Source organism: Balaenoptera ricei, chromosome 1 (assembly GCF_028023285.1).
Source record: "Balaenoptera ricei isolate mBalRic1 chromosome 1, mBalRic1.hap2, whole genome shotgun sequence".
Taxonomy (NCBI): Eukaryota; Metazoa; Chordata; class Mammalia; order Artiodactyla; family Balaenopteridae; genus Balaenoptera; species Balaenoptera ricei.
In genome coordinates, this window is record NC_082639.1 from 133,296,597 (window position 1) to 133,357,664 (window position 61,068).

Sequence of the window (61,068 nt, forward strand, 5' to 3'; positions counted from 1 at the left end):
GTCTTAAAGGTATGAAACTTATGGATAAGGAATCTTAGCTGGTCTGCTTCCTTTGAAGCCACATCTAAGGCTTCCAGTCCTACCTGACTTGCTGGGGTTTAAATGTTCTTTTATACTGGTGGTTGGAACCTACAACTACATAGCCTGCATCATCGCCCACCACCAGGCTACTATCCACACCATTACAGTCCTTCATATCAGTGATCTCTCTGAATCTCCTTCACTCTCCGGTCCCCAAGCAGAGATGTGTTGCAGGATGATGTTACTACAGTAAGGCAGCAGCCAGGAAGGTGAGGGCATGAAATTCTACTTAGAAAGAGCTAAGCTCAGGGTTCAGGTTCAAAGAGACTGGCAATAAAATGTGGGACACTTACTCTCTGTGTGGACAAGAGTTGTAACCTGGGCTCTGAAGAAAGGAGACAAGGCAGATACCCAATCAACAGAGAACTGATGCACAAAGCAAAGACTCAGTCTTAGGGGAAATGGAAGATAAGGCAAACAATCCAATTTGGGGGAACCAGGGTACCAGGATAGAGGGGTCAGCTACAAGCAGCCCAATGGCAATAGCTGGTGGGCTATAGAATACAGCCTCTTCTCCATCTCTCCTCCTGCCCAAGAACAGAATGAGTTCCAAGGTTTGAAACAAGGCCATGTCTACAGACTGTTCATGTGATCCTGCCTATAAGGATTTCAGGAATAGGGAGTTAGGCAAGTCATTGCAGGTCTTGAGCAATCAGAGCTAGGCTGGGAGTTCTAGTCTTGCTCCAGGTGATCCCAGAATTGCCAAAGAAACCACACTAATTTGAAGCATCTCTGGGTACAAAAGTTTGGGTCTAGATTTCAGAGAATTCTGTAAATTGGTGCCAGAAAGAGCCTGAAATCTTGGGGCAGCCCCAACTCAGATTTAGTCTCCTGGGACTTCCCTATATCCTTGGTGACTTGTGGACAGTACATATCCTCAGTCTCATTCAGGAGCTATTGGCTTTTCAGAGAGAACCTTGCGGCTTCACTAAATTCTCTATCTTATCTGCTGTAAATTCCCTTTCCTGGCAAAGCAAGATAACTTCCTATGAAGATTTTTTTTCTTAAATCTTAAAAAAGAGATGCCTATTTACCTTTGGCTATAATTTATTAGATAACATACTTAGAAATAAAGCTGAGAGATTAGAATATATAATCTAATATTTTGAAACTGATTTTTTAAATCCGATAACTGGTTTAAGTGCAAAGATACAAAGATAAAAGACTATTTGGGTAATGGCTTTTAATTATTGTGACAAGTATCATCACTGAGAAGATTGGGAATGACCTGTATGTTTGTCTCAAAATTTTATTTTGCTAGACAGTGACAAAAATTTGGAAATACTAATGTGATTCATAACTATTAAAAAGGAAACATTGCAGGCTGGTCCTGTGACAGACTTATTTAACTACTATCATGTCTTTCCCTTTTTATAGGAACTTGCACTTTGCCTTCTGTCAAGGACATGATGAATGATATTGATGAAAAAATGGGGAAAAAGCTCAAATGGTAAGAGCAGCTATTGTAAAGGGGATCTATAATTTTCATAGAAAAAGCAGAATTTGTGAATACTTGGAACTATTTTAGTTTTAAATGGCCCTGAGTGAGGTCATTACGGTGACAGCTATGAGCTAAATTCAGCCATTCAACAAATATTTATATCCAGGATCTATTTTGCACCTGATACCTCACTAAATCCTGTTTTAACCCTCCATAGCTCCTGCAATATGTCATAGAAAGGAAACCCAGAAAGATTAGAAGTCAGAGGAGTTTGGGAACATGTGGATGTGGACTTCAATTTTCTAGCCCATAAATCCTCTAAGATGTAAAGGATGCTTTCCAACAGATGGCTCTAATAAAATGAGAACTTGTCAGAAGAACTGGGTTCCAGCCCTACCTCTGTCACTAATTAGCTCAGTGGCCATGAAGTAGTAACCTCACTTGAGCAAGAGACAATTTACCTACTTGTAAATGTGAATAAAATTGCCTTTCTCAGCTGCCTTGCAGTGTTGTGGAATGTCCAAATGAGATCAGTATGAAAGTCCTTTAGTAACAACTACAAAGTACAGGATAATGGGCAATAGTCCCCTTACCAACACAAAGGATAGATGTTGATTCCCATGGATAAAAAGGTGTGAGGCATTTTCCCTGTTCTTTTTCCTGCACAAAGCGTGGATGACCACAGTCTTGTTTCCTCTCCCGCCCCTAGGTTTGGCAAAAGCGATACCATACAGACGGATTATATCGTTTATATGGATGAACTTGCCTCCTTCATTGGGGCAAAGCCCAACATCCCATGGCTGTTTCTCACAGATCCAAAGTTGGCCTTGGAGGTTTACTTTGGCCCTTGCAGCTCATATCAGTTTAGGCTGGTGGGGCCGGGGAAGTGGCCAGGAGCCAGAAATGCCATCCTGACCCAGTGGGACCGGATATTGAAACCCACGACGACAAGAATTGTTGGGAGTCCTCTGAAGCCTTGCTTATTTTGCAGTTGGTTCAGGCCCGTTCTTATTTCTGTTCTGTCAATTGCTGCTTTCCTTGTGTTGTTCTAATCATCATTCCATCTAGGGTTCTGAAAGTAACTAGCACTACCTGGGAAGAAACTTTGCTATTTAAAAATTAGGAATTTCACACCTCCTACTTTCCTATTTAGCAGGCATTAGTCAGTAAGACAGTACTATTTCTAGGCTTTTAAATAAGCTCCTGTAAGAATCATGTCATGATCTGAAGAGCATTAATCAATTCTCTTCAGGTTCCACTAACATTTCATAATTCCATAACATTTCCATAACATTTCATAATTAGATATATGCTCTTTATCTCTAACCTAAATCATCTCCTGAAACATTTGACATGATTCCTTTTCTCCTTAAACAATGTTTGAAATATGTATTTCAAATCTAAACAAAGAGCAGATTAAGCAGAGTAGTTGCAATATGATAGTCCCAGCCTACTTCTACAAACTATTTGCAGGATCAAGGGGAGAATTTGGCTATTATATTCTATTTCTGTCCTCCAGGCGATTCCTCCTCTCCCCTGGCCAAGAAACATAGCATGGAGACCCCATTTATAATGAAAGTTAGCAAGAAGTAACTCATTTTATTTAGATTCTCAATAAGGAACCAACTTTCCAACATGTAGCAGCAAAATAATGACAACAATAACAATAATAATGAGTAGAGCACCAAATATACCTTTTAACTGAATGGACAGTCTTTTAAAAAATTAAATATTTAGCCAAAGCTATGACCCAAGCCTAATAAAACCTGATATAAATCATATAGAATTATATACCCTTATAGAATGGGGTGCCAGAATAAATCTTAAATTTTATTTTTTAAAGTATTATTACATGTTACAATTAAATTTTGATAGTTACAGATTTTCATGTTTGACATTATGGAGCAGATAAAATAATCTGTCAGCATCACCAGCCACCAGAGGGCTCTGCATGTTGTGAAACTCCATATTTCTCACTACACCTTCATTTCTTTTTTTTTTTTCCAAACAAACTTTATTAAAATAAAAATCTTGTGTTATACTTGGTTATAAAAGGACAGTCACAAATTTGGGGGGAAATACCACTTTATCTTTCTTATTCATTATTCCTTTCTCTATTATGCTTCTTTAGATGAAATACTCCTTACAAAATCCTGGAATCCATACTCCTTATGAAATACTCCTTACAAAATTTCTAACTGAAGCCATTAGAGCAAGAAGAGGAGGAGGAGATCACATTTTTCTCTAACACTTTCTTCTTTTCTTTTTTTTTTTTTTAATTCTCTTGATATTTTAATCTTTGGAGCTAAGATTTATTATGGATGTTGTACACAACTTTAAATCGTTCCCTTTTCCTAATTGTTTAAGGTAGCAAAATAATATTCTGCTTTTAAGGTCTTCTCACAAGGTGTGAAGTATTCCCAAATATTCCCAAGTGAAACAGCACTTTTCTTGAAACCCTGTGGCCTAAATGGAATCAAGTAAACAAATTAAATACAGCACATACACTTTATTTTGTTTCATGTTATAAATGCTAGTATGCAAAATAAATTGAAGATTAAAATTGATATGATACAGTTTCTTTTATTCTTCCTCATATGATTCTTTAAGTTTTTGTAAACATTAATTGGCTCATGAAGGATATAATATTCTTCCTAAACTATTGTAGCCAACATACTCTCTTAATAGTCCTATTAACATCTATCTATTCCCATACTAAACTGAACTATTATCAATGTCTTAATTACTTTGGTACATAACAGTAATTCTCAATCATTCAATTCCACATATGTTACTCTAAGACTAAATATATGTGTGTGTGTGTGTATTTCAACTGACACACAATTTGAACATATGAAGCACAAAAGATTTTTTTCACTCCCAGTTTCATCTAGAAATTCTTACCAGTTCTTAAAAGTGCATAGTCAGATATTAAAAATAAAAGCAAATAAAATTTTTTCTGTACAGCTGTCATAGCTATGCTGATTAGATATGAAGCTGACCTGCAGGATCACGGGATTAATGGCCACACCCACTTTCCACAATGGGAGGAAGGACCTTGAAATGAATTTCGGCAATTCAGCCATTCAGAGGTTTCCAGCTTCTGAAGCCAAGTAGCAGTTTTTAGCCAAATACGGAGACCAAAGTCAATCTTCAGTGTATTTACCTACCAATCTTCTTCACTTCCTCTTTTCCTTCCTGTCTTCTTCCTCTTTATTTTCCTCTTCTTTCTTCTCTGTTACTATTCTTACTTCTTTTTTTCTTTCTCTAACTTCTTCATCTTCCCTCTTCCCCTTCCTTCTTCCTTTGTCCTTTTCCTTCAGCAGAAATGATTGGAGGCAAGAGTATTCACTTTGAAGGACTCTTGGATCTTCTGGGATGGTGTCCTACATGCTAACCTCAAACTGTCTTCCAAGAAGTGAGCATGCTCCCCTAGACACAACCATGCTACACGCTGTGATGAAGATGCTGAGTTAGATATGGTCCCTGTCTTCAGTCAGGTACAGTCTGGTATGTAACAGAGAACTGAAAAAAAAAAAAATCTAACTTTGCCTTGAGCAAGCAAAAACTTCTAATTTTTTGTAGAAATCCAGCCTCTGTGTTCTCAGTTGCCCAAGATTTTCAGAAATTGCTAGCATCTGCTATAATGTTAGAGTTTAATTAAAGTATTGAAGCTTAATTAATATTCAGAATAACCCTTTAACACAGGTCTTATCACCAGGGCTTCTCAGAAGTCAAGAGAAGCCTGAGACTTTTTTCTATCAGAACAATTTTTTAAATGAAGAAATGTCAAAAATATTATAAAAACTGTAATTTATTTTAAAAGTTTATATAGGACAAACTAAAACTTTAAAGCAAAAGATATGATGCAATATTACATATATATTCACAAGATAATTACAGGTTTTATTACAAAAATAGGAATTCATAATACCCTAGCTGTACCCTAAGACACAGCTGCAAATTCAATGTTTTAAGATAGAAAACGTCTTTCAGTTCTATCATTGTGAATCTCATTTGGAGACAACATCAAAAGAATAAATGTGAGGTCCTTTATGAATATGAGTCTTGGGCCAAGTGGTCTGTCTGATGGCCCTTCTGATCAAGATCTTAGAAGTCAATAGTCCTCAACACAATCCAATGCAATGTCCCCCTTTTAATAATAAGTATTTTGCAATGCTCTATTTACAGTCCTGAAGTGAAATTTATAGACAATATAACCTACATACACATATAAAAAATATATCTTAACCACTGTAGCCCCATTGTAATGTTTAGGACTTCTTTGGGTTTTTTTTTTTTTTTTTTTTTTTTAATTTATTTATTTATTTATTTATGGCTGTGTTGGGTCTCTGTTTCTGTGCGAGGGCTTTCTCTAGTTGTGGCAAGCGGGGGCCACTCCTCATCGCGGTGCGCAGGCGTCTGTCGTGGCCTCTCCTGTTGCGGAGCACAGGCTCCAGACGTGCAGGCTCAGTAATTGTGGCTCACGGGCCCAGCTGCTCTGCAGCATGTGGGATCCTCCCAGACCAGGGCTCGAACCCGCGTCCCCTGCATTGGCAGGCAGATTCTCAACCACTGCGCCACCAGGGAAGCCCCATTCTTTGGGTTTTTTACCTACAAATACACATCCATTGGGTTTCAAAAGTTGCATGAAATATTGGACAAATCATTGTATAGGACTTTACAGGGTATCTAATATCTAGTACTCCCCAATCATGCAACAACAAAAACTGCCCCTGCAAATTTAAAAAATGTCCTAAATGGAGTGAAATCGCCCCTAATAAGAATCATTATAAAATGGTTGAAAAATCTGAGTCTTAGAGATTAAAATCCAGGATTACACACTCATCCAGAAAGGGCACAGTTCAAATCCAAAGACACAGCTCATGACATCTAATCCAATACATTTTTTTCAGAATGTCACAACTGCTCCTAATTTGGAATGGATTTCAAGGTGACATCTGACCTTATTGTGTCTGTCCAAGATCTGTTGATCTTTGAGACCCAGAAATCATGCAGCACATAGTTCCCTTCAGTACAAATAATATACAAATCATAGTCCAACTTACCAACATTGTTAAATGATATTAGTTCTGTATAACCAGCTCTTTGTGTTGACATCCAGAAGTGATGAGGAATGGTTCTAAATTCCTTTATTTGAATCATTTGTATAACCACTTCTAAATTTTCTAGGTTTATATATACCACTGCCTACTTGATATATTTTCTTGCATGTGGATAGGCATCTCAAACATGTAGTTTTAACTACTAAATTTCACTCTTCATTTTCCCCACCACCAACACACACATGTATACCCCAAATTGTTTCTTCCTCAGCCTTACTCATCCTGGTAATAAGATGTCTAAATATTCAGTTTTCAAGCCAAAAACCCAGGCATGATCCTTGATTCCTTTCTTTGTCTCAGGTATTAGTTTGCTAGGGCTGCCTAACATTTCAATTTCTATGCAGCAGCAAAGGTGATCTTTCTCAAACACAAATAGAATCTTGTCACCCCCAAGATTAAATCCCTACAATGGTGAGCCATTACAATTAGAATAAAATTAAAGTCCCATCATGACCTACAAGATCCTGCTCTACCTTCAACCCCATTTGATACATTTCTCCGCCCTTCTGTATTCCCACCAGACTGGCTTTCTTTCAGACTAAATTCATTTCCAACTGAGAACAGTTACATTTGCTGTTGCTCTGCTTGAAATGCTTTATCTCAAGATCTCTGCATACTGGCATTTTCTTATAGTATTCAGATCTCAATTGACATAGGACAATCTCAGGAAAAAAAAAAAAAAAGCCTTTCCTGGCCACCCAATTTACATCAGCATAACCCTCTTTCAAACCATCCTGTTTTATTTCCTTCTGGGCACTTCTTTTTTCTGAAATCATCTTATTCATTTTTTTAACTTGTTTCTTATCTATCCTCCTCTTTCTCACTCCCAGCTACAATATGAACATAAATCCCTCCTGTTTTATTCTCCACTGTATCCTCAGTGCCTTCAATGTGTCTGGTACTAGTGGATACTCAATAAATATTTATTAAATTAGTAAATAAATTTGCATGTGTATTCACTATACTTCATAAAAACATGCATTTTAATACATTCTTAATATATATTTATTCAGTAAAATTCTTTAACATGTTCCTTTTAAAGTCATTTTTATTCTGTAAAATAAATAGCATTGTTCATTACTCTCAAATTGTGATATATTCATTATATAAAATGATACATCCATTGGCATTTGGGTAGTGCAGTAAAAATTTACTTTTATAGGTCCTAAATAAGTATTATAGTTACCTTTTATCAAGATGACTAGTATCAAAGTTAACCTATCATAACAAATCATATCAATATTAAATGTTAAACCAATTAATATTAAATCAATAAATATTATATTTTTTAAGGAAAATGATATATCCAATCTATTGTTCTTGAAAAGAGGTTTAAAATAGACCAGGTGATAGATCAGGTTAAGTCAAATTTGTACTCTGTATTTGACACATTCACATTTATAGAAGCAAATGGGAATACCTGAAGGACAAAGGAATGGGATTCTTAAAAACAAACCAGGATATTATTTATTTTGAAGCTGACTATTTGGGGGTTAATAGTCAACTAATGGAAAGAAACCCATGTTACTAATTCATGAGGCTAATCAACTTGCTGCATAAACTCCAGAGGTACATGGTTGCCCTTGTTCATTATTATTACCATTCCTATCCAGATAGCATTATCTTGTATTTTTAGGACATCACACTGTTCTCCAAGTGCATTCAGATTTACTTTTATCATCCTCTTTTCATGAACAGCATGTAAGCTTACCAGGACATTCTCCATGCCTATATTGCAGATGGGGAAATAAACATGCAAAGAGGTGGTGGTAGAGCCAGGGGTCTTCCAATCTCCTGGCAAGTGCAGGTTAATTCTGTGACAAAGCACAAGAGGAAAGCAACTATAATCTAGAAACCCAGTTCTCAGTTGACCATTTTCTTGGGTTAAGAGAACACCATTTAACAAAGGAAATTCTGAGTACCCTTTCTAACCTTGAGATGGTACCTACATTGCTCAAACCTTTTCTTATAGACTTTTGTACCTACTGTATTCACAACTGCTTTTCACAAGACTCAGTTACCAGGCTTAGCTATGGAGGAAGCCCTGAAAATAAACAGCTTACAAACTTAGAAACACAAGTTGGTCAGAATAATTGTCCATTTCTTCTTGCCAAAAGGATTAGTTGTAATACTATACCCCACATGGAAATGTATAGCCTCCTGCTTGTGGTGTAACCGTGTGGATATCTGGCAAATAGAGATTTCAACTCAAGAGAGAAAGTCCAAGGCACTCCCTGACATTGGGGAAAACTATGGAGGCAATGAGGTTTGCTTTGAAGTACCAGGTTTTCCTTTCTGCTTTTGTGCTCCTTGGAATATTTGCCATGTTATTCAAATACCCACTGCTTTCATATTTCTCCTGCTTTCACAGTAATCTCAATAAAGAATCTGTAATTCACTCTCATTATGGATTACTGGAAACAGCTGAAAATATCACCTCTACTGGGGTGTATATATTTCAACGTCTCATTTAGATGATTGGTACTTTAATTCTTGATGTATGGGATGCTAGGACCTCAACTGCAGGCTGGTGTGGAAGGGAACAAAGCCCAAAATCATGTAGGCTACAGGCTTGTGCAATTTACCTGCTCATCCTAGGGCTAGCACAACAGATATGTGGCCAGAGGTCAAAATTCCAGAGTCCAACTTGCCTTAACTAGCTGTTGATATCCAAGAGGAGGACAAGTTGGTGATTTCTTGGTCATAGCAATAATGAAGACAAGGCAGTGAATTTCTAGTTGGTAGCAATAGTCAAAGTCTTACAGATGGTTCCAAAGGACACTGTGATTCTATAGTGTCCACCTATTCAAGTAAGACTCCAGCCAGAAGCAGATGACATGAAAAGATCCGGCTCCTAAATGGAAAGGAGGGGATATTGCTAAGAACCAGACAGGCTATCAGAGTCCCAATAAAGTGGCCTGGAGATCAGAATAGGGTTTCACTTCTGATTTTAAAAACAAACAGAAAAAGTCCAGTCATAGAGAAATGGTATGTTATTCCAGGGTTCTCAAGAAGCATATGCCAAGACAGGACTAAATGAACAAGGATTTTATCAAGAGAAAACTGTGAAAGATAACAGGGAAGAAACTGGAAGACAGGGAGAGCTGTCACACAGGGAAGCAAGTCTGGGCCAAGCAAAGGAAAGAGGGGAAGAAGGTTGGGTGAAGCATCCTAGGACGTAGATTAGCCTAAGAAAAGTTTGGCAAGGCCAGGCCATAGGAGAATTACAGATTCAAAGTTGGGTATCAGAGGAGCCCTGTGTCAACAAGGAATAGACTTGCTGAGTATCCCTGCCACACTCAGTCATTGGCTGGGAGCAGCCCAATAAATATGGCCTCAGTTCCAAGGCAGCGAGCAGTGATCAGCTTGAGTCCTTGATCAGTTATGCTTCCTATAGTTGGAGATCTGTTCATTCTTGTGTCTGCCAGAAGGTGCCAGCCCTGTAGGATTTACAGAAGGTCTTGGCGAGGGACCAGGTAAAGACTTTATCAATATTAGTAAACCAAGACTCATTCTAGACCCTGCAGGTGGCCACTGTGCACCTTCCACCTTGGTGTGAGTTGGCCCAGGGATTGGAGGCAGCAAAACCAACAGATTGAAAATTCTCTGAGTGTAGGTAAACAGGTGCCTCTGTGTAAAGGTGCAACTGGAAATTATTAATCCTCCTTTCCCAAGCTTATGTAAATTGAGGAAAGGCTGACCCAGACCCAGGGACTTCAAATAAGAAAATTATAACTTGAAATTTTTCCAGCAAGATAATGGTAAACTCTTATCTAAATTTCACTGTGTCACTTACATCCTTCCAACACTAATCCTGTCCAGTGTTTTATGTGGTTCCCCCAACCTCTCCTTTTTTTTAAAATTTGTTTGTTTTATTTATTTATTTTTGGCTGCATTGGGTCTTCGTTGCTGCGTGTGGGCTTTGTCTTGTTGTGGCGAGTGGGGTCTACTCTTCGTTGCGGTGCGCGGGCTTCTCATTGTGGTGGCTTCTCTTGTTGCGGAATACAAGCTCTAGGCGCACGGGCTTCAGTGCTTGTGGCTTGCGGGCTTTAGAGCACAGGCTCAGTAGTTGTGGCACATGGGCTTAGTTGCTCCGCGGCACATGGGATCTTCCCGGACCAGGGCTCGAATCCGTGTCCACTGCAATGGCAGGCAGATTCTTAACCACTGCACCACCAGGGAAGCCCATCCCCAACCTCTTCTTAATCAGTAGTCTTCTGGCAGAACACTAAATACTATTAGTTGCAACACTATTAGTTGCCCCAGCTAATAGTGGAAGCAACATAATCTGCTTATTTCTCATACTGTTACTCTACTGTAAATAGTATTGCAATGCCAGTGTTTTCAACTCCAAAATAATTATCATATTTTCTAGTCCAAAGGTTTTAATAAAAATTATAATAGTAAGGAACAAATAGAATTTATGCTTTCCACCAATAATTATTGAGTACTTATAATGTGCAAGGGCTATTCTATGCCCTGGGGACTCAACAGTAAATTAGATAGAAATTATCTCTACTCTTAAGAAGATTACATTCTATTGGAGGAAAACAGTCAATAAACAAATATGCAAATTAATAAAAATAAAATATCTTGTATCTATATGAGATGATGGATGTTAACTAAACTTATTGTGATAATCATTTCACAATATTTGTAAGTCAAATCATTATGCTGTACATCTTGAACTTATATAGTACTGTATGTCAATTATATCCCAATAAGACTAGGAAGAAATCCAAAAAATAAATTCACGTCATAGAATAATAGAAAATAGAGAATAAAGCCCTAAAAAGTCATCTAGTCCAGTCCTCTAGCTTCAGACCAAAGTGACCCCCAAATTATGGAAGGTTGGTGGTTACCAACCCCAACCCCATTTGAATCCCAGGTGTGTCTTTTTTTAAGCTACTGCAACTATATTCTTAAAGCATATCCACCCAAGACCTGATGGATTTCTAGTCAATTTTTTGGTACTCTGAAGTCCCAGTTTCCCCAGTAATATCTCTGTAGAGATTCATTCCAGTGTGGAAACTCAGCTGCAAATACATCTATTTTCTCCCAGTAGAATCACAGCCTGACTCAACAGAATGCACCTTTTTGGGCATCTTCATTGCTTATTCCCACCCCACGTTTGTCTTTACCTACTCATTTTCTCATTTACTCCCTCTCTTATATTCGCCCCTCCCCCCCACCTTGCGCGCAGACTCACACTCACGCCACCAGTTACATAGACTCAAAATTTCACCTCATTTTCCTCTTCTTCTTAGAATCCCCATCTGCAGTGTAAGAATAGATCTTATAAAGTCCACCTTCTATGTGTCTTTTACCTGTCCCCACCTTTTCAATTGTATTTTTATTGTGGAGCACTTGTAGGCTCACAGCAAAATGGAGAAAAATGCACAGAAATTTCCGATATATTCCCTATCCCCACACATGCATAACCTTCCCATTATCAACGTCCCTGACCAGAGTGGTACATTTATTACAATCGATGGACCTACACTGACATATCATCACCCAAGATCCATAATTTACATTATGGTTAATTCTTGGTATTGTACATTCTGTGGGTTTGGGCAAATGTATAATGACATGTATCCACCATTATAGTATCATACAGAATAGTTTCACTGCCCTAAAATTCCTCTGTGCTCTGCCTATTCCTCCCACTCTCCCTATAACCCTTAGCAACCACTGATCTTTTTACTGTCTACATAGTTTTGCCTTTTCCAGAGTGTCATATAGTTGGAATCTTATAGTATGTAACCTTTTCAGACTGGCTTCTTTCATTTAAGATTCCTCCATGTCTTTTCATAGCTTGACAGCTCATTTCTTTTTAGCACTGAATAATATTCCATTATCTGGATGTACCATTGTTTATTTATATATTCACCTACTGAAGAACATCTTGGTTGCCTCCAAATATGGGCAATTATGAATAAAGCTGCTATAAACATCCATTTGCATGTTTATGTGTGGACATAAGTTTTCAATTCCTTTGGGTAAATACCAAGAAGCACGATTGCTGGATCGTATGATGAGTATGTTTAGCTTTGGAAGAAACTGCCAAATTGTCTTCCAAAGTAGGTGCATCATTTTGCATTCCTCTCCTCACCTTTTAACTCCTACTGCCAACAAGCTAGATCCAACTACTGTTATTTCCTAAACTATTGAAATGGACCTCTAACTGGCCAGCTAGACTAGTTTCCCTGTCACAGTATATACCCTGTACACCACTGCCAGGTTACCTTCCTGGGATGAGCCCATAAACACATTACTCCTACTCAAAATCCTTCACCACTTCTTCCTTCCTCTATTTTAATCACATGCAGGGTGCCTCCCAATATAGCTCAACCTGCTTTTCTAGTCTTACTTGCAACCATGTTCCAAATTAACTAAATTTTTTACAGTTTGATCTCTGAATAGACCCATCTTCATGCCTATAGCTATAGTTATTTTCCTGCTTGGAGTCTAAGCATCTTTCAAACCCGTCTTAAATCTAAACTCTTTCCTCCTGGGTCAGACTTTGTACCTGCTGAGGTTAACTCTGATTATGAGTCTAATGACAACAAAGAAAGGGTAGATTGGGGTAGATCTTGAAGAGAATAGTCATCCTGTTGCAAAGTTATTACAACATCTTTAAGCATCCTCAGATATGGAAGGTAGGCTGCTTCCACCATAAGAGAGGCTTAGAGTGACTCAAAAGTTCAAGATTCTCAGGTTTATTGAAAGACTTGATGAGGCTGGGGATTCCAATTATGTTATAATTCTGAAAGCTGCAAAAGTTAAATTTGTTCTGAGTTTCAACAAGGTTAGCCCCGAAGAATAAGAGATTCTTTTAGGGTCACCACAGAAGCTCTGCCTCTCTGACCATGCATTGAGCTGAGAGTCTAAAGACCAGAGCCTGTCATTTTCTTTCTTAAGTACTTCAGTTTGCTCAGAATAGCCATCCCTCCCCCTGACCTTTTGGTCATCTTTGTTACCACACAGGTAAGTGCAACAGCCACTTGTTCCTCCAAGGCACTTGCTTTAGTACGTACTTCCCCACAATCAAACATAGATGATAATACAGTTAGTTGTGATACCACCATTTTCCATGGATCACTGCATCCCAATTCACAATTGTCAAGGGGTTCAGCACTGCATTCAAGTTCAGGGACATGACCAAACCAACTCCCAAATCTCATTTTTGAGTGTGCATTTCCTTGGACCATTCCTGGCACCAACTTTTGTATCAGTCAGTATCCAGTCAGGAGATAGAAACCTCACCACTTATTTTAACATAAAGAATATAATATTAAAAATTGTTGGTGAGATATCAGAAACCCTAAAGGACAAAAAGAGAACACAGAATATCATAGAAGTAGCAATTGCTGAAGGAGCTACCACCTCCAGGCCTGAAGAGACAAAGGGGAGAGACTGGGATTATTGGAATTGAGAAGCTTAGAGGGAACTTGCAGAGCTGAGATGGTACCTCTGAGGAGGCTGCCAGCTGGCTGCTGTTGGTCTCTTTGAAGCAGCATAAATAAATTTGTTCTAGGAGTGTTGGAACAACTGTAACCCGGAACTAGCTATGGCACCAGCATTGCTGCCAGGGGGAAGACATAATGCTGCAGCAGTGCTGACAGGAACAGGAAGCAAACAGAAAGGAGCAAGTCCCTTCTTTTCCAGGTTCTAGACCCCCACCCCAAACAAGGAGCCAGCTGGCAAAGAAGAATGATGTTTGCAGAGTCCCAGGCCCAGCTTCATAAAGCAGAGCACGAAAGAACAGGTTTGATGAAAAGACAACCTACTGAATGGGAAAAAATGTTTGCAAATGATATGACTAGTAAGGGATTAATATCCAATATATATAAACAGTTCATACAACTCAACATCAAAAAAACAAACAACCTGATTAAAAAATGGGCAGAAGAACTGAATAGACATTTTTCCAAAGGGGAAATGCAGATGGCCAACAGACACATGAAAAGATTCTCAACATTGCTAATCATCAGGGAAATGCAAATCAAAACTACAATGAGATATCACCTCACATCTGTCAGAATGGCTATCATCAAAAAGAACACAAATAGCAAATGTTGACGGGGATACAGAGAAAAGGGAACCCTCATACACTGTTGGTGGGAATGTACATTGTTGCAACCACTGTGAAAAACAGTATGGAGGCTTCTCAAAAAACTAAAAATAGAACTACCATATGACCAAGCAATTCCACTCCTGGATATATACCCCCAAAAAACAAAAACACTAATTCAAAAAGATACATGCACCCCAATATTCATAGCCAAATTATTTAAAATTGCCAAGACATGGAAGCAACCTAAATGTCCATCAACAGATGAATGGATAAAGAAGCTGTGATAAATATATAATGGAATACTACTCAGTCATAAAAAGGACAAAATTTTACCATTTGCAACAACATGGATAGAGGACATTATGCTAAGTGAAACAAGTCATACAGAGAAAGATAAGTACTGTATGATATCGCTTATATGTGGAATCTAAAAAATACAACTACTAGTGAATATAACATAAAAGAAGCAGACTCACAGATATAGGGAACAAACTAGTGGTTACCAGTGGGGGGGAGGGGCAATATAGTGGTGGGGGAGTGAGAGGTACAAACTATTGCGTGTAAGATAGGCTCAAGGATGTACTGTACAACATGGAGAATATAGCCAATATTTTTTAATAACTGTAAATGGAAAGTAACATTTAAAAATTGTACAAAAATTTAAAATAATAAAATTTTTTTAAAAGAACCTGTTTGAGGTCAAGAGAAAGTAATAGTCAATCAGCCGGCATTCTTTAAACACATCTCAAATACCACTTCCTCCATAAAGGCTCTCTTAATTTACCCCTATATAAATGTGTGTTCTCTCTCATTTGAATCCATATAGTAACTTGGTTTCCTTTTGGTGTCACTTATATTTTTCCCTGCACTAGAGTTATGCCTGCACTTGTCTTCATCTCTCCCCTCTCCACCGTCCTTCTCCTCCATACACAAACACACACATGTTAGAAGATCAGTGAATGCTGGAACAGTAACCATTTCTCTCCACATCCCCTGTGACTTCTCAATAACTAGTTGTGTTTATTCACTGCTGAATCCCCAGTGCCTACAACTGGACCTGGCACGTAGTAGGTATACATATTTTAATGAAAGACTAAGTAAGTTAGTAAATGAATTTAACTGAATTGAATATCAGTCTAGGGAAATCAGGCTTGGATAACACTAGGGGGTTTTGAATATAGGAACGCCCTGGTTAAACAGTATGTCACTTGAGGAAATAAAAGAAAATGTCTTCTTTGTGGAGTGATTGGCCTAACTTCAAACTTAGGAAACTTCTCAGCATCTAATTCATTGCATTCCCCCACTTCTCCCCCTGACCATGTCAGAAGGGAGATGTACGCCAAAATCTCATGGACTTAAGTGGATCCAAATCCTGAAGCCAATTTCATATAACAAAATAAATAGAGAGAATGTATTTTGCAACCAGTACAAAAAACAAACAAACAAATGCATCTGGCATAGACTTGTCTGAAAAGTTAAGCATAGAATATTACATTCAAAACCAAAGAAGAATGGCTCCAAGCATTCCTGTGGAAAGAGATGAAGTCTGTTCCAAATCCCATGATACCAAAGAGTACTTCTGGCAGATGAATTTAATCACTGTTCTGTGTTACTAATAAGAAAACGCTTAGAAAGGGGTCATCGAGTTAAATCAACATTTACTTATAGATCTCCTACTGAATACCCAACCCTCTACTGGGTGTTGAGGAAGATAAAATTTTAAGTACATGTGATGGTCCATGATAGGAAATATGAAATCTGTCTAACAGAGATAAGAATTAACACTCATGAGACAATGAGCACACCACCCCAGAAGTCTACAACGTTACATAGTGTGGGACGTCGTATTTGATTTATGGGAACTCAGCAGCAAAGTGTTCAGGTGCTAGGAAGCCTTCTTGAGGAGAGTAAAGTTTGTTCAGGGTTTCGAGATGCATAGGACTTGTACAGACCAAAAGGAAGTGGAAGAGTTCCCCCACTCCTGATTTCAGAAGCCTGTGCCAGGAAGGAGCATGATCACAGACAAAGAGATGAGAAGGAGTGGGGTGTACGTGATGGACATTAAGGGTGCCAGACATCCTAGCAGACAGGGTATGTGCAGGGAAATGGTGGGATGAGTAAAGCAAGGCAGAGCATGCGTGACAGCAGGAAGTAACCGTCAACTCCTAAGGAGGAACACGACATAATGGGTGGTTTAGGAAGATTAATTTCCTGAAGTCATTTGAGGTCCCAACTTCAGAAGAATGGCCTCTGAGAAAGAGCAAAAGAAATCACTTTGCTGTAAAGACTGGCACAACATTGTAAATCAACTATACTTCAATTAAAAAAAAATTTTTTTTTAAAAGAAAGAAAGGAAGGAAGGAAGAAAGAAAAAGAAAGAAAGAAAGAAAGAAAGAAAGAAAAGAAAGAAAGAAAGAAAGAAAGAAAGAAAGAAAGAAAAAGAAAGAAAGAAAAAAGAAAGAAAGAAGGAAAGAAAGAAAGAAAGAAGAGAGAGGGAGGGAGGGAGGAAGGAAGGGAGGAAAGAAAGACTGCTAACAGCAGAAGAACTCCACAAAAAGAATGGAGTTGAGCCTAAGTTCATTCAACAGGGCAGGGTGGTGCCAAGATGAGGTCGTCACTGAAGAAAGGAACGGGAATCCTGCCATTCTGGCCCTTCAGCCTTCCTGACTGAACACTTTTCCTCCAAGTGACCCAGGGCCTCCTCTTGGCTAACCTGAGGGTTCAACTTCAAGGTGATGCACCATAATATCTTGTTATTGAAGAAAACTTCCAGGAAAGAGAAGCTTAAACTTTTTCCCTGTCTTCCTCTTCTATCCCTGGGGTAAGCCAAGCAGAGCTAGGCATCGGCCCAGGCAAGGGAGTAAGGGAATATCTCTGTGATCAGAGCGGACCCGGAGATGCGATGGAATGAATCCCAGGGGTCTAGAATCAGAGTAAAGCAAGGCCTCTGGCTACAGTTATGGGTCCCTCAAGACTCCCTTAGGTTCAGCAAAATACAATAATGAGAATTACAAGATATAAAGTAAGCTGGACAATCTCCCCAAACCCTCACATGTTCTGCAATAATCGGCTTGTCTGTCAAGCATCAGCACTTCTCACATCTTATACAAGATTGACAGTAAATTTTCTCATTCCCCCCACCCTCCAAAAATTCTAGTCTCCTGCCCAGAGAAGCCAGACAACAGGCAGCCTGTTCAAAACACTTCTGCTCTGTTTGGTATTCAAACTGTGAACCACGTATGGAATTTGAAAAGTGGAGTACTGAAGTCTATAAAGGTTTAAGACTAATTCTTACTTATACAGATGTTTCAGCTTATGCTTCAGAGGCTCCAAAACAATAGAGGTCTCTCCCCAATAGTTCCCTTGACCCAGAAGAGTGGATCCTATTCTGGAAGACACTTCCTCAGCAGCCACTCCTCACACTGGGGTCCCATCGTGCCTCTAGGCAGCCCTATTGGACAGGATCTAATATGACCCCATGTTAGCTCACCTTGGGTGGCTCACATCTGGCCCTCAGGAAACCCTTACACGTGCTTTGTCTCAACAGCTCTGGGAGTGCAGGCCAAACCCAGCACAGCAGCAACTGTCCTTCATAGCTAGCCAGTCAGAATCTCATCCTCTAGATTTCCCAGGTAGGAAAAAGGTAGACAAAGTCCCCTCAAGCCTCCAATGTCTCTCCAAGTGGTCGGATGGAGCCCCTACTATGCTTGTGGCAAGAAGCAAGTCTTCTGATCCAGTCTCTTCATGGGATGGGAAAGGAACACGCAGCACGCCAACAGCTCTTTACAAAGAGATTCATTTCAAGATTCTATCTCAAGCTTCACTTTCTTTGTTTATTTTGTTATTATTTTTATTAAAATGTACTTAATTTACAATGCTGTGTCAGTTGCAAGTGTACAGCAAAGTGACCCAGCCATGTACACACATACGTATATTCCCTTTCAGGTTCCCCCTTGCTGCATAGGAGGTCCCTGCTTTCTGCCTATTTTGTATATAGCAGTGTATATATGTTAACCCCAAACTCCTAATTTATCTCTCCCCCCACCCCGTTATCCCCTTTGGTAACTATAAGTTTGTTTTGTATGTCTGTAAGTCTATTTCTGTTTTGTAAATAAGTTCATTCGTATCATTTTTTTAGATTCCACATATAAGCGATACCATATGATATTTGTCTTTTTCTGTTTGACTTCCTTCATTTAGTATGATAATCTCTAGGCCCATCCATGTGACTGCAAGTGGCATTATTTCATTCTTATTTAAGGCTCAGTAGTATCCCATTGTATATATATATACCACATCTTCTTTATCCATTCATGTGTTGATGGACATTTAGGCTGCTTCCATGTCCCAGTTATTGTAAATAGTGCTGCAATGAACATTGGGTTCCATGTATCTTTTCAAATTAGAGTTTTTCTCCAGATATATGCCCAGGAGTGGGACTGCAGGATCATATATTAACTCTATTTTTACTTTTTTAAAGAAACCTCCATACTGTTCTCCATAGAGCCTGCACCAATTTACATCCCCACCAACAGTGGAGGAGGGTTCCCTTTTCTCCACACCCTCTCCATCAAGCTCTGCTTTCTTGATGCTCTTATACTTTCAGTTGCATCAGCTGAAACTTCCAATTTAACTTGGCTCTCAGCAGCCAAATTAAATCAACTTTTGGACATCAGGGTCACATAGGTTAAGGAAGATCCTCTTAAGCAGTTTAAATATATTTGTGTTGTCTTTAGCTTATATTTTCTATCTTTGAAAAGGTTTAGTAGGATTTATTCACAGATAAATTAAGAGATTCACAGAATGTCAGAAGGACTTTAGTAATAGTTCAATTTGCTATATTACAGAGGGGAGATCTGAAGTCTTGCAAGAATTATCACAAAATATACAACCAAAGGGGTTAATCACTATTTACTATATTGATATTAGAGAAGAATATGAATATGTTTAGGTGTTCTAGGAACGCAGGACTGGCTTCCATTTCATACCACATAACCCACTGTGCTAGACACTGCTTAGTGATGGTTGGCATATTGACCCTCCCCCAGTGGGCTCCCTCCTGCATCCCAAGGACCGGAAGGCTCAAAACTACATTTCTAAGACTTCCCTGCAGTTAGAGCTTGGATACAACTTAGGTTTTTCCATCAAGATAGACATCTGTGCTTGGAAGGCGAAGGGAAGCAGAGGCTAAATTTATGTGATGTGTTTATGGGCAAACATGTTCCAGCAGATGTGTTTATATCAGCCAAACTCCATACCTCACCCTGTGGAGGCATCTGTGGTGGCAGCAGGAGTTTCCTGCCCTTTGGGTGGATGCTCTAGTGGTCTGACCTTATAAGGCTCATGGCAGCCTCCTGGTTTCTGTTCCTCCGGCCCTTCCATCTATTGCAAGCACCTAATTTCCTGTGCTATATCCCTTTCATTGTGAAATAGAATGTTTTCTGCTTCCTGTACTAAATCATGAGTGATATGCATATAAGCCATAAACATAAAATCTTAAAGACAGAAGGACCTTCTTTGAGGCATCAACTCTATAATCAGTCAGCAAATCCCCAAATATCTACTTCCTAAATATCTCTTATGTCCAGTCTCTATGCTCCTTTCCCCTGACATTGCTCTAATTTAGGTCCTCCACAGCTCTGCCTAGACTATTGAAATAACCTCCTGACTACTTGATTGTAGTCACTGCCCATTCTAGTTTCCATGTGAATCGGATCTTTTCTGATCTTATCACTTCCTTGTTCAAAATTCTTGAATGGATCACCATAACCTAGAGGATGGTATCCAAACGCTTGAGTGTGGCACTTCAATACCCTTCATAATCTGGGCCCTGCCTGTTTAATTCATCTGCTATTCCCGACACCTTATGGTTCAGCAACACTGAGCTAATTGCAGCTCGCTCTATCATGTTCTCTTACTTTTTTGTGTATTTGCACATATTTTTCTCTGTGGCTGTTGTATGTTCCTTGCCCATCGTCTACCCAGCAAGCATCTATTCTTCCTTCAAGACTCAGCTCTCTTCTTACTTCCTCTTGAAGTCTCTCTCATTCTTCTCCCAGGTGGACCTAGATGTTCTGGCCTGAGTGCCAGCACTCCAGTGAATTACACTTCCATTGTGATTTTGATCATCTCTCTCCATTAGACTGCATGTTTCTAGATGGAAATACTGTGTCTTTGCATCTTTGAACCCCCAACAGACTGCTATAAGGTATGACATATGGTAGGTACTCAGAGAAGTGGAAGGAAGGGAGGGAGGGAAGAACAGGAAGAAGAAGGTATACGGAAGCAGGAAAGGTGGGTACAGAAATGAGACAGAACCAGAGACAAAATTAAGTGACTTTGCAATTCTGTCCTTTGAGTTCACTACTTTTACAAACGTATCATCTCCAAGAGTTAGCTCACCTCCTCAAATCAGGCCCTCCTAAATTTCCAGAAAATTAAGCTGTTTTTTTTCACTGTTGGCACAACAAAACCTTTCATTATAGTCCAGGTGCATAGCCTTTGTTTATATAGTCTATACTTCCAAAGCAAAAAGAAATAGAAGAACCATTGTTCCTCTGATCTCCCAGGGGTTTCACTTTATAGCTTTACTGACCATATCAGTTATTGTTTTAATTTTTGGAACCAGGACCAGTGATCTCATTGTTTCCCTTACCCCGTTCCTTTCTTCCTCTGTTCCCCGCTCCCCCTCCCCATTCTCCTATCCCTACCACACTTAGCCCTTCTCTTCCAGGTTGTACCAGGGCTCTACATCATGAAAAATACAAGGAAAAAGGACTTTTTACTTTAAGAAAAATAACTTCTCCCCCTTTCCCAATTTTTACATCAAAAGACGTTATTAAAAGCCATCTCTTCTACGTTTTGAGAACTGCAAGTTCTCTGGGGAAAGAAGGTGGTTGTTTAAGAGTAAGTCCCCTTAAAGTCAAACATTCAAGATAAGTAGGGGTGATTTGGTACAGTGGATTTTATGTAGAAGGCTTGAGTTCTTGTTCCAACTCTTTTACTTGTTAGCTCTGAGACCCTGAAGAACTAATTTCTAAACTTCTTGGAGTGACAATTGTTTCATTTGCAATTGAGAGGATTAGATTGATGATTTCCAAGGTCCTTCCTGCTCTGGGGTTCACTGGCTCTGCTATTTTTGGCATCTTGAATAATCAGAAGAAACCAGATTTAGTGTCTTACTAGAGCAAAAGTGGTAAACATAATGAGCATAAACTCTTAACATGCATCTATGTCTTCTTGTGTTAAGGTGAGGATCCTGACATATACGCCTCACCTGGTTATTTCTACTCAAAAATTTTAAGCATTCAAGGAAACTCTTCTGAAAAAGCTCCTCTAGATCCTCCTGCAGATGACCATGGTGAAGGGATTGGCCATCGTCGGTGCTGGTGTCAGTGGCTTGGCCTCCATATGGTGTTGTCTGGAAGAGGAGCTGGAGCCCACCTGCTTTGAAAGGAGCAATGATGTTGGAGGCCTGTGGCAATTCTCGGTGAGTAGGACAATAGAAGGTAGATGGGACCTACTGTACATCATAGGGAACTCTGCTCAATATTCTGTATTGACCTAACTGGGAAAATAATTTGAAAAAGAATAGATAATTGTGTATGTATAACTGAATCACTTTGCTGTACACCTGAAACTAACACAACATTGCTAATCAACTGTACTCCAGTACAAAATAAAATTTTTTTAAAAAGAGAAGAAAAAAATAGAAGGGTTACACTGCAAATCAATCTTGATCAGTTCCAATTCAGACTTGGGAGGTAGGTCACAATGACCTACTTCATTTTCAGATCTGGAAAATAAAATCTTATCTCTCCCATCCTACTAAAGTCCTATCACTTAAAACTATTTCGCACCAGCAAGGCTTATCCTGGAGAGAACTTTCCAACTCATTAAACATTGTCACCTATGTGGCACAGTCCAAATCTCTAGGCAGTAAAGGGGTCAATAATTAACAGAAAAACCATACCACTGCCTCCCCATGTAACTGAAAGATTCTATTCCTATTGCTCTTAAATCCTGAGAACATGGGTGTGCTGGTGCGGGGCAGGGGGATGTAAAAAAGAAAAACCTAGACTGGGGTCAGAGGTCTCAACTTGGAATTTTTAAGCAAATAAGTTTCAGGAAAGTCACTTTTTCCTTTCTGGACTTCAAATGCTCATTAGTCAAATGCAGAAGTTGGAAATTAAGTTACCTCTAATCTGCCTCCCAATTCCAATAGGATATGATTTTATAATTAACTCATGTCTATTGGGTACACATTATGTTATTATAAATGATGATTGTACGTGTGGTGTGTGTGGTTAGTAAATACGCTGTCAGGCCAAATCCAGAGAGAAAAATGATTATCTCTGCCATTCAGGCTCATTGCTGGAGAAAAAATATAATCAGGAAATATTCATTATAAACACAATTTTTACATTTCAAAAGCCAGGTTTGGGGAAACTTCCAGCTTTTCTGTCCTGAAGTTCCCAGCAATTAGGATTGGATGTAGATGATACCTATTTGGCTTGAAGACATTATATCCACATGATTTATATTGTAACCACAGTCTGTCCTCATATCTGTCACTGCCCAACCTGCAACAACAGGTTGCTCTGGGGGTCATAAAACTCTGAAAATATTACATGAGATATAGATCATTAATTAGTATTTTCCATTAGGAATAATCAGGAGCTATTTTTTATTAATTCAATTTTTTAATTTACATTTGCTCAGGGAGATACCACCAGCTTAGCCTAAATCAAGAAATGGTTGTTTATTATCTTATTAGCAACAATTAAATGCTGCTTGAGTATCTATTTTTACAGAGTTTTGTACTAAGTCCTGGGATGACAAATATGTGACATAATCACTATACATAAATGATTTCTACTTCATTTGGTATAGCAAGTCTTAATATAGGTCCACAATCCTTGACAGAAAATGATCAAAAACTCATTTAGTAGCAAAACCTGTCCTGAAGTCATATGGTCAAGAAACATGATTGAATTGCACCAGATCTCACTAGGACTATTATGGATAAAAACCCCAAAATCTACAAATTCTAAAACATATTTGGTCCTAACAGTTCAAACAAGAGATTATAGAACTTTACAACAAGACAGCCCTTGGTGACTTTGAACTAAATAAACAAGTGCCTTGAGATTTAGATGAGGCTGGACTACTAGAATATTAGCAAGTCAAAAGAAACTTCCTACAGGGATAGCACTTAGTTGAGACTTGAAAGATGTTCTTGGACAAGAAAAGTAGAGAACCATTATGTGACACAGCTCCAGAGAGTGGCATTCTCAACAGGGCAGAACACAACAGTGTGCCAGTATCAGGTGGGAAAAAGGGGCTGCTGGTCACCCTTCTAGATAGGGGTGACCAGCAATCCATGAAAGGCACAGAAGAAGGCAATGAACATGGTGTATCCAGGAATCTGTGAGTCAACCAGTGCAGCCAGATCTGAAAATTTATTTAAAGAAGCATTAGATGATAGATCAATAAGATGCAAAGTCAGACTCTGGGTTATCCACAAGAGGGGAATGTCTCTTTTCCATAAAGTCACTGTGCATAAGCAGAATTATACTCAAAAGCCCTATGGGGATGTAAACATATACAAATATTCTAAATTTTAGCCCTCTCCATACACCCCACCCCTTCCTTATTTTCTAAGAAAAGTTGCTTGGTACGCTGCATGATCAGAGAGGAATTTTTGAAAAATGTGTTACATAAGCTTTCATCTTGCAAGTCCTGTTAGGCAGAAGGTATTCCAGAAGAGAGAAACTTGATAATTCTGAACTTTTCACAGTGTGCTTTTTCTGTAAAATGAAAACCAAATGGAGTTTAAATACTAGCAGGCTGAATGTGAGCATGTCTTAGGTTTAACGTACTCCAATATAGGACCTCATGACCTCTAAAGATTTTATTGTTGCTGTAATAAGAGGTTGCTCAACAAGCCATGTACAATAGGTCAGTATCACTTTGATTGCAAAGGGGAAAATAATAGAACCAGAACTATCTGAACTTTTGTTTCACTCATTCATTCATTTATTCATTCAGCAAATAAATATTTGAGTTCATTATGCATAGGGTACTATGTTAGGCATAGCTGCATATAAGAAGTACAGCAGGCAGACAGTATTCTAAAAGCAGAGAGAAAAGAAGTACTAGAATAATCATAATCCAAATGAATAGAACAGAGTATGATTAGGGCAGTAAAGACAATTAGAGCTTGGTGGAATGACTTCCAATTGGTGGGAGGGAAGACAAGGAAAGGCATGAGAAGGGAGACAGCTTTTAAGCTGGACACTGAGGGTATATTTAGACAAGCAAAAATGGGACTTGATAAGCAGAGATGGAATATCAAAGACCATCAAGGCAGACTGCTAAAATGCATGCACAATAGTCTTGAATTAGCCTCTGACCTTGCCCTCAATTGCCTTATGTTCTAGTGGGGATGATGGGAGATGGACACAGTTATAACCCAAGACAGACAGTGATAATGTGCCCCATAGCTGCTTGGCATCTAGGTCTAGGACAAGCTCTCTCAGCCAGAGGCAGAGTCTGAGCTTAATTTCCTCCTTTACTGGCTCAAACCACCCCACATATTGAAATAATGAAAATGTGAGCTCTCTGGAGCAATTGTCTGTTGTTATATAATACTTCTGTTTTCCTTTGTTTGGAGAACATCCTTTTAGGGAAAATTCCAAGGAGCTGTAGGGCACGTACTCTTCTCTCCTCATGTTACAATTGGCTGGAGTCCAGGGATGAAAGAGCAGGGATTCATTAACGATGGAAATAATGTGAGGTCCTATCACCTTTGTTTCCCGGAGCAGAATGTTACATTTTTTTAAACCAGTCCGCAACCCGCAGTTCAGCCCTCCTTTCAGTGGGCAGCTGAGAAAGCTCCTTCTCACAACCATCAACAAAAGTTACAAGCTATGCGTGAATGGTACAGACTCAAACATGAGACCCTTCCAAGCATGAGCCTTCACCCTTTTTCTGACCTTAGCAGAAATTTCCAAGAGAGGTTTTAAAAAATTTTAAATCTCTGAGCTTCGCTATTATGAGAAATACAGCAACCATGAGTAGAGGAGGCTTTTGTCATGTAAGAGGAAACAGTGAGGCCTGAGGCAGCCCATCAGAGACACAATCCTTTCATTCGGGGTTGTTGGGCTGGAGGGAAGTAGATGTCTTGAATCCAGGAGCAATACAACATTCCATCCTTTTCCTTCATTTCATGAAAGTTCCTTCAGAATATGGGGAAAGAGAGGCTGCCAGCTTTTAGATGTACTTTCAAGGCAGCACATTGTGTGAATTTTTATCCTGTTCTTGAAACAGAGAGGAAATGTTTATTTTGAAGTTAGCCTTCAACTGCTCCTCAAAAGAAGCCACTTTTCAGTTACACAGAGGTTTCTGGGGTTTTTTTAACATCTTTATTGGAGTATAATTGCTTTACAGTGGTGTGTTAGTTTCTGCTGTATCACAAAGTGAATCAGCTATACGTATACATATATCCCCATATCCCCTCCCTCCCACCCTCCCTATCTCACCCCTCTAGGTGGTCACAAAACACCAAGCTGATCTCCCTGTGCTATGCAGCTGCTTCTCACTAGCTATCTATTTTACATTTGTCCATGCCACTCTCTCACTTCATCCCAGCTTACCCTTCCCCCTCCCTGTGTCCTCAAGTCCATTCTCTACATCTGCGACTTTCTTCCTGTCCTGCCCCTAGGTTCTTCAGAACCTTTTTTTTTTTTTTTTTAAGATTCCATATATGTGCGTTAGCATGCAGTATTTCTATTCCTTTTTCTGACTTATTTCACTCTCTATGACAGACTCTAGGTCCATCCACCTCACTACAAATAACTCAATTTTGTTTCTTTTAATATTCCATTGTATATATGTGCCACATCTTCTTTATCCATTCATCTGTCAATGGACACTTAGGTTGCTTCCATAACCTGGCTATTGTACATAGTGCTGCAATGAACATTGGGGTACATGACTCTTTTTGAATTATCGTTTTCTCCGGGTATATTCCCAGTAGTGGGATTGCTGGGCATTATGGTAATTCTATTTTTAGTTTTTTAAGGAACCTCCATACTGTTATCCATAGTGGCTGTATCAATTTACATTCCCATCAACAGTGCAAGAGGGTTCCCTTTTCTCCACACCCTCTCCAGCATTTATTGTTTGTAGATTTTTTGATGATGGCCATTCTGACCAGTGTGAGGTGATACCTCATTGTAGTTTTGATTTGCGTTTCCCTAATGATTAGTGACGTTGAGCATCCTTTCATGTGTTTATTGGCCATCTGTATGTCTTCTTTGGAGAAATGTCTATTTAGGTCTTCTGCCCATTTTTGGGTTGGGCTGTTTGTTTGTTTTTTTTTTTTTTTATATTGAGCTGCATGAGTTGCTTGTATATTTTGGAGATTAATCCTTTGTAAGTTGCTTCATTTACCAGTATTTTCTCCCATTCTGAGGGTTGTCTTTTCATCTTGTTTATGGTTTCCTTTGCTGTGCAAAAGCTTTTAAGTTTCATTAGGTCCCATTTGTTTATTTTTGTTTTTATTTCCCTTTCTCTAGGAGGTGGGTCAAAAAAGGATCTTGCTGTGATTTACGTCATAGAGTCAATTACACAGAGGTTTTAAAATAAGATGCCAAGATTTAACACAAGTTCTAAGGCTTCTTATTTCCTCTGTTTCTTTGGTGAGGAGTGAATACCACTAACTGGTGAGTTCAGGAAACCCTCAAGCACAGAATTCATTTAGAATACAGAAGTAGTTCTCAGGTGTGGTCCCTGGACCAGCCGCGTCAGCAACACGTGGATCTGTCAGAAATGCACATTTTCAGGCCCCACCCCAGACAACTGAGCCAGAAATTCTGAGGTGGGGCCCCGGAAGCTATAGTCTAAGGAGCCCTTCAGGTGAATCTGATTACCCTGGGAAACGACTTCATTTAGAAGGTTCTGTGGCTGGTGAAGAGTTCATTGAATTCCATATAGCCAATCAAATAGGCTAAAAGCCACAGCCTCCATTGGACTATTTAGTTATGTTTTTGAACATAAGTATGAGATCAGAACCAGTGTTTTGACTGGAAAAAAAGAAAAAAGAAAAAAGAAAACTCTATGGAACTATAAACACAGAGCTAAACACGGGGTAATTAGAGTAAAAGGACCAAGGTGGAGGGTTTACCAGTTCTGTGCCACGTGCTATCCTGAAGGCTTTCCTTTCCATATCTTACAGAAAGCTGTCGATTTTTTTCATGTTTTTTTAATACATTAAGAAGGTTTTTAATATATTAATATTCAACTGAGCATTGAATATTCACTGAGGGGAATGCCATTCTTGGTTTCCCTTTTAAGCTTATTATTCTCCCTAGGACAATGAAGAAGAAGGCAGAGCCAGCATTTACCAGTCTGTATTCATCAACTCATCCAAAGAGATGATGTGCTTTCCAGACTTCCCATACCCTGATGATTACCCCAACTATATGCACAAAAGCAAGCTCCAGGAATACATAAAGACATTTGCTCAAAAGAAGGATCTTTTAAGATATATACAGTTTGAGGTAAGGGCCTTATAACTTGTGCTGTTGATATCAATATGTTTATGGATTAGAGGAGAAGCAGGGATACATCACTGTATCCTAGAAATCAGAGTCAAATGTTTGGACATCTCGCCAATCAAGTGTTGGTTCAGATTATAAAGTATTCATGAATTGTTTTTGTTTCCCCTTAAAACACGTTCTTCACTAGCCTGTAAGAGCTTTTAAAACACCATAGAAAATGCTGGAGGCAGCTGTACCAGCGTAGTGCACTTTCCACCCTCATACACTTATGTTTTAGAAACAACCCCAAAGTCTCTAGGTTGTATTTCGACTTCTGTAGGTTCAATGTCAAGGAGTTATGGTTCCAATAAATGTGGCATTCATTAGAAATGCTGCCATTATGAAGAGAGCAACAATGTAAATGAATGATTAAAATAGTCATTGCCCTCATTCTTCACCCACTTATTTCCTTAGATAGGAGCCTTAGGAGTTATGGCATAGAGGCATTGTCTCTGTAAATATCAGTAATACTTTACAGTTGTTTGAACTCAACCTCAGTTCATTACTGTTAAATGCAAAACACATATATGTAGTGAGAAAAATAAGCAGCAGAATTATGAACTGGGATTTTAATTAATATAATTTTATTTAATTATCTAATTATTATTTAAAATAATTTTACCTATATCAACATAATAGTCATACAATGGAAGTGACTAATATTTCCAAGGGATAGTGTCTATACATTGCAAAACAGATATCAAGGATTGAAGCCTGAGATAATCCCATATTTATGGAGTAGATAGAAGAGAAGTCCAGAGAGGAAGAAGCCATGAATGTCAGTGGAGGGTGGCAGTAAGCAAATGACATGGCACCTTTCATAAGAATACTCAGTGTAATTTACCCCAAATCTACTAACTAGGTGTCAAGAAAGTAAATATACCCCAGTGAGCAATTTTCCTTTTGAGATGTGAAGCTTCACAGTGACTCCTATTTTGATGCCATTCCATATAATTCTCAATGACCAGGAGAGCACATAATTATTTTCTCCACAGAAACACTGCAAGGAAACACACAAAAAAACCATAGGATTGTAAATAGAAGGAATTTCTTTCTGGTTTTCTTTAAGACCCTGGTTACTAGTATAAAGAAATGTCTCAGCTTCTTAGTCACTGGCCAATGGGAAATAGTTTTGGAAAAGGATGGGAAGCAGGAATCTACTATTTTTGATGCTGTAATGATTTGTTCAGGACATCATATATACCCCAACCTACCAATGGATTCCTTTCCTGGTACATTTGGAAAATATGTAATAATCTGGGGATTTATACACAAACATCAAGGACTGAAATAGAGCTTTCCACAGATTGTACATAATGATTGTTCTTAACGTTCCAAATATTTCAAAACAAAATTTTTAAGTGTGACAATATGTGAAATATAGTAATAATTGCCCTATACTGAAAGAATCAAGGACTTGCAGGTCAGAGATTAGATGAAAACACAGGTCTGTAGAGAGGAAACCTGGGTTTTAAAATTTCTATATCCACATTTTGCAAATTAACTTTAGAAATCACAGTGAGTGTGGGGGTGAGTGTGTGAGGGGGGTGTGTAGGTACACATTGCATTACTCTACAAAAGTGGCAAACAGCAAATAGATACATTACACAAGCCACCTTCCTTCCTTCTTCCTTCCTTTCTTCTTCCTCCTTCTCTTCTTTCCTCCCTCGCTTCTTTATCTTCCTTCCTTCCTTATTTCCTTCTTTCTTTCATTCCTTCCTTCCTCCCTTCTTTCCTTGCAACAGGAACACATGTCCCCTCAAAAATATTAGCACTCACACCTCAAGGCATGATGTTCATAAGGCAAGGTAATTAAAAGGTAGAGATTAAGGGAGAACAGAAGATTGAAACCATTAATGCTAAGAGGTGGTATATTTAGGGGTTCTGAGCATAGAACACCTAGGCTCAACTCCTTATTCTACTAGATCCTTACCATGTGACCCTAGACAAGTCACTTAACTTCTTTGCCTGAATTTCCTGGCCTTTTAAAATTGAGATAATACTAGTTACTACCATTCAGAGCTGTTATCAAGATTAAATGGCTAAGACATGTAAACCCTTTAGCAGAGGGCCTAGCCCACAGTAAGTACTCAATAAATACTATTATTATTACCAAATATAAGTTCAAATACCTTAAGGTATTTTTCTAAGGCTCTAAAAGTAATTAGTTAGGGATTTAGTGTCAAAAATCACTAAAAGGATAAGTGCATTTCAATTAGGGAAATTTTTTAAATTAAGACTGCCAATAGAATTAAAAATAAAACATAGCAAAAAAAAAGTGAGTCAATCATTTCTTCTGAAAATCAACTCAAACCACTCCCCATGTTCTGTTTAGGCCTAGACCAGTTTCAAGGCCACTACCTCCACAGCCGGGACTATAAGGGCCCAGAAGTGTTCAAGGGGAAGAGGGGCCCGTGACTGGCCTGGGAAACTCAGGATGTGACATTGCTGTTGAGCTCAGTCATCTGGCTACACAAGTACATGATATAAAAGGTTTGGGGAAATACACCTAGAGTATGGCTGTGCTACTACAGCAATAGCCCAAGCACTGAGGATGGTATTTACCATGTCATACCACAAGGAATCTACCTGCTGTATATGCCCATTAAATCAAGGAGGACTTGAGACATTCTCCCTGTGAAGAAAGGTAAGGTGGCCCATGCTAGTAAGGAAGTATAATCTGCTGGAACCAGAGGTAAGGGCATGTGCATGTGTATATATGTAAATATGCATTTTTTGTTTTAATTTTATGTTCTGATCACCTCCAAGCAAACTGGTTGCTAGTCAAGCTCTGCTTTTATTTATTTAATAGTATTTCTTATCACCTATCATGCAACAGTACTGTGCCTACCACTCTGAAGTTCTGGAAGATACACAAGATTTAGGTCTTACTGTTGTTTACCCATTTAACAGCCAGTGCTCAACAAATATCAGGCACTTCTTATGTGTCAGCACTGTGTCAGACTAGAAATAAACCCAGAAATAAGTCAGACCACTTCTTGACTTCAAGGAGCAATAGATAGGTGGAGGTAGAATGACAGGTACACAGACCATCACAAGAGGAGGCAATGAGACCGGTGATATTAGGTGTGGCAGTAGCAGCACCGTGAATAGAGAATCGAACTTAGCCTGGATGAAGTTGTCAAAGAAGGCTTCCTAGAGGACTCCACGATGAATCATACATGACCAATAAACCCAGAAGTACTTAAAATATTTTTAAGGAAATAGGCGCTCAATAAATAAATTCTTAAATGGATGTTTACAAAATACCTCAGGATTTTTTAAAGTCAAATTCCCTTGGGTTGTCACAAAAATGATAAAATAGACAAGCAGCCAGGCTTGTCTCAGGCTGAGGCAGCTGCCACAGTTTGGAATGTCTAGCAGAGGTCCTGGAGTGGGTGTGCAGGGAGGACTGGAAAAGGAGACCAGGCACAGAGAACAGAATTAAATCCCTGGCATCTCCTCAACCTAATTTCAGCTAGGGATTTAGCTGCATTTCCCCCACTCAACTCAGCAACTACTACCACCCACCACCACTGGGGCTCACTGGATTGACTGACCTTTATTAGACCTACCATCTTAGTCCTATGAGTCTGCAAAGAGTAAACTTATCACAGTTGTATACAGAGCCCTCTTATTCCAAGATGTCACTTTGTTGTTCTTTCAGCACCTATGTACTCGTCTTCTGTGGTGGAGAGAGAGACGGTAGTTCTGCCTCTATCTAGTTTCAATCATGGACTATTCATCTTGACCCACCTCTTTAAAAGTGCTCCTACCTGGATATTAAGGGAAATGTATGGAGATGTCCATAGAATTGTGTTGTATTTGCTTAATACTTAAAGAGTGATGTTGAAATCTATGTTGCCTCCCCCACCAGGTCATTATCAGCACCAGAAATGGTTCCTGGGTCATGAATCAGATTTGGGATGACGGCTATCCTTGGGACGTAGTGTATGTTACCCGCTTTGCATTCTTTCTCCGAAAGCCCTTCCTTCATCTGTCTCTGACTGGTTATATGTCAAGGAGATGAGCACGTGGTTTAAGCATGAGAACTACGGCCTGATGCCTTTAAATGGTACTACAAATAATACATATTTTATTATTCAAAAAAAAAAGGAGCACTGGTTTAAGTTGAATTCTTTCTCTCTAGGTCTTGCTTTAGTGGCCTCATTGAGGCTGGTGGAATTAAATTAAGGACTGCATAGGTGACATGGTACACTCAGAGACCATGAATGGAATGAAAATCTTATTGAAATTAGTCTAGTAGGAAAAGGAGTAAGAAAGAATACAAAATGGGAATGGATCAGGCCGCTAGATCACCCTGACATGCAGGGTTCATTTATGGTTGCTACAAACCATAGCACAGAATTTTGAGGGCTGAGCCAAATCATAAATGGCTTTATTGAGGAATATCTTGTCCATGTTTATGGATGAATAGGGATAGCAATAATAAGACCTACTCCTCAAGACTGTTGTGGTATTCAGTAATATTTAAAATGTAGGAATTACTTTGTGAACTATAAAGCTTTACAAATATCAGCTCTTATTAATGTCTTCTAATAGGCTTCTGAGAAGCAATTAACAAAATAGTGTTAATCAACATGTCTCAGCAAGTAGAAAGTCTCAAAAGGAAAGTGCACATATCCATGGAAGGATTGACATTTCTGCAGGACAGTCACAGAACTGATGTAGTCTGTCAAATTAATGATTCATTTACTTACTTCTCTATAGAGACAAAGCCCAACACCTACTAATTAGAAAGGCATTCTAGGTAGAAGAATCAGTATATCAATAGAAAAAAAGAATATTTAAGTGGGTAAGAAAAGGATTCCTTAGAAATCTCATCTTTGGTCCATGCTAGCAAAAGTGTTTCATTCTGTTTAGAAAAACAGGTTTAAAAAAAGTAAGAGCAAATTGTAAATTGGAGTAGTAAATACCAGGTTTAGTAGCCAAACCCTCACTCTGCAGCACTTATCCTACCTTATCTGGCAGACTGCTACATCCATAAGAGAAAAGTGTTGATTTCATGCATTTAAAATTATTTTTAACGTAATAGAAGTTTCAAAGCCTGAACTGGTTAAGATTTTTTGTCTTGTAAGAGTAACTGCAAACTGTATTTTTGCTTTGTCCTTCAGAGAATTAAAACACGGGGAGGGAAAAGGGTAAGCTGGGATGAAGTGAGAGAGTGGCATGGACATATATACACTACCAAATGTAAAATAGATAGCTAGTGGGAAGCAGCTGCATAGCACAGGGAGATCAGCTCCATGCTTTGTGACCACATAGAGGGGTGGGATGGGGAGGGTGGGAGGGAGATGTAAGAGGGAGGGGATATGGGGATATATGTATACATATAGCTGATTCACTTTGTTATACAGCAGAAACTAACACACCATTGTAAAGCAATTATACTCCAATAAAGATGCTAAAAAAAACAACAACAACATAGTTTTGGAAATCCATTCATTCTAAGAACTAAGCTCCCTCCCAGGAAGGGTTCCAGTTGCCAAAAGGTGTTGATGACACCTTCTCACTCCTTCCTTGGTGGGGAGGGGTGATGTGGGAGAAAAACAGGTTTAGCTGTGACCTGTTATTGCCACCTTATAAAGTAAAAGAAGAGGTTGCAGAATTATAGAGGTAGAGCACAGTGTGGAATGTAGAAACAAATTCTAAGATTTATAAAGTTTCTTAGGGTTTGAGGTTAGTTACAGGAAATTCCAGAATCCCTGAAGGAAACGTAAGTCAAAATGAAGAATGTCATCAAAAAAACATCATTCCTAGAATTTTGGCAACTGAAGTGAAGTATCAAAGTTGTACTTTCTTTTGTGACCACAGTTGATGAAAGGAAATCAAACATGGCAATAAAACATCCTACCACAGTAGATCTGATTTCCTCATGTAAGATGAGAGCTTAGTTATAATAATAGTTCACTTAGAATAGTGATGCCTTAACTACTAGGGATGTAATGTACAACATGATAAATATAATGAACACTGCTGTATGTTACATATGAAAGCTGTTAGGAGAGTAAATCCTGAGAGTTCTCACAATGAAAACTTTTTTTCTACTCTTTAATGTTGCATCAATATGAGATGATGAATGTGCACTAAACTCATTGTGATAATCAAATTAATTAATTAAATGCATATGAAAATGTAAATATAAAAGTGGTACAGCTAAAAAAAAATTAAGTGCTCTACAGATAATTGTTCATTTGATTCTTGGAACAATCTTGCGAGGTAGATTGTATATTATCCCTATTTTCCATATAAGGAAACAAATACAGAGAAGTAGCAGCAGGTAAGAGAAGGAGCTAGGTTATGAACTTGGGCCATCTGGCTCCAGAGTCAGCACTCTTAACTTTATTATCACTAGGAATTAGGTTTATCCTCATCTATGTGGTCTCCAAATAGTATAAGTACCCACAAGAGAATCTTCAAGTTTCAAGGGGCCAAAAGAGGCAGCTCAGACAGATATTCTTTTTTTTACATTTTCTGTATTGAAGTATAGTTGATTTACAGTGTTTCAGGTATACAGAAAAGTGATTCAGTTATACATATATATTCCTTTTCAGATCTTTTCCATTATACGTTATTACAAGATATTGAATATAGTTCCCTGAGCTACACAGTAGGTCCTTGTTGTTTATCTATTTTATATATAGTAGTGTGTATCTGTTAATCCCATATTCCCAGTTTGTCCCTCCTTGCTTTCCCCTTTGGTAACCATAAGTTTGCTTTCTATGTCTGTGAATCTATTTCTGCTTTGTAAATGAGTTCATTTGTATCATTTTTTTAGGTTCCACATATAAGTGATGTCATATGATATATGTCTTTCTCTGTCTGACTTACTTCACTTAGTGTGATAATTTCTAGGTTCATTCATGTTGCTGCAAATGGCATTATTTCATTCTTTTTTATGGCTGAGTAATATTCCATCGTATATTCATACCATACCTTCTTTATCCATTCATCTGTCGATGGACATTTAGATTGTGTCCATGTCTTGGCTATTGTAAATAGTGTTACAATGAACATCGGGGTGCATGTATCTTTTCAAATTAGCATTTTCATCTTTTCCGGATATATGCCCAGGAGTGGGATTGCTGGATCATATGGTAACTCTGCTTTTAATTTTTAAAGGAAACTCCATACTGTTTTCCAGAGTGGCTGTACCAATTTATACCCCAGTAACAGTATAGAAGGATTCCCTTTTTTCCACACCCTCTCCAGCATTTATTATTTATAGAATTTTTTATTGAAGTATAGTTGATTTACAATGTTTCAGGTGTATAGCAAAGTGATTCAGTTAAATATATACATATTCTTTTTCAGATTCTTTTACATTATAGGTTATTGCAACATATTGAATATAGTTCCCTGTGCTACACAGTAGGTCTTTATTGTTTATCTATTTTATATATAGTAATGTGTATCTGTTAGTCCCAAATTATTATCTGTAGACTTTTTGATGATGGCCATTCTGACTGGTATGAGGTGGTACCTCATTGTAGTTTTGATTTGCATTTCTCTAATAATTAGCAATGTTGAACATCTTTTCATGTGCTTGTTGGCCATCTGTATGTCAGACAGATATTCCTAAGGATTGTTACTAGCAACAGGAAAGGACTTTCCCAAAAGAGAGTTTAGTTGTCTTCATGCTGACGTTTAACTGCTTAAATTTGTTCAGTGCTATGGACTGTTGCAAATATTTCTTGGAAATGAGGTACTTTAGAGCAAGGGCCTTTTTCTCTTCTTTCTCCACAGCACCCTGAGGAAAGAGCCTGTGTTCAATGATGAACTACCATCCCACATCCTATGTGGCACTGTGTTCATCAAGCCCAGTGTGAAGGAGTTCACAGAGACCTCAGCCATGTTTGAGGATGGGACAATGTTTGAGGCCATTGACGTTGTCATCTTTGCAACAGGCTATGGGTATGCCTACCCCTTCCTTGATGACTCCATCATCAAAAGCAGAAATAATGAGGTCACCTTGTTTAAAGGCATCTTCCCCCTGCTGATGGAGAAGCCAACCTTGGCTGTGATTGACTTTGTCCGGTCCCTTGGGGCTGCCATCCTCACAGCTGACTGCAGACCCACTGGACAGTTAAAGTGTTTGCAAGTAAGTGGGCCATTCTGTCTTTCATTCATTTAGTGAACAAATATTTACTGAGCACATACTATACACCAAACACAGTGCTAGGTGCTAGGGATATAAAGGGAATAAGATAGACATGATGCTTGACCTCACAGAGCTTAAAATAAGGTGGGGGGAATGCTGCAGTAGGGAAAGTTCTACAGTGTTCTGGTGAGGGGAGTTGGGTAGTGAGTTATTCCATAAAAATGGAACAGCATGAGGAAAGATATAAAGGTAAGGTACAGCATGGAGTGTGTGAGGAACCAGAAACATTTTGGTGTAAGGAAATATAAAGTAGAGGCAGGCAGCAGCAAGAAATAGAGGAAGGAAACAGAGCACGGAGGGCCTTATAACCTGTGTTAAAGAGCTTAGACTTCTCATAGGGGAATTGGTAGGACTTTGCAAGGCTATAAAGGCAAGAGACGGACAGCAGTGGATCATTGCAATGTCAACGTACATTGCAAAGGTTGAAAGGGCCCTGGTGGGTGTCAGGGCATGCTGGAGGCATTACTGGTGTCAACTGTGTCATAATAACAGTGTTGGGCCACTCCTACTCTGTTGATAATCTTCTCCCCCTTCCTCCCCCTGGACCCCATGGGCTTCAGGGACGACAAGTATGTTTGTGTGGGCAAATCAAGAATATGAGGAGAAAGGCAATATCTCAAATATCAATTTAATTTACTCCAATCATATTGATCACCACTATTATTGAAAGTGTCATTTTACTCAAGGGTACGAGAATCTTGGCCAATATAGGTGTACCCTACCTAACATACCGTCCATAAAAACTTAGACTACAAGTAATGAAGAAAAAGTTAAAATCATAGAGTATATACGTATATTTTCTTAAAATATTGTGGATAAGTAAGCTTCTATTTCAAATGTACCATGCAAGATTGTTATTTTAAAAAACCCATTATGAAATCTTTTGTAAGGATGCTCACCTATAAAATGATTCTATTGTCTTTTTCTCTTGAAAAGCAAAACAGTGCCAAGCACCTGAGGTTTTACGGAGAAGTCAGACATAGTTCATAAACCCAAGAAATTTACATAAAACAATGGGCATCATTTATTCATCCAGCAAATATTTACTGAGCACCTGCTATGCGCTAGGCTCTGTCTTGGCACTTAAGATACAACATCAAACAAAATGACCAAAATTCTGGTCCCTTACTTTCTAGTAGGGGCACAGCAAGTATCTGACCACAGGGTACCAGCAGGCTGAGGTGAGATGCTAACAATGACTGGGAAGTATTCATGAGAATGCCATAACTTCTCCTGCCATTGTTACAAAGGCAAATGAGCTACAGTTACCAATTAGAAGAGGCCTCCACTAATATAGTGAACTTTATAAAAAACTAAAAATTTTCTGCTGCCGCTTAAAACATCTTCCTTGGCTACAGGCTGATGCTGGAAAACTCAGGTGTCCTTCCATTGTCCCATTTTAATTGCCATAGACCTTAGATTGAATTATTTTACCAGACTATTTCTTGAGAGAATTCTTAGTAAGAGGATGCAGAAAGAAATATGACGAGACTGGTAAGGTATTATATGCATGAGGCATGTTGAGGATTGACCCACCATAATGTCATCAGAAATGTAAGATAGGGTGACTTGAAGCTAAAAACTTTTCCACTGTCACTATTTCATTGTAGGCCAGCTTTGCCATTCCCAGAGCAGGTTCATTGGCTTCTCAGATCTTTGTTTCCGTGAATTGTTATTCTGCTAAACATACTAAAGATAGCTCCTCTTGATACAAAATCTTTTAGGGTCATAGTTCATTAACACTGAATGAAATTAATCATGTGTAATTACATATTTCTGATTTCTTTGTCTTTTTCAATATTTCTGTCTTCATTTCTTTTTTAGACTCATGCACCCTGCCAACTACAAATGAAATGATGGATGATATTGATGAGAAAATGGGGAAGAAACTCAAGTGGTAAGAGATGGTACTTGCTAATAAACAAATCCTAAAATTTGCCTATATGTGTAGGAAAACATTTATAGATTCTATAATCTTGTCACTAGTCAAAGTTCACATTTTTTAAACACTTGCTATAATCAAGCAGTATTTGATGGGCAAATTATTGTCATTGCACTTCTGTGTAACTCTAGAGCACAGGTTCTCAGACAGGTGATTCTGTCCCCCAGGGGATATTTGGCAAAATCTGGAAACATTTTTGGTCATTGCAAATGAAGAGGGCATGCTACTAGCATCTAATGGGTAGAAACCGGGGATGCTGCTAAATATCCTACAGTACAGAGAACAGTCCACCTAAACAAAGAATTATCCATCTCAAAATGCCAATCGTGCTGAGGATGAGAAATGACTCTGACTCTTTCCCCAACAGCTCCTTTCCCACCAGCCATGTGTCTGTCAGCAAACTAGCTAGCTGGAAACTTGAGCAGTGGCAGTGATGTAACAAGAAAACCAAATGAAGAATGAAATTGAGCTCACCTGCCCTCGTATTTTCTACTTACTACCTTTTATGTTAGAGGTCAATAGGAATAATGAGGAGGAAAAAGAGAAGCCTCAATGTCAATCTTATTGCTTAAATAAGGGTTTCTAAAAGCAAATGAGATCACACTGCAACTAAACGTATGAAACAATTTATCTTAGTAAATTGCAACAATATTAAAACTATACATAGGCCTTCCCTGGTGGCGCAGTGGTTGAGAATCTGCCTGCCAATGCAGGGCACACGGGTTCGAGCCCTGGTCTGGGAAGATCCCACATGCCGCGGAGCGGCTGGGCCCGTGAGCCACAACTACTGAGCCTGCGCGTCTGGAGCCTGTGCTCCGCAACAAGAGAGGCCGCGATAGTGAGAGGCCCGCGCACCGCGATGAAGAGTGGCCCCCGCTTGCCGCAACTGGAGAAAGCCCTCGCACAGAAACGAAGACCCAACGCAGCCATAAATAAATAAATAAAATTAAAAAAAAAAAAAAACTATACATAAACCCAATTTTAAACACATTGATATAAAAATCTAACATTAGGGGAGATCCTAAGCAATGTCATATAAAGAATAATCATGTATCAAAGAGTAAACTAAGTTAATCAGTCACCTTGAGACCCTAGGGTCAGTTCACTCCAGGCTTCATGGCTAGAGACAAAAGCCCAAAATGACATCACACTTGAATAGAGGTTAAGAAGGAGAGGAAAAAAAACAGCTCATTTACAGTCAAAGAACAAATGATAAATTCTATGTTGTGGAAAAAGGGAGGAGTGGGGGTATTACTGGAGATGCTGACTAAAATGTTACTTTCCTGAGAGTAAAAAGTAAGAAATTTGTGCTTCTGTTTACAACTGTGGCACTCATTCCAATGTGTTCTTTTCTTTCTCCAGGTTTAGCCAGAGCCAGACTTTGCAGACAGATTACATCACATACATGGATGAGTTGGGCTCCTTCACAGGGGCCAAGACTAACATACCATGGCTCTTCCTGACTGATCCCCAGCTGGCCCTAGAGGTGTACTTTGGTCCTTGTAGCCCATACCAGCTTTGACTGATGGGACCAGGAAAGTGGGATGGGACCAGGAAAGTGGGATGGGGCCAGAAATGCCATCCTGACCCAATGGGAAAGGACAGGAAAGCCAACCAGAACAAGAGCTGTCAGTGAATCTAAGAGACCCCAACCCTTTCACAATTTGCTTAAAACACTTTTATTCCCAGTTCTTCTTCTGGCTGTTTTACTTGCATTTTATTAATGGGAAAGTTCTTTGGGTTTCAGAGTTCAGCCTAGAAGTTCAATTGCAGATATGCACACACACATATTAAATTTCATAGCTGCTCTTTCCCTTCCTGCAGATTTAAAATGAATCCTAGCCCATTTGACTAAAGTCTAAATAAAATGGATAATAGCATCTCTCTTTAGATAAGAATCTAAATTGGCAAGTTTGGAGATACTCAAGATAAGGGAAAAGATGGGGGGGTAAATGGGAGTGAGCACAGATTCGCTGGCAGAACAAAGTTTAATCAACTTTTTAACGTGTGTTTTGTCATGAGGAGAATTTACATCACAACAATGTTGAGTCTTCTAACCCATGACACAGTATAGTTCTCCATTTATTTAGATCTCCTTTCTATCAGCAGTGTTTTGTAGTTTTTAGTGTCTTACCCATCTTATGTCAGATTTGTCTTAAGTATTACATATTTTTGAATATTATAAATAGTAGTTTAATTTTGTTTAATTTCTTATTGTTTATTGCTAAAAAATGCATGTATTTGTTCTAGGAACTTTATGTAGATTCCATATTTTCTATATAGACAATCATGTTGTCTGAAAATACAGTTTTACTTCTCCCATTTAAATTTGAATGTATTATATTTCTTTTTCTTGCCTTATTGGCTAGAAACTCAAGTATTTTGGATAGAAACGGGGAGATCAGATATCCCTGCTTTGTTCCTGATCTTAGGATTAAGGCATTCAGTCTTTTACCATTAAGTATGATATTAGCTCTAGATTTTTCATAAATTCCTTTTATTAAGTTGAACAACATTCCTTCTATTCCTAGTTTGCTGACAATTTTCATCAGGAATGGATGTTGTCTTTTTTCAGCTGCTTTTTTCTGCGTCTATTGAGATGATCTTATGTTTAATTTTTAGTTTATAAATATGGTGAATTCCACTGACTATTAAACCAATCTTGCTTTCCTGAAATAAAACCCACTTGATCATGATATATTATCCATTTTTTATGCAGTAGATTTATATTTGTTAACATTTGGTAACATTTGTGAGGGATATTAATCTGTTTTTAATTTTTATAATATTCTTGTCTGGTTTTGGTATCAGTGTAAGGATGGCCTCATAGAATGGGTTGGGGAGTATTCTGTCCTCTTTAATTTTCTGGCAAAGTTGTCTATAATTGGAATTACTGCTTTCTTAAATATTTGACAGAATTCACCAGTGAAGCCATCTTTAACCTGAAGTTCTTTGTAGGAAAAATTTTAAACTAGATGTAATGTTACTAGATGTAGTGTTACTCAGGTTATGTGTTTCTTCTTGAGAGAGCTTTGGCAGTATATGTATTTCAAGCAATTTGTTCATTTTATCTAAGGTAATTCAATAGCTACAAGACAGTCTTTTCAACAAATGGTACTGGAACAATTGGATATTTACACAATATGAAAAAATAGTGATGTGGAAACTTATACAGACACTTGAGGAGAACAAGAAAAGTGATATTTTGAGTGGGGATGTCTATGTTTCAGGAACATGTTTCAGGGTGTGAGAGTCTCCTCCTCATCCAGACCCAGTACTGGAGGGTTGTTTTCCCCAACCAAGATTCTGCTGGAAGTATGGCTAAGTGTAGTGTTGACTCTTCAGACTTAGAATATTTAAGCCAACTGGAAATTTAGTTGGTAAACTGGAGTCGTTGGTATCTTAGTCAATCAAAACGACAAGATTAATTTTCATCAACCTAAATTTGATGGAATGCTACTTACAACCTCTATGTACTTTGTCCTGTGTAGTAAATAGACATAAGCATGTAACTTCCCAACAGCTTTACCAGTTATGCAAAATAAGGTGAGAACAAAGGAACACTGAGGGGCAACAGAGGTCTAGAGAACAAGGTAACTCAAGGGCATTTTATTCTTCTGACTGGGTACTTAGCTGGATTGTCAGTGAAATTTGTGTTTGTGTGTACATAAATGTGTATATGTAGGCGCGTGGATATGTTTGTGACTGAATCCAGTGTAAGGACTATAGCAGGCAAGCTCGTTAACAAATTGAATAAACAAAACCATTTTTATCAGTTCATTAGCAATGATAATCACTGATTTTTTACAAGAGATAGGGAGAAAGGCTAACAGTTAATAGACTGCTTGGTTTCGTGTCATCAGATACAAAACAAACTATTTTTTAATGTTCTCCTTACCCCTAAAATCCTAGCATAAAGTAATAAACTAAATTGAGATAATATATTTAGTGCTGCAATCACAGGAACTTTTTAATGTTGATTCTCTTTCATGTTTGAGAGTACTTCATTAATCTTTATGGCATTTCCTCTATTATCATCACCTTGTTCTATTGTACAATGAGGATGTAGAAACTTTGAGGTAACATGGGGATTGAGGGCAGAACTAAGGAGTTAAGCCTCTTGCTCCCTATTTCAGAGTTCATTCCAAGAGCTATTTGACTAGTTCCTATCATTTTGTCTAAACAGCACATGAGGGCATTGAGAACAAAAAGGACATATTTATATCACCACCCATGTAATATTCTTCATATATGGTAGTACTCTTCAGGAATATGATTAAATGCATTGTGTACATTTTATGTATGTATTTTATGTATATACATATGTGTGTGTTTGTTTATATAATACATGTGTACATGTTTGTATCTATAAATACATATGTACATATACATGTATATGTGTGTGTATAAATATGGCACAATGCATTTAATCATATTTCTGCAGAGTATATGAATATTATGAGAATATATTATATGTGTGTGTGTACATATATATTACATAGTAAAAATGTGATCAAGATTAAAAAGGCAATGTGAAGGAAGTAGTGTAGGAAACAGAGAAATATTTCCTGGGCATCTCTAGAAAAGCTTCCCAAAGGAGGTGTCATTTGATCTGGACTATGAATAATATGCAGGAGAAGATGGAAAAGAGTATTCTAATAAGAAGGAATGGAATCTTTGAAGCCATGAATAAAACAAATTCAAGTTAAGTGATAGGAGTAAAGGGTATAAAAAGGCAAGTGATAGAAAATAAGGATGAACAGGAAGGTAGGGCCAAATTAGATAGTCTTTCATTTTGTGCTAAGGAGTTTAGAATTTATGACATTGAAGAGTAGCACATTATGCCACCACAAAATATGCCACTATGGCATAAGGATTATCTTGAGAAGAAGCCAATTGAGAATCAGACACAAGAAAAGCTCTCTGCCCTCCTCCTATTTGCCTAAAAGCAGGATATAAATTCACAAAGCTCTCATCCTCTCTCTACCAGGAAGAACAAATGTTAATACCTGGAGACAACTTTAGACCCTATCAGCCTGGAAAAGGCACCAGAGGAATCTACATAACAAACTTTACTAAATAGTGTTTACCTTCACCCTTGGAAGCATAAATCTGCTTTATTTTGTCCTGTCCTTTCTCCACAAATTTATTATTCTTTGTTGAAAATGCTATATAAACTGGAATTCCACCCCACCTTGGGGAGTTACTCATTTTTCTCTGGGCATTTCCCATGTACACATGAGGTATACATGTTAATAAACTTCTGTTTTTTTCTCTTGTTAATCTGTGTTTTATTACAGAGGTCTTAGCCAGGAACTCAGAAGGATAGAGGGAAAATTAATTTTCCTCCCCTATAATGTCTACTGAAGAGAGCCAATAGAGGAAAAGGCAGATGATATGATCTGAATTTTCTGAGATATTAGGAGGTCAAAATTAACCTCAATTTATTTATTTTTTCATGCGTACATTATATCTCTACTTCTGTATACCCTACAGCATGCCCAACACCAAAAATTTCGTTTCCATGCATCACCATACAGTTGATCCCTTTTACTCATTTTGTCCTCCCCCCTCATTCCTCCCCCTCTGATAACCACTGCTCTGGTCTCTGTATCTACATGGTTGGGGGTTTTTTGTTTGGTTTGTTCATTTATTTTGCTATATTTCACATATGAGTGAAATCATATGGTATTTGCCTTTCTCTGTCTGACTTATTTCACTTAGCATAATACCTTCAAGGTCAATCTGTATTGTCACAAATGGCAAGATTTCAACTTTTTTATGGCTGAGTAGTATTACATTATATATATATACCACACCTTCTTTATCCATCTATCCATTGATGGCCACTTAAGTTGTTTCCATATCTTGGCTATTGCAAATAATGCGGCAATGAATATAAGGGTGGATATATCTTTTCAATTAGTGATTTTTTATAGTCTTTGGATAAATACCCAAAAGTATTGGACATTTGGATCATATGATAGTCCCTGTTCTTAATATTTTGTGGAATCTACATACTGTCTTTCAGAGTGGCTGCACCAATTTCCATTCCCACCAACAGTGTATGATTGTTCCCTTTTCTCTAACGCTTGTTATTTCTTGTCGTTTTGATAATAGCCATTCTAACAAGCATGAATATCTCATTGTGGTTTTGATTTGCATTTCCCTAATAATTAGTAATCTTGAACATCTTTTCACATGCCTGTTGACCATGCCTGTTGTCTTATTAGGAAAAATGCCTCTTCAACTCCTCTGCCCATTTTTTATTTTTTTATTTTTTTTAGGTCTACCATTTAATTAATTATTTATTTATTTATTTTATTTTATTTTAAACATCTTTATTGGAGTATAATTGCTTTACAATGGTGTGTTAGTTTCTGCTTTATAACAAAGTGAATCAGCTATACATATACATATATTCCCATATCTCTTCCCTTTTGCATCTCCCTCCCTCCCACCCTCCCTATCCCACCCCTCTAGGTGGTCACAAAGCACCGAGCTGATCTCCCTGTGTAATGCGGCTGCTTCCCACTAGCTATTGGTTTTACATTTGGTAGTGTATATATGTCCATGCCACTCTCTCACTTTGTCCCAGCTTATCCTTCCCCTTCCCCATGTCCTCAAGTCCATTCTCTAGTAGGTCTGCGTCTTTATTCCCGTCCTGCCCCTAGGTTCTTCATGCTCTTTCTTTTTTTTTTTTAGATTCCATATATACGTGTTAGCATGTGGTATTTGTTTTTCTCTTTCTGACTTAATTCACTCTGTATGACAGACTCTGAAACTTAAAAGCTTTTGCACAGCAAATGAAACCATAAACAAGATGAAAAGACAACCCTCAGAATGGGAGAAAATATTTGCAAATGAAGCAACTGACAAAGAATTAACCTCCAAAATTTACAAGCAGCTCATGAAGCTCAATATCAATAAAACAAAAAACCCAATCCAAAAATGGGCAGAAGACCTAAATAGACATTTCTCCAAAGAAGATATACAGATTGCCAACAAACACATGAAAGGATGCTCAACATTGCCAATCATTAGAGAAATGCAAATCAAAACTACAATGAGGTATCACCTCACACCAGTCAGAATGGCCATCATCAAAAAAATCTACAAACAATAAATGCTGGAGAGGGTGTGGAGGAAAGGGAACCCTCTTGCACTGTTGGTGGGAATGTAAATTGATACAGCCACTATGGAGAACAATATGGAGGTTCCTTAAAAAACTAAAAATAGAACTACCATAAGACCCAGCAATCCCACTACTGGGCATATACCCTGAGAAAACCATAATTCAAAAACAGTCATGTACCACAATGTTCATTGCAGCTCTATTTACAATAGCCAGGACACTGAAGCAACCTAAGTGTCCATCGACAGATGAATGGATAAAGAAGATGTGGCACATATAAACAATGGAATATTACTCTGCCCATTTTTTAATTGCGTTCTTTGTTTTTTGTTGTTGAATTGTATGAGTTCTTAATATATTATATATATGATAAGGATATAACTCCTTATCAGATATGTTATTTACAAATATCTTCTCCCATTCAGTAGGTTGTCTTTTCACTTTATTAATGGTTTCCTTTGTTGGGCGGAAGCTTTTTAGCTTGATATAATCCCATTTGTTTGCCTGAAGAGACATATCTAGAAAGATATTGCTAAGACCAACGTCAAAGAGTGTACTGCCTATGTTTTCTTCTAAGAGTTTTATGGTTTCGATGACCTGAATTTTTTAGGAAAAGAACATTGGCAGTAGTATGGAGGATGTCCTCACCAAAGAAAATATTGGTAGGAAGGCTCATAGTTAAGAGAAGCCATTCCTGGTTCTCTTCAGTTGTCCAAACCAAAAATGGTAATCCCCTGACCTAAACTGATGCAGTGGTGGTGATATTGGAGATGAGAGGCTAAATTCAAGGTGGAACTGTTGGAATTAGTGTCTACCTATATGTGTTGAGTAAATGGAAAGGTAGAGTCAGAGATGACATTACAATTTCCATTGGGAACCTAAGAGATATTAACTCTTCCACTTGAACTAAATAATCTCAAAGGACCAGATCTGGATTAGAAAACAGTGATGATAAGCTAGGGTGAGCTAAATTTGAAATGCTTGTGAAAATGTCCCAAAGGCAATTGGAAGTATGGATCTACAAAGCAAAAGTAAGAGGTTTAAGATTAGCATGGATATGTATACATACAGCTGATTCACTTTGCTGTACAGTAGAAACTAATGCAACATTGTAAAGCAACTATACTCTAATTAAAAAAAAAAAAAAGATTAGCATGGGTAAAAATACTTGTTGAAGCCAAAGACATGAGTAAAATCAGCCAGGGAAAAGATGTAGAATCAAAAGAAAATAAGAAGACAGCCCTAGTTGGCAAAGTAAAAGAAGGAAACTAAAAAGAAGTAATTAGAAAGACAGGAGTGGAAACCAGGAACGAGTAACATGCTGAAATACAAAGAAAGGAGTTTTGAGGAGTTTGTAAACCCAACAAATTGCTCATTAACGTGACAATTCCGGGGGCTTCCCTGGTGGTACAGTGGTTAGAAATCCGCCTGCCAATGCAGGGGACATGGGTTCGAGCCCTGGTTCAGGAAGATCCCACATGCTGCAGAGCAGCTGGGCCCGTGCACCACAACTACTGAGCCTGTGCTCTAGAGCCCGTGCACCTGGAGCCGGTGCTCCAAGACAAGAGAGGCCACCACAATGAGAGGCCCATGCACAGCAATGAAGAGTAGCCCCCGCTCACCACAACTAAAAAAAAGAAAGCCCACGCACAGCAACGAAGACCCAATGCAGACAAAAATAAATTAATTTAAAAAAAAAAAAGAGTGACGGTAGGGGTGGGGTGACATTTAAAAAAAAATAAAGTGACAATTCCAAAACCAGTCTGAAATAATTCATAAAAAAGAGCAGTCTAGAAAATTTTGATGAAGACAAATTGGGGGGCAAATTGCTCTGTCAGGTGTTTAAATATAGTGTAAAGATACAATATTATAAGTATATTATTATTTCAAATGAATACACAGATTAATGGATCAGGAAAACATGAATTCTCATGAGAAAATTTTTGTTGGCTACAACAAGTCTACCTCAAAGTGCCAAGCCCAGACTGGTTTTCAGGCTTATTTTCCTGAATCCCTCAGGGAATAAGATTTATTTTCCAAGGTTTATTAAAGCTCAGGTTGTCACCTCTCCTCCCATGTCTAATTGGCTCTGTAGCTACAAAATGGTAGACCAAGGGACTGAGATCTTAATCACAAGACTTGGATCCAAGACATGGAATTCATGAATATTTCCAACTCCTTGGTGTCCATTCCACAAATTGAGGCAGAACTGTGTCCTGTTTCAGCAGGATGTAGCCAGAACAGTCAGCACCCCATTCCCTCAAAGACTGAGTGAAGGTTGAAACAGGAGTGGGGATTGAAACCAACTCCCCCTAAAACCTATCTCCTCTGCTGAGTTTATGATTAACCTCCCTATTCAAAACTTTATCCCCTTTCTTGTCCTGTTCCCCAAAAACTGGATTTGCCTCTGGGTGGTGTCAAGCCAAAAGACACAACCATGCCAAAGGTCGGGAGAAGGAAGGACTTATTATTACTTACAGCAAGTAAGGAAAACACCAGGGAGCTTTCCCAAAGCAGTGTCTCCTCAAACAGCAAAATTGGGGAAGTTTTAAGCTAAGGGTACATGCATATTCATGAAGGGGCTTGAGTAGGGGAGAATTCAGCATAGAATTGGGGAAAAGGCAGACAGAGTCCAAGCTTTAGTTGATTGAAGTCAGGAGGGTCAACATCATCATTCCATCCTCCACCTGAGTGGGAGCCTTAGTTCCTACAGTACTCAAAGACTGATCAGATTGTCATGAATATCCTTTGAGGAGGAACTAGGACTCTGTTTTATTGCTGAACTATTGTTTCTTGCCTGCTTTTCCTTTGTTCTGCATTCCCTTAAGATCATTAAATACTGAGATCTGTTCAAGGGTAAGCACTGTAGCCAGGCTTAGATCACAAAATGTCTTAGGCCAAAATGCCTTCTCTCATGTCAAGAAAGCCATTCCTGGTTCTCTTTCTCTGGGAACCCCCTAACCTATCTGCTTACAGTCCCACACCTGTTAACCCTCAAGATTGAGGAGTATCAAAGAAAAGGGGGGATTGAAAGAGCAGGACCCTGTGGGGCCCTCCTGGTTACAAAATCCTTTGTTTCCCCCATTTCCTGTTTATAGGAAAAAAGGTTTCAGCCTCCTAAACCATCCCTGAGTTCCAAAGGGCAGATTCAAACTGTTACCAATTAGGGAGGTGAGGTGGAGGATGGTAACTTCAGGCTAAACACAAGATTCCTGGAACACCACCCTGTTACCTCACCGCCAATCAATCAGAAGAAAGTCATACATCATGCAGCCATCACCCCAAATATTGCCTTTAAAAACTCTTCCCCAAAAACCATCTGGAAATACAAGTCTTTTGAGCATGAACCACCTGTTCTCCTTGCTTGGCCCTTGCAATAAAACTTCCTCTGCTTCAAACCCCACTTCTGTTTGTTTGGCCCCACTCTGCATTGGGCACATAAACTTGGGTTTGACAACAAGTCCAACAAGAAGATATAATAATTATAAATATATATGCACCCAAGATAGGAGCACCTAAACACATAAAGCATATATTAACAAACATAAAGGGAAAAATTGACAGCAACACAATAACAGTTGTGGACTTTAACACCTCACTTACATCAATGGGCAGATCAGCCAGACAGAAAATCAGTAAGGAATCACTGGCCTGAAATGATACATTAAACCATACAGAGTTAATACATATATGTAGAACATTGATCCAAAAGCAGTAGAATACACATTCTTTTGAAGCACACATAGAACATTCTCTGGGATAGATCCCTTGCTAAGCCACAAAACAAGTCTCAATAAATTGAAGAAGACTGAAACGATATCAAGCATGTTTTCCAACTACACTAGTATGAAATTAGGAATCAACTACAAGAAAAAAACCACAAACACACAGAGGTTAAACAATATGCTACTACACAATCAATGAGTCACTGAAGAAATCAAAGAGGAGATTAAAAAAATACCTGAAGACAAATGAAAAAGAAAATACAACAATCCAAAATCTATGTGATGCAGCAAAAACAGTTCTAAGAGGAAAGTTTATAGTGATGCAAGTCTGCCTCAGGAAGCAAGAAACATCTCAAATAAACACTCTAACCCTAAACCTAAAGGAAATAGAAAAAGAAGAACAAACAAAACCCAAAGTTAGTATAATAGAAGGAAAGAAATGATAAAGAGCAGATCAGAAATAAGTGAAATAGAGACTAAAAAAACAATTTATCAGTGAAACTAAGAGTTGGTTCTTTGAAAAGATAAACAGAATTGATAAAACTTTAGCCAGATTCATCAAGAAAAAAAGAGAGGGCCCAAATTAAAAAAATGAAAGAGGAGGAGTTACAACTGACACCACAGAAATACAAAAGATCCTTAAGAGAGTACTACAAACAATTTACGCCAATAAAATGGACAACATAGAAGAAATGAATAAATTCCTCGAAATGTTCAATCTCCCAAGACTAAATCAGGAAGAAATAGAAGATATAAACAGACCAGTTGCCAGTCATGAAATTGAATCAGTAATTTAAAAATTCCCAACAAACAACAGTCCAGGACCAGACGGCTTCAGCTGAATTCTACCAAACTTCTCAATAAGAGTTAACATCCGAATTCCCTGGTGGTCCAGTGGTTAGGATGGTTAGGACTCAGTACTTTCACTGCCATGGCCTGGGTTCAATCCCTGGTTGGGGAATTGAGATTTCACAAGCTGTGTGGCATGGCAAATAAATAAATGAGTAAATAAATAAATAATGAGTTAACACTGATCCTTCTCAATAATTCCAAATTCCAATAAACTGAAGAGGAAAAAATGCAGGCCCAGCACAACCAGATTTTCTAAAATTTTTAGTAAGCTTAGTATTGATATCTGTATCTGTTATTTTCTGGATTTTTAATGTTTAGCAACATTTTTTAAGCCTTGGACAGGCCAGATAAAACTTGAGTGAGCACAGCTTTCAGGGGCTTCCAGTTTAAGATCTCTTTCTTGCCTTCCTTGAAACAATAGATATTGTCTTCATATAATCACCATTTTAAAGTTCAAAGGGATTTTATACATCTCCTAATTCAACCCTTGATAGATGTTTGTGTTTTCTCCACAATACCCAGTCTCCTCTTTAATACCTATTTAGACATATAATTCATTTGTTACCCTCTGGAGCAGACTTCAGATCACTGACTGCCTCTGGCATATATCCAGTGTGACCACTATTCACTCACAGTGGTGGATACTAGCCCTGTCATAAGTCTGTAAGTGCCAGATTCAAATGCAGGAGTCATGTTCTACTTGCTCAACAAGCAAAAGTGAAGCACTGAATTCATTCCAAACTATGGTTTTAATAACAATTGAATATTGAAAAAGGCAGGACTACTTTCCATAATCTGTCCTATACAAATGTTTTTTTTTTGTTTTTGTTTTTGTTTTGATTAAAATGTATATTTTTTTAATCAGTCATCAATTTTATACACATCACTGTATACATGTCAATCCCAAGCGCCCAATTCAATGCACCACCATCCCCACCCCACCGCAGTATTCCCCCCTTGGTGTCCATACGTTTGTTCTCTACATCTGTGTCTCATCTTCTGCCCTGCAACCCGGTTCATCTGTACCATTTTTCTAGGTTCCACATACATGCGTTAATATACGATATTTGTTTTTCTCTTTCTGACTTACTTCACTCTGTATGACAGTCTCTAGATCCATCCACGTCTCAACAAATGACTCAATTTCGTTCCTTTTTATGGCTGAGTAATATTCCATTGTATATATGTATCACAACTTCTTTATCCATTCGTCTGTCGATGGGCATTTAGGTTGCTTCCATGACCTGGCTATTGTAAACAGTGCTGCAATGAACATTGGGGTGCATGTGTCTTCTTGAATTACGGTTTTCTCTGGGTATATGCCCAGTAGTGGGATTGCTGGGTCATATGGTAATTCTATTTTTAGTTTTTTAAGGAACCTCCATACTGTTCTCCATAGTGGCTGTATCAATTTACATTCCCACCAACAGTGCAAGAGGGTTCCCTTTTCACCACACCCTCTCCAGCATTTGTTGTTTGTAGACTTTCTGATGATGCCAATTCTAACAGGAGTGAGGTGATACCTCATTGTAGTTTTGATTTGCATTTCTCTAATAATTAGTGATGTTGAGCATCTTTTCATGTGCTTCGTGGCCGTCTGTATGTCTTCTTTGGAGAAATGTCTATTTAGGTCTTCTGCCCATTTTTGGATTGAGGTGTTTGTTTCTTTAATATTGAGCTGAATGACCTGTTTATATATTTTGGAGATTAATCCTTTGTCCGTTGATTCGCTTGCAAATATTTTCTCCCATTCTGAGGGTTGTCTTTTCGTCTTGTTTATGGTTTCCTTTGCTGTGCAAAAGCTTTGAAGTTTCATTAGGTCCCATTTGTTTATTTTTGTTTTTATTTCCATTACTCTAGGAGGTGGATCAAAAAAGATCTTGTTGTGATGTATGTCAAAGAGTGTTCTTCCTATGTTTTCCTCTAAGAGTTTTATAGTGTCCGGTCTTATATTTTTCGTCTCTAATCCATTTTGAGTTTATTTTTGTGTATGGTGTTAGGGAGTATTCTAATTTCATTCTTTTACATGTAGCTGTCCAGTTTTCCCAGCACCACTTATTGAAGAGACTGTCTTTTCTCCATTGTATATCTTTGCCTCCTTTGTCATAGATTAGTTGACCATAGGTGCGTGGGTTAATCTCTGGGCTTTCTATCCTGTTCCATTGATCTATGTTTCTGTTTTTGTGCCAGTACCATATTGTCTTGATTACTGTAGCTTTGTAGTATAGTCTGAAGTCAGGGAGTCTGATTCCTCCAGCTCCATTTTTTTCCCTCAAGACTGCTTTGGCTATTCGGGGTCTTTTGTGTCTCCATACAAATTTTAAGATGATTTGTTCTAGCTCCGTAAAAAATGCCATTGGTAATTTGATAGGGATTGCATTGAATCTGTAGATTGCTTTGGGTAGTATACTCATTTTCACAATGTTGATTCTTCCAATCCAAGAACATGGTATATCTCTCCATCTGTTGGTATCATCTTTAATTTCTTTCATCAGTGTCTTATAGTTTTCTGCATACAGGTCTTTTGTCTCCCTAGGTAGGTTTATTCCTAGGTATTTTATTTTTTTGTTGCAATGGTAAATGGGAGTGTTTCCTTAATTTCTCTTGCAGATTTTTCATCATTAGTGTATAGGAATGCAAGACATTTCTGTGCATTAATTTTGTATCCTGCAACTTTACCAAATTCATTGATTAGCTCTAGTAGTTTTCTGGTGGCACTTTTAGGATTCTCTATGTATAGTATCATGTCATCCGCAAACAGTGACAGTTTTACTTCTTCTTTTCCGATTTGTATTCCTTCTATTTCTTTTTCTTCTCTGATTGCCGTGGCTAGGACTTCCAAAACTATGTTGAATAATAGTGGTGAGAGTGGACATCCTTGTCTTCTTCCTGATCTTAGAGGAAATGCTTTCAGTTTTTCACCATTGAGAATGATGTTTGCTGTGGGTTTGTCATATATGGCCTTTATTATGTTGAGGTAGGTTCCCTCTATGCCCACTTTCTGGAGAGTTTTATCATAAATGAGTGTTGAATTCTGTCAAAAGCTTTTTCTGCATCTACTGAGATGATCATATGGTTTTTATTCTTCAATTTGTTAATATGGTGTACCACATTGATTGATTTGTGTATATTGAAGAATTCTTGCATCCCTGGGATAAATCCCACTTGATCATGGTGTATGATCCTTTTAATATGTTGTTGGATTCTGTTTACTAGTATTTTGTGGAGGATTTTTCATCTATATTCATGAGTGATATTGGTCTGTAATTTTCTTTTTTTGTAGTATCTTTGTCTGGTTTAGGTGTCAGGGTGGTGGTGGCCTCATAGAATGTGTTTGCGAGTGTTCCTTCCTCTGAAGTTTTTTGGAAGAGTTTGAGAAGGATGGGTGTCAGCTCTTCTCTAAATGTTTGATAGAATTCACCTGTGAAGCCATCTGGTCCTGGACTTTTGTTTCTTGGAAGATTTTTAATCACAGTTTCAATTTCATTACTTGTGATTGGTCTGTTCATATTTTCTATTTCTTCCTGGTTCAGTCTTGGAAAGTTATACCTTTCTAAGAATTTGTCCATTTCTTCCAGGTTGTCCATTTTGTTGGCATAGTGTTGCTTGTAGTAGTTTCTTAGGATGCTTTGTATTTCTGAGGTGTCTTTTGTAACTTCTCCTTTTTCATTTCTAATTTTATTGATTTGAGTCCTCTCCCTCTTTTTCTTGATGAGCTTGGCTAATGGTTTATCAATTTTGTTTATCTTCTCAAAGAACCAGCTTTTAGCTTTATTGATCTTTGTTATTGTTTTCTTTGTTTCTATTTCACTTATTTCTGCTCTGATCTTTGTGATTTCTTTCCTTCTGCTAACTTTGGGTTTTGTTTGTTCTTCTTTCTCTAGTTCCTTTAGGTGTAAGGTTAGATTGTTTATTTGAGATTTTTCTTGTTTCTTGAGGTAGGCTTGTATAGCTATAAACTTCCCTCTTAGAACTGCTTTTGCTGCATCCCATAGGTTTTGGATCATCGTGTTTTCATTGTCATTTGTCTCTAGGTATTTTTTGATTTCCTCTTTGATTTCTTCAGTGATCTCTTGGTTATTCAGTAACGTATTGTTTAGCCTCCATGTGTTTGTGTTTTTTACGTTTTTTTCCCTGTAATTCATTTCTAATCTCATAGTGTTGTAGTCAGAAAAGGTGCTTTGATATGATTTCAATTTTTGTAAATTTACTGAGGCTTGATTTGTGACCCATGATGTGATCTATCCTGGAGAATGTTCCGTGTGCACTTGAGAAGAAAGTGTAATCTGCTGTTTTTGGATGGAATGTCCTATAAATATCAATTAAATCTATATGGTCTATTGTGTCATTTAAAACTTCTGTTTCCTTATTTATTTTCATTTTCAATGATCTGTCCATTGGTGTAAGTGAGGTGTTAAAATCCCCCACTATTATTGTGTTACTGCCGATTTCCTCTTTTATAGCTGTTAGCAGTTGCCTTATATATTGAGGTGCTCCTATGTTGGGTGCATATATATTTATAATTGTTATATCTTCTTCTTGGATTGATCCCTTGATCATTATGTAGTGTCCTTCCTTGTCTCTTGTAACATTCTTTATTTTAAAGTCTATTTTATCTGATAGGAGTATTGCTACTCCAGCTTTCTTTTGATTTCCATTTGCATGGAATATCTTTTTCCATCCCCTCACTTTCAGCCTGTATGTGTCCCTAGGTCTGAAGTGGGTCTCTTGTAGACAGCATATATATGGGTCTTGTTTCTGTATCCATTCAGCTAGCCTGTGTCTTTTTGTTGGAGCTTTTAATCCATTCACATTTAAGGTAATTACTAATAAGTATGTTCCTATGACCATTTTCTTAATCGTTTGGGGTTTGTTTTTGTAGGTTCTTTTCTTCTCTTGTGTTTCCCACTTAGAGAAGTTCCTTTAGCATTTGTTGTAGAGCTGATTTGGTGGTGCTGAATTCTCTTAGCTTTTGCTTGTCTGTAAAACTTTTGATTTCTCCATTGAATCTGAATGAGATCCTTGCCAGGCAGAGTAATCTTGGTTGTAGGTTCTTCCCTTTCATCACTTTAAGTATATCATGCCACTCCCTTCTGGCTTGTAGAGTCTTTGCTGAGAAATCAGCTGTTAACCTTATGGAAGTTCCCTTATATGTAATTTGTATTTTTTCCCTTGCTGTTTTCAATCATTTTTCTTTGTCTTTAATTTTTGCCAATTTGATTACTATGTGTCTCGGCGTCTTTCTCCTTGGGTTTATCCTGTATGGGACTCGCTGCACTTCCTGAACTTGGGTGGCTATTTCCTTTCCCATGTTAGGGAAGTTTTTGACTATAATCTCTTCAAATATTTGCTCGGGTCCTTTCTCTCTTTCTTCTCCTTCTGGGACCGCTATAATGAGAATGTTGTTGCATTTGATGTTGTCCCAGAGGTCTCTTAGGCTGCCTTCATCTCTTTTCATTCTTTTTTCTTTATTCTGTTCTGCAGCAGTGAATTCCACCATTCTGTCTTCCAGGTCACTTATCCGTTCTTCTGCCTCAGTTATTCTGCTATTGATTCCTTCTAGTGTGGTTTTCATTTCAGTTATTGTATTGTTCATCTCTGTTTGTTCATTAATTCTTCTAGGTCTTTGTTAAACATTTCTTGCATCTTCTCGATCTTTGCCTCCATTCTTTTTCCGAGGTCCTGGATCATCTTCACTATAATTATTCTGAATTCTTTTTTTTGGAAGGTTGCCTATGTCCACTTCATTTAGTTGTTTTTCTGGGGTTTCATCTTGTTCCTTCATCTGGTACATAGCCCTCTGCCTTTTCATCTTGTCTATCTTTTTGTGAAAGTGGGTTTTGTTCCACAGGCTGCAGGATTGTAGTTCTTCTTGCTTCTGCTCTCTGCCTTCTGGTGGATGAGGCTTTCTAAGAGGCTTGTGTAAATTTCCTGATGGGAGGGACTGGTGGTGGGTAGAGCTGACTGTTGCTCCTTTGGGCAGAGCTCAGTAAAACTTTCATCCACTTGACTGCTGATGGGTGGGGCTGGGATCCCTCCCTGTTGGTTGTTTGGCCTGAGGCAACCCAACACTTGAGCCTACCCAGGCTCTTTGGTGGGGCTAATGACAGACTCTGGGAGGGCTCATGCTAAGGAGTACTTCCCAGAGTTTCTGCTGCCATTGTCCTTGTCCCCACCGTGAGCCAGAGCCACCCCCCCCCCACCGCCTCTGCAGAAGACCCTGCAACACTAGCAGGTAGGTCTGGTTCAGTCTTCCCTGGGGTCACTGCTCCTTCCCCTGGGTCCCGATGCGCACACTACTTTGTGTGTGCCCTCCAAGAGTTGAGTCTCTGTCTCCCCCAGTCCTGTTGAATTCCTGCAATCAAATCCCACTAGCCTTCAAAGTCTGATTCTCTAGGAATTCTTCCTTCCGTTGCCGGAACCCCCAGGTTGGGAAGCCTGACGTGGGGCTCAGAACCTTCACTCCAGTGGGTGGACTTCTGTGGTATAAGTGTTCTCCAGTCTGTGAGTCATCCACCCAGCAGTTAGGGGATTTGATTTTACTATGATTGCGCCCCTCCAACTGTCTCATTTTGGTTTCTCCTTTGTCTTTGGATGTGGGGTATCTTTTTTGGTTAGTTCCAGTGTCTTCCTGTCGATGACTGCCCAGCAGCTAGTTGTGATTCTGGTGTTCTCACAAGAGGGAGTGAGAGCACGTCCTTCTACTCAGCCATCTTGGTTCCTCTTAAAGTGCATTTTCTTATTTTTTGTTTTTACACAAAGTATAGCATGGTATGTATACTCTTCTGTACCTTGCTTTTTTATTTAGTAACAAATCTTGGGAAGAAGTATATAGAGAAGTTTCTCACTCTTTTTAAAGCTGTGTATTGTTTGATTGTATGGATGAACTGTGATTCATTGAACCAGTCTCCCATTGACGAAAATTTTTTTGTTTCCAGTGTTTTGCTATTTCCTTCAGTGAATAATCTTGTGCATGAATCATTTCACATACATTCAACTATGTTTAGAAATAAAAGTTGGATGTTTTAGCAAAGCCATGATTCTTCAGACCTAGTGAGATGTTTGGCATTATTTTTTGTTTGTTTTGATTTTTCATAAATCTGGAACTAGACCAACTGATGCTTAAAACCATTTGTTGAATGATGTATGTAAGCTTGTGTTTATTTCTAATTTGGTTTCCAAGATACGTAAGTAGAAATGAGAATACAGTAAAAAGGAACATTCAGGCACTCTTTCCCTGAGAGATAAAGAGTTGAATAGAAAGATATTGGCCTAGGCAGCACAACATGCCCCACATTTGGGGTCACCCACATAGTGTTGAGGGCCCATCATTGCAACTTTGGGATGTCTCTACTGTCATTCTAACAGTCAACTATTATTCAGTTATACTCTCATTCTATTATTATGGTTTGTTCAGATCATGGAGACATGCCTTTCTTCATGGGCATGGATTTTCCCCAGAGAGTATGAAGTTCTTATTGTCAGTTTTACTGAGAATGGGATAATCCCCAAGAAGCGAGTGTGGCAGACAAGGGTGACTGTGCTCTCTGGGTTTTAGACGCAGCCAGGCCTGGGCTTTAAGGTTTGTCTCTGCTATAAGCTAAGCAGAGTCAACCTGGTGAGGGACTCTGAGAACTGATTTGGGCAATAATATTATAGGTTTTAAGAGAAGACAATTCTAATATCAACTATAACTTATACTTTATATTGTACTATTATCTCCAAGCCTTTTATAATTCATATCACTTAGTAATCCAAAAAATGTAAGTTAAAACCATAATGAAATATCACTTCACATCCTTAATATCAGCCAAAAAAAGTGTGAAAATGCCAAGTACCAGGTAGAATGAGGATCAAGGAGAATTAGTCATTTGTGGAGGGAGTACGAATTGGTACATACATTTTGGAGAACAATTTATCAACATCTAGCAAAGTTGAAAATATGAATATGCTATAATCTAGCCATTTCACAGTGAGGCAGGTACCCTGGAGAAACTCTTGCACAGGTGCTCAAGTAAATAAATACAAGAATATATTGTTTGTAATAGAGAAAAACTGAAATAATCTAAATATTCATCAATGGAGAAGAACTAAATGAACTATAATTTATTTATATCAAGGAATTCGCCCATGATGAAAATAAATGAAATAAAGTTGCTTATATTTAGAAAACATGGATCTCATAAAGATAACGTTGAGCAAAAAAACAAGTTGCATGAAAATGTATATGGTGTGATACCTTCTTATGATATTATGTAATGTTTTTATTCATGCATATGTAGTAAAAGTATAAAGAAATGCACAAAAAATATAAGGAATAAATTCAACAGACTGGTTACCTTTGGCAGGCATGGAAAAGGATAAAATTAGGGAGGTTACAAATAGGGCTTCAACTGGGTAGTGAGTACATGAGTATGAGTTATACCTTTGTAATTCTGTAATATATTTATAAATGTTAAAAATAAAATTATATCTTTATCTGTAGTGCAGTAGGGGTTCAGAGAAAAGCTGTTGCAAAGTGAGAGTACACACAGAGTTCAACAATGAAGAACAGCTGTGCCAACAAAGACATTATCCCACAAAGGTCATCAGCAAAAGGATGTTCTGAAGATGAAGAGACAGAGCAGAAGAAAATAAATTTTTTATTCTGGACTGAGACAGAAACCTAGGAAACTATTAGAAATAGCTGAAAAGTATGGATGTCTTCCAGCTATGACTGGCTAGCTTGTATTTGTCCTGTCTTTCCACTAATAACAACTAGAAAAACTGTATAAAATATTATTTTAAAAAAATATTTGTTCGAAATATCAGAGAGCTACCAAGGTAGCAAGAATCAAGATCCTGAAAGGAAGGAAAGCTCACTGAGGGTGAGCCAGACAGTCAGCTTCACTAGTTGTTTGAGGCAGGTACCATTTAGAAAGCAGAAACTGAGAGGCTGAATTTTTGGAAATCCCAAAGAGCTAGGGAGGCAAAGACTGAAGTTCAAGGGGAAAGGGAAGTTGGCAAATACTGCAGACCTTTGACTGGGACGCCTAAAGGGCTTTTAGTCAGCCAAACCCAGCCTAACTGCCTTCCAGAGTACCCCAGAGAGGTAGTCTATGTACCCGATAGTAAAACTGATGAAAACTGAATACAAAGAGAAAATTTTAAGACCAGTCACAGTAGTAAAAAGGATGTATTGCCGTCAAAGGAACAATAGTAAGACTTACAGCTGACTTCTCAATCGAAATGATGGAAGTCAAAAGAAATAGAATAATTTCTTCTAAGTGCTGGGAGAAAAAATACTGCCAATCTAGAATTCTATACCTTTTTAAAATGTTTTGCAAAAATGAAGGTAAAATAATTCATACTCAAAATAAAGAAACTGAGATAGTTACCAGCAGACCCACACTAAAGGAAAATTAGAGTACTTTGGGCAAATGAAAATGATCCTAGATGGAAGCATGGAAATACTAAGGAATGAAGAGGTAAATATGTGTGTAAATTTAAATGACTATTGACTGCATGAAGCAATAACCAAAATGTCTTGTGAGGTATTAAAAACATGAAGAATTAAATATACATGACATCAGGACTACAAAAGGTGTGAGGGTAATAAATAGAGTGTTATGTAGACCTTTTATTGTCCTGGAAGTAGTATAAAATATATATATATATATATTTAAGAAGCCAAAGACGCATATTGTAACCCCTAGGGAAACTCCCTAAAAGAATATCAGAAGATAATTTAACAAATAAGCTAATTGGGGAGGAAGGATAAATACGTTTTATTAATTCAAAAGTAAGCACAAAAGGAGAAAAACACAGAACAGGTAAGGAAAGTAGAATATAAATGGTAAAATGGTAGACATAGATTAAATGTAAATAGATTAAATATTCCAATTAAAAACAAAAATTGTCAGACTACACAGCTTTGAGGCCCTTTGCAAAAGGCTAAGTTTGAGGAAATGAAAAACAAGTTATGTGGGAATGAAGTCTAGGAAGAATACCAGGATATGGTAGATTATGAGAATGAACATACTTTTCTAAGGACTTAGAATTTTATTCTGTTAATTATAATGAATCCTGGAGGCAAATACTGCTGTTCCCAGTCTCTATTCATGTTTCTGTGATGAGCAGAAACATGAAGGAAGAACTATCCCAGCTGTTACTTAGACCCTCATTTAATTACCTTGATTAATGTCCCACAATGTACTCCACTCCCTACACCTGCCTCCTCTGTGCTTAGGGCTTACAGGTAATTTGATGTAGTGATTAAGAGCACACATTGTGAAGGTTTACATGGCCTGGATTCAAAGCTCTCCTTGTTGTGTGATTTTCAGCATTTTACTTAATTCTTTGATGTATCAGCTTTCTCACTCATAAAATGCAGTTAACAAAATTTATTCTCTCATAGGATTGTTTTAACAATCAATTAAATTAATCTCTGTAAAACTTAGACAATAAGTAAATAATAAGCACTACATAAATGATATGTATGATAGAGCCTCTCACAGCCACCACTGGTAAAGATACCTCCCATCTCTGTGCCAGCCTTCTCCCATGTGCTCTGGGCTATGGATTGTACTCTGGTCTGTCAAGATAATCTCATCCAAATCCCATCTTCCAGAAATTTCATGAAAATCTGGTCCACAAATAGGAAAAGTCTTCTTAGTTACAACACCAAAAGTACAAGCAACAAAAGAAAAAGAAAAATAGATAAATTGTGCTTCATTAAAATTAAAATTTATGCACTTCAAAGAACACCATCGATAAAGTTAAAAGACTACTCACAGAATGGGACAAAATATTTGCAAATCATGTATATGACAAGGGACTTACATCTAGAATATGTAAAGAACTCTCACAACTCAATAATAAAAAGGTGAAACGGATAAAGAATCTGAATTGACATTTCTCA

The 61,068-nt window shown here is 38.1% G+C and overlaps 2 protein-coding genes across 2 annotated transcripts in view; both read left to right on the top strand.

Moving 5' to 3' along the window:
- LOC132352815 (flavin-containing monooxygenase 3) overlaps positions 1-2,574 on the top strand; it is a 20,942-nt gene extending 18,368 nt beyond the window's left edge. The window contains exons 8-9 of the mRNA XM_059903483.1: positions 1,459-1,531; positions 2,232-2,574. Coding sequence (XP_059759466.1) covers positions 1,459-1,531; positions 2,232-2,574 — 416 coding nt within the window. The remainder of the gene's footprint in view (positions 1-1,458; positions 1,532-2,231) is intronic.
- A 19,511-nt stretch (positions 2,575-22,085) lies between these two features.
- LOC132352827 (putative dimethylaniline monooxygenase [N-oxide-forming] 6) lies at positions 22,086-40,180 on the top strand. Its single transcript, XM_059903493.1, is given in 12 exon segments — positions 22,086-22,217; positions 28,105-28,293; positions 29,402-29,564; positions 30,668-30,739; positions 30,742-30,809; positions 32,210-32,315; positions 32,318-32,407; positions 36,099-36,419; positions 36,422-36,454; positions 38,339-38,411; positions 39,819-39,981; positions 39,983-40,180. Coding segments are annotated over 12 exon segments (1,608 nt in total).
- Positions 40,181-61,068: the final 20,888 nt, after the last annotated feature.